Raw genomic sequence first — 72,089 nt, 5'->3', positions numbered from 1 at the left:
TTTGAGCTTGGAGTTTAGGGTATGTTTAAGACAGATCAAGCCTTACCTCTTCAATCTTCTTCTGCATGACCTTCCACTGACTTTCCCATTCTCTTCTTTCATTGTCAAACTGGTCCAGTAACTCCATCTTTTCCTGATGCCATTTGGCATCTGTGTTCTCCCACCGTTTAGGCGGGTCCCTGGCAACTGTGGGAGCGCCAGCCAAGGGGTCTCTGCTCATCTCGGCCTTCTCTTCGCTGTTTCTTGGAAGCATGGAACTGTTTTGATTTGAAGTGGTCTCACTTGCCTTTAAAAATAAAGCCTGGGACAAACATAACAAGACAGAATCCCAGGTTCATATTCTTTCTGGCAACACATCATTTTTGTCAAGAGTCAGTGGTATAAGTAAACTATAGACAATTAAACACAGAAGAAGGGAACAGATATAAAAAATCTGTTTATAAAGGAGATATTTTTTTTAACACAGCCAGTAAAGTACTATTGTCCCAAAGACCTTTTCCTCTCTTTCGATGCTGCCAGCAAAGTTACAGTGGACAAAGTTATAGTGCATACGTGAGACATAAATATTTCTTTAACTAACTGCGTAATACAAAACTAGACTCTTTCCATAAATGTTCAAGCGTTTGAGTATGACATACAACTGTGCAGTTGCAGCTGCCTAGGTGGGATGATTCTGTAAAAAAGGGAATAAATTCTTTATGCGATGGTGATACTTAGTTGCATACTCCCAGGATTGAAGATCCTGAGCCAGTGCAGGGTAACTGTCTTAATTCTGTATTCAGAGATCAAACCCATGTTAGCTGTGAAGACTCAAAGCAGGTTGTCATATTGAGAGACTCATGTCTCAGCAGGAAACCAGCCCAATCTTAGCAATGAAGTGAAGGTCATTATTATATTTCCTCGAGTGAAATCTAAATTATCATTATTACTCTGGGAGAATTTTAACGTGTTAAAATTTATTTATGACCTCTTTTCTTTCCCCTGGACTAAATGTGTCTAGAGGAATAACTGTAGGAAGCTGCTTTCTTATGTTACACTAAGTAGTGACCAAAATAACTTGATTTCTAACATGCATAATATGAATATTTAGGGTTTTCTGAAACAATTAAAAATATCAGATATGGGGTTTACTGAGATGGCTTGGACTTTAAGATTGAATACTGCTCTTCGAGAGGACCCAGGCTTAGATCTCAGCCCCCTTATTGAGTGACCTACGGCTATCTGCGACTTCAGCTTCAATGAATTCAATAGCTTTTTCTGAAGCCTGTGGTCACTTACGTACGTGCACATACCCTCCAACACACACATATGCACACAGTTAAAAATAAACCTTAAAAGACCAGCTATGTAATTTTGTGATAGGCTTAGATATTTTCTTTATATTAAAGTAATGATGTTGTAGAGTTACTATATACTTTAGATAGGATAATAAATGCACAGTAATTCGAAACAATTTAAAAAAAAACCTTCTACTTTGGACTTTTAAAAATCTTGCTTTGTCTAAAGAAAGTTTTTATTAATAAAATCATGGATGTTTGTAGTGAATGGAGAAGTATATTTACAAATAAATTACTATTTAAAACAATTATGTCAGTAAGAAACAGAGTGGTGTGTAACTCAGCAGGCTCACATGCTTATTTTGTCGCGTCCTTGGGCTGGTCAGCTCTCCCCCCCCCCCCCCCCCCCGCTGTACACACACACACTGGAAAAAGGAAAGAAAACAAAGCAAAAACCGCAAACTCTGATTCTTCACTTTACTAATATATGGCCACAATGCTACAACGTTTTTGCTACTTATGCATGAATTTGCCAGTAGTCAATGTTGTGGTGTTTCTGGAAGAATTAATTCTGCATGATTATGTAGCAAGAACAACTTTGTATTCACAGAAGATAGATGCATCTTTCACACCCCATATACTAGATGATCATGAAAGATAACTTTTTGTCAGGCCTCTCCAGTCAAGATAGGAATAGATTATTATAGAGCAGAAGGAACTGAAAACATGGCTGTTTATGCAAGGCTCCATTTCTTCCTTAAATAATTTTATTAATGTTAGTATCTATAGTTTCTCAAAAAACATTACCAGTGACACTTTTTGCATATTTCCTTGGGACTCACAGTGTAATTATTAATTCAGTCAAGAAAAGTAAACAAATTTAAACTTAGTTACAAACATGTTCTCAATATCCTTTTGCCATTCATTTGTGCTCTGTTTCTAACCTCATTTTCTTTCCCATTATTACTGGTTTTCTTTCGTTATTTTCCCCGCTTATACGAGAGACCATGAAAATCTAACAAAATGAATGTAGCAAACAGTTTACAGAATTTGGCCTTTTGTTTTGCCTTATATAAACTTTACAATTTTATCTAATGATACTTTAGGTTTATCTAAAACCTGTTCCCAGGAAAAATCATCTGGGTTTGTTTGGAATGGAAGACTGATTTCAAACTATCCATAACAGACTGAGCTGAAAGTATCTCACTGACTAGATAGAATTGCTTCTGGGACTTCTTAGGAAAATTGGAGAGGTCTGAGACATCAAGAGGTAACTACAAATTTACCAAAGACATTATAAGAAGGTGGTGGAGTAATTACAAGAAATTTTGAAAAGAGGTTTTATGGTATTTCATGCTTTGTCCCAGCTGTGTTTAAATATTGGAAATGCACCAAAGTCATCCTCATATGGATTTACTATAGTCATATAACAATGGGTGCAAGTTCCCTTTCATTCCTAACTCATCTTGAACAATACACATCAGTGTTTAAAGGTATCAAGCCCTTCTATCTTTATCTACGAGAAGATGATCCAGAAATACTCTAGATCAGTTTTTATCTCTAATAACAGGAATATGTTACCCAGGAAGGAAGCCTGAATTCTGAAGTATCTGCAGATAGTCAAACTCATCAGTTTTGAAGGGCCAGTCTACACAGCCTCCCCTTTCCAGAGCCGCAATAAAACCTAGTTCCTCAAAGGTAACGGCTATGATTGAAAACCAGCTACAGCCATTTCATACGAAAAAGAAAGCTTTCCAGAAAGTTTATTTACAGCTATTTCTGTGTAAGTGTTTTTAGCGGGGATTTCCTTGGCTTTGCCAGCATCTCTCTGTCATTTATGTAAACATCAATGTTGCTGTAACACGGCGGGAGATATCGTACAGTCCTCTGTAATCAACATGTACATTAGCACCCACTTCAACACAGGGAAGGTACTGCACCGTCCTTTAAAAACAGAGTTTGTGCGGGGCATAGAAACATTCCAAAGAGTAAGCAAGTGGGACAATGCGTAAGAAGACTGATCACTGCTGCTCTCACAGTGAATTCTTCATATGTGCTGATTTCTTCCCCTTGCCCTTCATATTCCCTCTTTCTCTGCATCCTTTCCTTCACCCCTCTCCATGTAACCCGCTTTCTTTTTCTCAAGTAAAACGGATTGTTTCAAACATTGGAACAAGTTTATCGGAAGCAAGTCTAAATGTGTGAACTATTACATTCCCTTTGATTGTGTCTTGCTTTGGCATTTTTCAGTTTTCTTAAGGATATATGCCAAGTATTGAGTTCAAAGCAATTTGTTGCTAGTAAAAAAGTTGAATAAATATTCAAAGCTGCTTCTTGTTAACATTTGAAATTGAGTTTTTAGAATGTCATGCTAAAGGGTCAATTTTGTGGGGACAGAATGTTCTGTGATTAGAAGTTTCAGGGTCAAGTGGATTTGCACATTCAAAAGCTTGGCTTTAGTGCTCTCCACTGAAGCAAATATAAAAGTTCTCTTTGTTCTTAACTGTCACTCTTTCCCTCCCACAGATTTTGGCATCTCTGTGGGAGAGAAGAAAGGATTTGTGTATTTGCATCCCCTTTCCCATATCCCCTTGCTGTCTTTTTCATTTCAGCTTTCCCAAACTTCATTGAAAAATTCAAGTTTTATTAGAGGAAATGTGGAAGGACTGAGGTACACGCATTTGTTAGTCTCTCCCCCAGAAAAACTAAACTAGCATTGTGCAATCCCTTTTAACCTACTTCTCCTCCCTGAAGCCCAGAGCCAGGATTATAAGAGGTTGGTAATGGGTTGCACAAGTGTGGTGATGGGAAACAAAAATGGTTTAGCCATGTCTTGCCAGGAAGCAAAATTTAAGAACAGCCAAGGGGTCTCCCAGAGTATGAATGATAAAATTCAAGCTTTGATTGTAATCACCTTTTGGCTTGGGGAAGCAAAGATCTCAAAGTAGTAACAACCTTGAGCAGGGGATATAGTATTCCCAAGATCTGCCTCAGTTTGCTCATTATACTTCTTGTTTTTTGTTTGTTTGTTTGTTTTGTTTGCTTGTTTTACAAGACAGGGTTTCTCTGTGTAGCCTTGGCTATCCTGGACTCACTTTGTAGGCCAGGCTGTCCTCATACTCATAGAGATCCACCTGCCTCTGTCCCCCTAAGTGCTGGGATTACAGGCCTGAACCGCCGTACCTGGCTATAGTCACATATCTTTACCTGACATGTGCTCAGTTCTTTCTATATCACAGTTATGAACCATTTTAAACTCCATCTTCCCTGCTGAAACTGGATTTTAGCCATGCAGACTATGGAATGTCAGGAAAGGTTACTCTATTGCTTCTTCTCCGAGGAGAATCCTGCTCTGAGCACTTGTTTGGTGCCCTCTTATTTTCTTTTTCTCTAAGCATGTTATCTTTCTTATAATTCAAATTCTTTACAAACATGAGGATGCATGAAGGACTACCAGAGACAACAAATACTGCCAACCTCACAGTTCCTAGAAGAAATTATGTGGCCTGGCGATGTGTTGCTCCTGGTGAATTTTGAAGGATCAGGAAGCCCTGTGCCTGTACCTCCAAGTACTACATCATTTGTCCCCAAAATTCCTAGCTCACTTCCCAGGTTATTATCAATCACTGGTACCATTTCAGGAAATGAAGGACTCCCATTCCTCCTCTGTTGTTCATCAAAAAATGCACCTATCTGAAGACATCCCAATTTGATTATATTTGACGATAAAATGAAAAAAATTGCACTGCTTTTCATTGCTGTTTCTGCCACCTCCTCATTTTCTAGCAAGGTCAAAGGGATACAGCACATCCAATTCCAAATTGGAGTCAGTTTTGTTTGCTCATTTTATTACCATCTTTTATTGTTGGCTCTCCAGTTATTAATATTTCAGTCCAAGCTATAGACACATCAATTTTAGTTTCCTTAACTGGTAAAATACAGGCTTTGATTAAAAACAACTTTTGGCTCTGGGAAGAAAAGATCTAAAAAGTAAGAATAACCTTGAGTGGAGAATGTACCGCTGTGATTTCTTGCAGACTCCAGTGCCTCTGAGCTCGCATTACACAAACACTTATCCTGGGTAGCAGCAGTCATCCTGGATGAAACTACATTTCTTAAGATTTTCAAATAGCAGCAAACTCATGGGTTGTAGATTTTATGTTGCAAATACTAAAAATAATTCCATCCTACTACAAATTGCATTCTAAAAAAAAAAAATAGTTCATGGAAACTTATGCTGAGCGATGTTTCTGTGAACTGCTAAGAAAGAGAGAGAAACACTGTCTCAGCGTGAGGATGGCACCGTCAGCCCAGGCTGGGGATATCCATCCTTCGCAGCTGAACAGGCTTCTTGCCTGAGTAAGTTGAATCCGTTATGTACCCCGCCCACTGTTCCGAGGCCCAGACACCAGGATCGGTCAGCACAGATGCTGAAATCCCACTTTCTAAACCTTATCCCTAAACTAAAATGCAGCAGCAGAAGCCCCTCAGTATCCTGCCCTAATCATTATCTCTCTTCCAAATTTGCCAGAAAGAAACATACCGTCTTGCACTTGGGGGCGATCCTGCACCCGGTCAGCTCTGAGAGGCCAGTCCAGCAATGGAAGAATTGGAGCAGAGAGCTAGTTGTCTTACAGAACAGCCTCGGTGATTCTTTCTTCGAAACAAAGTCCATTCATTTCCCACAGCGGTCCTGACAGACCCTTTTGCAAACTGCACCATCAAAGGACTACTTAGCTCAGTGTCACAACAGCAGCTGGGACTACTGTGACGTCAGGGACTTGGAGGCAGCCTTCAGGCTGCCGCTTCCAACCAGAGCCCTGTAACTGTAGAGCAGCTCTCGCTCAGGGTAAACAACTCCAAGTCCAGGACATTTTTAACTTTTACAATGGAGCCCAGCACTTTCGAACTTGCCAGGAGAGAGCTGTTTGTTAAAAGCACATGATGATGATAATGGCTACATTTAATTTTCTTTTATTTGGAAAGTAACTTGTTTCTTAGGAGCAAGAACTTCCTGCAACCCCTCTTTTTCCCTCTCTTCCGTCAGTGAGTAGCAGGATGCAGTTACTGGCCTGGGATGATGCGGAAAAGCCTGTCATGTAGAATGAGCAAAAAAATACAAAAAATACACACACACCAACAAGCATGAGTCAAAAGGTTTTGAAAACACACTAAATGTCTGCCTGCACATGAAATAGAAATGGGACATATATGAAGAGCGGCCTTGCATTTCTTTGGGGTTCTATGACAGCATTATTTATGCCTGTATCTCTGCCGTATAGTGATGTCTTTACACAGAGGAAACAGAGGTCCTGGGAAAGGATGATACTTATTCTTCTGGGAGGGGGTGAGAAAAATATCAAGAGTGAGATGCCCATATACTTGACCTCAGCTGAGACATACTGAATGAAGAAGGAAGGTAGCCCAAGTATAAGTTCCCTAGACCAGATCAAATAGGCCTGTTATGGAAATGTAAAACAACTTTATCTCCCCTTATGGTTCTCTCTGTTTTTTTGTTTGGTTTTTGGTATGTGTACATGTATAACTGCCCTTATATACCCAGGCATCTGATGGTTTAATTTAGTCAATAAAGTCTCTAGAGCTAATACAGCAAAAAAGCTACACTGAAATTTAAGTAAGAAGGTATTTTTGCCAAGGTGAAGTTTTCTACTTGCGCAATATTACAGTACGGTATTTGAAGCATGCTATACTTTCATCTTCATCATCTTCTTCTTCTTCTTATTTTTGCCTGCTTCCAAGTACCATCTTCTTGTAGGTAGCTAAATTCTTTAATAATGGTAACCTGCTCGTGGCAGAAATAAATAACTTCAATTTAATTAACTCATTAGTTAGTTAATTCATGAAGTCTTACTTTGTAGCACAGGCTAGCCTGAAGCTCACTGTTGTATCCCAGATTGGTCTCAACTTGGTACTCCTGTTTCAGCCTTCCAAGTCCTGGAATTACGGTCGAAAGCCACCAAGCTCTCCCATGTTTACAGAGGTAGTCCTCATAATTCCAAGAGCAACAACCATCATCATGGTTACAGTAGTAAGAGTAGTAATTCATTGCTAGGATCATTATGCAAGGCTCTGTGCTGAGGACTTCAAGTGAGCCTTTGTGTTTACCTCCTTAGCAACCGTCTCTGCCGTTATTCTTAACCTGATCTTAGTTATATCCATGGCTTAGAGTAGAAATGCCTCTGTGAGGGGGAGTAAAACTTGGACCCAGTTTGCCTAATTGGGGACCCTGGAATTTTGTCACAGCGATCTAGGTTTCAGTTCTTCTTCCATTATTTAACTGTGTGAGCCTGCAGCCTCTGTATTTTCCTTAAACTTCATAATGTTGTGAGGAAAGTGGATACAGGGAGCGAGAGACAGTTAATGTTAGTTTCTCCGGTTTGCCTTGGTGCTAATGCAAACAGGAGGGTGAAGGAGGGACTTTGCTCAGAACCATCAAATGGAGCTATTAATATTGGCCTCTGTGGACTCGTGTCCAAATCACTGTTTCTATATATAAGTCGAGCTAAGATTTTCCTATCAGGGTGTGTTGTCATAAGCCTGGAGTCCCGGGACTTGATAGATGAAGACAGAAGGATCAGGAATTCAAGGCCAATCTCAGATACTGAGGAAGTTCAAGGCCATCCTAGGCTCCAAGTAATCCCATTCTCCAAACAGACATAAACTCACAAACAAGAACCAAAGAGAAGGAAGAAAAAGTACTCTTTTAGAAATTCCATCTGAAAGTCAAATAACATTTGGATGACTTACAGAAGTAATGTTGTGCTATGGACTCTGATCTCCCCCAGGGCTGACTATTTCAATGCCCTTTATCCTGGCCTAATAAAAACAAAACAAAACAACAACAACAAAACTACAGGTTTTTTTTTTTTTGTATTTTTGAGACAATTATGTAAATAACGACTAGCCCTTTCAGTTGAATAATTTTGTAAATATACGTAAATACAGACAGATATATTCTCTTGGTCTCTGTCTCCCTTTCTCTCTGGCATGGGTATGCAAACTAACTGAGAGGATACAAAGGGGAAAACTGTTCAAAGAGCTTTTAAGAGTTTCCAAACAGTTTCTTTATAACAATAGTGGCTATTGTTATGTGCACACAATGCATAAACTGAAAAAAAAAAAAAGCCTAATGATGGTGTACTTAGTCCCACAGTAATGGTGATATTTTTACTTACTAACCAATTTGACATTTTTTAAAGTAGGTGTTAGAATAACTCAACATTTTTTTGGAAAGCCTGCAATTTATTGTGTAATCCAGATGATTTGTCAGCCATTTGGGCATTTGATTTTATCTTAAACTAAGAAACACACACAAGTTATTATTGCTCTGCATTTAGAAGGATTTACACACTCACACTTGCATACCCGCTAATCTGATTTCAAAGTATAACAGAATACACACAGCAGTACTTAAGAGTCATAAATGGAGAAATACCAGCTGCTATTGAGAAACAGCCCAGCAACTTATAAAAGGAATTAAAAGCATTTGTACTAATGATAACATGAGCTACAAACTGCAACATTTTGAAACAGTGGAGGAGGAATACTGAACCCATAAGTGGCACCAGCAGGTGTTTCCAGAGTTACCGAATCTAGAGCCAAAAAGAGCCCGTGAGGTCATCTAGCTAACCTTCTCATTTTACAGTGAAGGAAGAGGCTCTGATGTGAGATCATCTGCTCAAGGTCACTAAGGAAGCCAGGAATAGAATCCAGGTCCTCTCGTTCCCAGTGCAGAGCCTTCAAAATTTAAAATTCCTACCAATTCAAAAGACAAGAACCAAGATTAGGGACAAGGATGTTGCCTGTGACTGGAGAATAAGATGTTGGTTTCTGGATTTGTCGGATTCTGTTTTCTTCTGTGTTGAATCAAGAAAGGTGACAATCTATCCATTAGGTATGCCATAAAAGTCATATCGCTGAGGGTTTATTTTGGTAATCAGTCAATAAAGGGGCTTGGAGCCTGGAGAGATGGCTCCATGGGTAAAAGTGTTAGCGTGTAAGCCCAAAAGCTCTAGTTCAATCCCTAAAAGCAATGTACAGATCTGGACGAGGTGGTGTGCCTCTGTAAGCCTAGCACTCCCGTGGAGAGATGGGAGGCAGAGTGAGGATTGTCCTGAAGCTAGCGATGCAAGGCATAGCAGAAGAAACTAGATACCCCACTCCAGTAAGGTCGAATGTGGGAACTGACTCCCCAAAGTTGTGTTCTGACTTCTACTCGTGTGCTGTGGCAAACGTGCCTGTAAACACACACAAACACACACATACACACCAAATGGTAAATAAAATATTACAGACTCCCATGTCCTTAGCAATGAGAAATTCAAAGACATAAAGATTCTAGCTCAGTAGCTGAGAAAACCTGGGCATAAACACAGCAGTATGGCTTTAAGCATGACATGAGACAACCTATTGTTCTCTGTCTGCTGGGTGATCTTTAAGAACCCCAAATTATTTAATCTCTTTGGACCAGGATGACTCCAGCTGTTATAGGAATAGGGAGCATCTAAGTTCATGTTTGTGTAGTTTTAAATTTTTTCTCTCTTCTTTATCATTCAATAATGTTTAAGAGTAAAAAGCACACTGTGTTTCTGTTTTCTTTAGAAATGACATGAAAATGACCTGGGCACAAAATGACTTTGGAAAAAAGTGAGTTCATTCTTTTCATGCTAATATTGGAGGCCATACTGTAAATAATGTGTTTTAGGTAGTCATTCCTTCCAACAATAAATTCTTTTATTTTTTTTTTATTTTCCCTGGCTCTCCTGTAACCCACTATGTAGACCAGGCTGGCCTCGAATTCATTTGCCTCTGCTTCCCAAGTGCTGGGATAAATGGTATATACTACCACCACCCAGCATTCCTGCCAGAAGAATTACAATTTTCTAAGGTATGTGATCTCAGCTGTTCAGCAAAGCTCCTTAACCTTAAATTATCTCCCAGTTTATAAGGAAGAAAGATCTGGGGGTATTTCAGTTAATATTTCTCTTAAAAAAATATTGATGAGCAGCAACAATATTCCAGCTCAGACTGTAGGGATTTGAAGAATAAAACAAATCCATGTACTCCAAAAGCTCTCAGTTTTAAAGGGTCCCAGAATGGGGTCTTCAGCATGAACTCTTCAAATCTGTGAAACGAACAGGCAAAGAGATATGGGAGACTTTCCTGGTAGTTCAGTATAGCATTCTACCCAGGGATCTGGTTCAGTGTTAGAGCCAGCCATAGCTCACACTGCTCAGAAATTTATACTGAATATGCATGAAAGCTAGGATGTTCGCCTCCTTTGAACATTTTCAATCAGATCATCCAGAGTGGAGGTTCAGGCTTCTGATTTTTTTTCCCTGTGTCAAATGTGGTCTTATGCATCCTAGAAGAGCAGAGTTTCAGGTGTGTGTTAACAGAATAAAAATGACTTTCATGCATAAAAGGCTCTGAATCTGGGTAAACACTGAGGTGGCTACACCAAGAATATTTTTTTCTCAGAAGTTACATACTTAGAGTATTTTACGTTTTAGCTAGTGCACGATTTTCCTAGTGTTGGATGATTTTCCCTAGAATCACGGGATGGTGGCTTCTTCTATTCTTAGGTCTGATGATCCGTCAAGCAGATCCGTCATGGGGCTTATGTATAGGCGTTTCCAGATGTTAAGAAAGCATCCAAGGAAACATTTTTGAACTGTCAGATTGTATTTTAAATGCAAATCCAAATTCGGAGTAAAATAACAACATATTTGAGAAACATGTGCTATTTAAAATTAGGAAAAGACCTCCCTTCAAGCTTTCAAATTTTTGTTTAGCATCTTACTATATTATTTATAATGACCAGAGAATCAAAATAATGAAGCGACTCCAGTGTTCACCACAAGAGGGTGAACCTGAGTCATTTCTTTTTACTAGCAAATTCTGAGGCCAAGCCTGGGTCAGACTGGCCCATTTAGAGAGCGTGATTTGGAGGAGCAGGAAAGAATCCATAGTGTTCTAAAAAGTGCCTACCCCACAGGCAAAAATCGTAGTGATATGAGAAACCAACAGCTGGTTTTTCACAGCCAGCACAGAAAAGAGAAATCACCTCTCTACAGAAAAGACTGGAGAGAACAAGCCAACCTAGAAAGTTTTGATGGGAGCCTGATTCAGTTACCTGTTTCATTTACATGTTGTATGTGAGAAAAAGGAGCAAAGACTGGAATGGCAGAAGCATGGGTGGGAGCTAGATTTTGAGGCCATCATGAAAACAGAACTGTGGCATTGTTGGTGAGAAAGCCATAATGCTGGGAGGCCTTCGGCCATGGTTCAGTGGAACCTGTGGATCCAGTGTAATCAGAGAGCTTCTACAATTTCCAGACTCATTCCCCAAGTCCACAGCGTCTCAGCAAGTCCACTCGAGTTTGGAAACATGGTGCTCTGAGGGAAAAGTTTGTCTGCAAACATCTCAGACACCCATAAAGAAAGATACTTTAGTGTCTGATGAAATCAGTGGGCACTTAGTACACCTGCCAACGAGTCTGTGTCTGACCCTTATAGTATGTTGTGGTTCTTGATGGTTTTGGAGCAGTTTTCACAAACATATTCCTAAAGCTTTGCTTTTTCTACTGCAGTTATTTGAAGCCCACTGTAGAATGTTGCATCTACCCAGTTTAAAACAATGAGCTATTTTGGAAGCAATTTTATTCCTTCTAAAGTCAGGGATATGCGCAGAAGCACAAGTTTATCTCCTGTAGTGTGTTCTCACAGCAACACTGTGATATCCAAGACTAGCAAGAGGCTCACTTCCCTCCAACTCTGTCCTTTGCCTGCTTTACTGAGGCTTTTTCACCCAGATAGAGGCCAAGCATGTGAGAAGAGCAGGAAGGCCCTCCATGTGGCATACCTAACCCCAGTAGATGATATACCTCCAGGTGAAGATGCTCAGACTCCTAGGGCTCACCTGAACTGCATTAGTTTTGGTACTTTGTCATGTAAAATCTCTACCTTGGAAATCCTAAATAACTGATCTATTTTAAAAGTGTCTGCTTGGTTGTTTTATGTTCACGAGTTAATACTACAAAGGAAATGTCAAAGATGCTTTAAAAAATAACAAAAAACCTTATTTATATGGTCATGAAAAAGAATGACGAACTGTACATAGAAATGAGTTTTTGGGTTAATATACAAAAGACCATATATATGAATGTATGTATACATACAGATGTCTCCTTCCCCTAACCCCCGATACACACACACACACACACACACACACACACACACACACAAACACACACACACATTTCCAATCAGGGAAGGCATGGATGGGATGCATTAGGTTCCATAACAGGAACCATTTGAGTCTATGACTCTACAAACTTTCAGAATGGTCATCGTGAACAGGACCCGCCATTACTCCCTCCCTCCTAACTAGCACAAAAGCACTTTTAGAAGCATTTTGCTACTGCATTCGTCACGGTGCCCCCAGGACATGCAGCATCCTTCCTTTGATTCCCTCTGAAATCTTACAAGCATCACGAGAATGCTGGGACACAATCACAAAGTCTTAGTTTCATCAAACTGTGTATGAAACCATCTCACCTACCCCCCAACCAGATTACAGACATCCAACATCGCTTATCTCACTGTGCCTTCAGGCTTGCATAGAGGGCTCTAGCAGATATGTCTTTATGCAGAATGTTTTTGAATTGTACCAAATTTCATTATTTTAATTAACAGCTAACTTTTCTCACATTTTAATGCTACCCTCTACCACTTCCTCTTCATTCCCTACAGTCAGTTAGGGAACCTGGTCCTATCAGGTGAGACTAACTGTACGATAATGTAGCTAAGAGATGACACAGAGTTTCAGAGTTAAGGCTAAGCTGCCGGGCCGACATTCCAAACTTCAGTGGCAGATGATTAAAGAGCCACCTCCCAGCATACCACATTCCCGGCTTGGATGAAACTTTTCTTTGTTTAATGAGTTTCAGTCATTTTTATTTAAAAATAACCAAGCAGATTCTTGTCTTTCTTAAAGCTCAGCTAAATCAACCAAGACTCTTATTCCTATGCCTAAGAATGTGCCATAAAAGGGAATACTCCATAATAATTTTTCTCCTTAAAAATGATTTCCAGCATGATATTTATATAACATAGTCTTGAAAGTGAGAATAGAGGATTCTTTGTCTCAACAACTGGGAGATTGTGGTGAGGTTGACCACTTAAAACCAGCACAAATGAAATAACTGCACACTGAATAAAGTGGCAAAAATAATGCAGCAATGAGATCAAAAACCCAAGCAGGACATGTGTGGGGGTGGGGAAGTGAGATACTGAGGAAGAGGGGGATGGTGGAGGCTCTCTCTCATGTCCTGGGCACCATCTTCCTTAAGTTCCAACCCTGGGTACGTCATTCCTACAGAAGAACGTCCATGCACAAGGAGGTCAGAGAAAGTCACTTCCTTGGTAGTTTGCGGAGACCACCTTCCTTTCACCAGCCCAGCAGCACATGCTGTGGGACACTGGGACCCCTGATCACCTGACTCTGAGGCACTCATCACACACCACAGCAAGTTGGCCGTGCGTGTGTACACTCTGAAGCACAAGTAGAAACCTGGCTGGACAGTCGATAGGCCAGAGTTAGAAAAACCTTTCTTAGCATTCACTGTGACACTAAATTGGCATCCTTAAGTTCAGAGATGCTTTCAGGGGGAGTACAAAGTGCCCGAGTGTGCAGTGGTACTCAGGCCAGTCCTGCTTCAGCCTGCTGTCCCCTTCCCAGTATCATATGAGAGTTCCGTCTATGGAAGGCATGGCTGGGAAGTAAGAGTCTCGTAAAACAGTTGTATAAAAATCAGCCTAGTGAGTTCTTATCCATGCTGCTGTGGTCAGGATAAGCATGACCAAAACAAGATCTACAGGTAAGGCTAGCTGGTAGCTGCAGAGCACAAATCACTGCTGAGGTATTTTCTCTGCCCCCACAGATACTTCAGTCCCTTTAAGGAAGCCCACAGATTTTGTTGTTACTGGATCACTGTGAGGGTTTGGTTCACTGTGCACATCTGCTTATCTGTGAGAGTGCATGACTGGACCTCCATTTTATCCATCTTGGTTCCTCTTCCTGTTACACTAGTGTTCCTTTTGTCTTCTTTGATTTTGTTGGTTTTGAGAAACTGAATTAGTGAACTGAGTTTTTTTTTTCCTGAAATTTTAATTTTATTTTTTATGTGTATTTATGTACATTGAGTGTTTGCCCACATGCCAGTGCTGGTAGAAGCCAGAATAGGGCATTTGGGTCCCTTGGATATGGAATTCCATACAGACAGTTGTGAGAAGCTATTTGGGTGATGGGAAGAGGACCTAGGCTCTCTGCAAGAGCATTGAATGCTTTAAGCCTTCTCTCCAGCCCTGATTTTTAAAAATGGCGCCAGTACTGTAGAGAACTTCCCAGTCATTGTGGCAGCATGAAGCAACTGCCATGTATTTCCAGAGGCTCCACAGGTAGCTGAAAAGCACCATTTTGCATCGGGGAGTCTCTGGCTCTAAGTACCATAGACATTTCAGGCAAATTTCAATTTCAACCCTTAAACATTTATGCTCAGTTTTACTGAGGCTGTGGCTCAGAAAAGCATCAAAAATCTAGCAGATAGATTTGTGTTTTTAAGGTGTGTGTGTGTGTGCGCGCGTGCGCGTACACGCACGCACACACACGTGTTGTTGTTGCTGTTGCATGCCTGATTGGTTTTGAGTCCAAGTCTCAAACTGTAAACCAAGCTGGCTTCAACCTTGCCATGATTTCTGCCTTAGTCTCCAAACTGCTTTGATTGCAGGCTTGGGCCACCAATTTGACCAAGCACAGAACTTCTCTCCTTTCTTTCTTTTTTTCTCCTGAAAGCTCACCTAATCCTCATTTGACATTTTGAATTTCAAGATTAAAAGTCAAATATGGCTAGACATATAGTTCTATGGAAGAGTATTTGCCTGGCATACGTAAGATCCTGAGTTCCATTAATAACACTGAAAAACCAAAGGGAAAACATCCAATCAAACAAAAATCTATTTATTGACTCATTCCAACTGCTGGTAAACCATTCATCACTCAGTACTTTTTCCCCTCCTACAGAAATGATTACTACAAAATAAACAAAGCAAAAAATATCTCAAGCAAAGAAAAGATAATGAACACTAAGAGCAATTAAATTGAACTTTTCAACTACTGTAAATCTTTCTAAATTTAAGTGTGTGTGTGTGTGTGTGTGTGTGTGCGCGCACGTGCACGTGTGCAAGCACAGGTTGGTTGAGCGGGGCGTGGTGTTCATGTTCTGTGTGTATGTGAGTATGGAGTGTTCACTGAGGTTACCCCTGAAAGAAGGAGACGATCTGGGTTCTTATCTGTGAGTGTGCAAGACTGGACCCCCATTTTATTCATTTTGGTTCTCCTTCCTGTTACATTGGTGTCCCTTTTGTCTTCTTTGGTTTTGTTGGTTTTGAGAAATTGAATTAGTGATTACAGGGTCTTTTTCCTGTATGTGGTGTGTATGTGTATATGCATAGGTACTGTATGCACATGAGTCTGTAGGTACATGTACTTATGAAGGTCAAAAGGTATGTATGTATGTGTATGTATGTATGAATGTTCTGTGCATGTGTAGTGTGTGTGGTGTGTGTGTTATATGGTTTGTGTTATATGTAGTATGTGTAATATGTGGTGTGTGTGTGTGTGTGTGTGTGTGTGAATATACAACAAAATAGGGGTGCTATGGTCCACCAAAGTAAGGGCTACAGAGTAGCTCCCACTGGAACTTTGCTCCTGGGTTTGCATGGTAACTCAAGGAAATTCTGGATACTGTATTTATTTCCCTTCTCTGGCTGTTTCTCATTCTGTATTTCTAGCATATTTCCTGCTGTGAAGGCAGTTTTGAGTGGTAGTTTATCACAGAAAAGAAGGCACTCTGAGTAGCAAGGCCAGCCAGCAACACACAGCTTTATGTATAAAACATAACTGGAGGTAAAGTTGATTTAGTGGACAGTGGGACAAATTCAATAGGAAGGGGACTATTCAGTTTCTTATTGAACTAAAAGGTCAATTTAGACTTGTGCTTCCAAACTTATCTCTGGAGACAGAACGCGTCAGTGTCAGAGCATATTATTTACTTTCCAATCCAAGAGAGCTACATTTCATCATTTAACATAGTTTTTACAGATACTTATTGGACATGAGACATTGTCCTGTTGCTGTAACACAGGAAACGATGTACTCATAAATCAACATAATTTATAATAGAGATAATTTATCAGCCATTTACATTGACTCACACTTAATTGTCTCCACAAGATTTCTGAAAATGCAACCAACTTAAACTTTTCCAGGTTTAAATTCATACTTGTTTCCTAGGGAATAATTACAAGACTTAGTCCATTTTTGTAGTCAATTATGAACTAAGAGTGCAGAATAAAGATATAGAAGAAAGAGGCAAAATATACGAGTTACACCAAAATCAGCTACATTGGCTTTTCCTTACCTGAAATACTTTGGTTGCGGGAGTTTTCTATTGAGTTTGACAGTGTAAGATGAGTTGTGTCTTTTTACAGAGATGTGCAGTCTTCAGTGTTTTTTTACAGCATCGGTTACTACAGAAATGATACTTCTTTTATGTCTTGTCTTGAAGGGCGGACAAAATAAAACAACTGAAAACACTACAATGAATGGTAAATGATGAAAGATTTACAGTACAAAAAACAGTGTAAAAAGGAAGACAAGTTTAAATATTGTTGTGTAAGAAAGTGATGAAAATAAGACAAGGATGAGAATAAGTAAAATGATAGGCTGGAACATCTGGGGAGGCAAATTCGGAGACAAAGAAAAGAGCCAGTTAATAACCATATAAACTTTTATCAAGTCATCAAAGCAGTGATTAAACCTAAAATAAAGACATCCCCCCATTTTTGCAAAATCTTCCAGTACTTTGATATAAACAGCAATATATCTCACTCTGATATATGTATACACCCCACCCTGAAGAGTGTAGCTGAATACACCACATGCTTGCTTTTCAAAAACCTACAAAACCAAAAACCCAACTCCAGCACCAAAACATACTAAATAGAAAGGGGTAAAATTTAACATCATGAAAGCCAACGGCTTCCATCATAAACACCCCCACCTCCTGCCCACCCCCCACCCGCCAGCAAAGCACAGCAACATGCAAGATAAGCGATGGGACTGCAGTTCCTCCAGCTGTGGTCAACAGGCAATTCATCTAACGCCATGCTCTCGCGCGTAAACTGGATCTTAAACATGGGTGTCCCCAGTGTGTTCAAAGCCATGCATGCTGTTGTACTTCGGTGGCTTCTCCAATGGATACAGCACATCAGGCTGCCGCAAGGGCCGGTACTGCCTGTTTTGTTCCATAAAGGTCTTTTATGTGGTTAACTCGGGTGAAACGCATTGGTCTTTCAGTGGCCGCCATACCTGGCCAAAGCAGCTGAGTCCAATTCCTCCGCTGTGCCTCTACAAGTCGGGAGGGAAATGTGGCTATCCCCTGTGCTGGAATATTTGTCATTATTTGTCTGAATTAGTATTATTGTGCTACAACCTTCTCGCTTTGGATCTCCTTCCCTGCTGAACTGATGGTATTTTTTTTTTTTTTAACCAGAAATAACCACCATGTTACTTGAACTTAGGTAAAGCGGCAGCAGTTTGTGCATTTATCAGAAGTATGGATCGATGTTGTTTATTTAAAAAACATTTTTAGTTAGGGTCTCACTATGTAGCCGTGGCGGCCTGTAATCACAGAGACCCACCTGCTTCTACTACTTTTCTGAAGTGCTAGGAATAAAGGTGTGCGCCTCTACCCCTGGTTTATTTAGTGTTTTTTTTTTTTTTTTTTTTTTTTTTTTTTTTTTAATAACTCTAAGCTCAATTTGGACCTTCACAAACCTCAAATAAACACATGAGGGTTCCTATTCAGGACCTTTATCCCAGCCAACCTGTTAGGGAAATACTGGAAGAAAAAAAAAAAAAGGTTGACCTTTTAAAGTGATAATGTGTGTTAAAAAGCCATCAGTCATTACACAAAATCTGATTGTGTCAGAGTTAAATTTCCCCTTCAAATAGAACAGGAATGAATAATCATTAATGATCTGACCAGCTCCGGGTACCTCTGCCTGGTGGAACACAGTGTGAAAATCCAGGTGCCTTTCGGGGCTCTGAAGCCCAACGAGGCTGTGAGAGGGGGTTTCCCTAAGGTGGGATGTGGAAGTCGGGGTTGGAGACGCCCCACAGGGGACCGCAGCTCCGTGGGCCAGCCTCGCCATCGCCACAGCTCGCAAAAGGCAGAACTGTACCTGACTCACGGATATGGGCTCCTCGGCGCCGCGGTCATCCGCGGACTTGGGCACCTCCAGGCGGTCGATGAAGGTCTGCAGCTCCTTGCGGAAGGCCTTCATCTGCGCGTTGATGCGGTACAGCAGCTCGTGCTCCCGGATGCGGCTGCCGTCGTCCTCCTCATCCATCAGTCCAAACAGGTCCCCGTTGGCCACGTAGATGCGCGCCTCGGTGATGATGGTGCTCGTGTCTGCGATGAGCCGATCGATGGTCTTTCCCAGGCGCTCGGCCTCCGAGCGGATGTCCTTCATCTGCTGCCGATCGGAGAAGCTCTTGGGCCAGGGGCCGGGGGCGGGGTAGAAGGAGCGGGTGGGCGTGAGGGAGCGGATGTTCCGCACCTCCTCCGAGTCGCTCTCGCCTCCAATCGGCCCTTCGCGCTTGCGGTGAGGGGGCCGGGAGTCGTCGTCGCTCTCCTTCTTGCCCGCGTCGCTCTCGGCGTCGCTGTCCCGGGGGCTGCCGCGGATGCCCAGGTGCGAGGCCAGGTCGTAGCGCTGCATATTGGACATGAGCACGCGGTTCTCGTACTGCAGCTGCATGACCTTGCCGCTCAGCTCGTTGATCTGCAGGCGCGCCGCCTTCAGCTCCTCCTGCAGGGCCTCGGTCTTGGCGCTGTCGTGGTGCCGCGAGCTGTCGTGGCCGCTGGACTTGTACTTGTATTTGTTGAGCTCCGCGGTGATGCGCTTGTTCTGCTCCTCCAGGTCGGCCACGTTCCTCCGCAGCAGCTCCGTCTCGTCTTCCACCAGCTGCAGGTGCTGCCGCAGCTCCGACAGGGACTCGCTCTGCTCCCTCATGAGGGGGTTGGCCGAGCCGTTGAAATCGTCGCCCCGCAGGTCGTCCAGCTCCGCCTTCAGGCCTCGGTTCTCCACCTCCAGCTCCACGATCTTCCTGCCCAGGATGTTGGCCTCTTCCTCCACCAGCCGCAGCCGCAGCTTGAGCTCGGCCTCCCTGGTGCTGGGCGGTCCCCCCGCTTCTCCTTTGGGTAGAGGACTGTCCAGATCCCCGTAGAAGGATCGGTACTTCTGGAGTTCGTGTTCAAATCTGTCCTTTTCTTTGTCAATCTTGGCCATTTTCTTTCTCATCAGGGCAGCTTCCTCCTTAACGAACTGCAGCTGGCACTTCAGATCCTCATTGTCCTCCTCGTTAGGGGAAAAGTGGGGAAAGGAGAGAAAGTCATTTCTATGCTAATAGAGAAAAACAACCGACCTCTGCAAAGATTAATTTCTTTCCCTTGGAATCACCGCTTAATGTCACATAGAGAGAGGTGTGTTTTCTCCCCATCACTTACAGTCTTTGCCCAATTAAAAGCAAGGTAGTGTGTTCCGGAAAGCAAAAGGAAAGAGGACAGGAAAAGTGAGAAATTTTGGTCATCGCTATCCAGGGATCAGTATGTGAGCTAGCAGTGTTCTTTTACTTGGAATTCTCAGGAAACTGCCCTAAACATAAAACTTGTTTCCTCTAAGGAACATGCAGTTACTTTGTACTCTCTCGCTATCATTTATTGAGTGTGTGAAGCAGGTGCTCCTCAGCGCTTCACAAAGATGATTCGATTTACTAGTCAGAATGAAGGTATCAAACTCCCTAGTTTATCGGTGCTGGGTGTTGCTGAAGGGTACACAGCGGGAGAGAAGAAAAGTGATGGATGACTTCACTTCTCTCTGTAACTATGGCTCCAGAGCACTGTCAAAAACCAAGCTTCCCTCCATTGTTATGGAAGGAGAATTGTTTGAGAGCTGATCAAGAAGGGAGGAATGATCCATTTAAAGGGAAACAGGCAGTCACTTCATTTGCACTGCTTTTGAAAGAGGATGACCTGCCATCTGCTAACACGGATAGAATTGGCTCTGCCTGCTGGGAAAACAAAAACAAAAACCAGCAGTGGAGTAGACCTGGTGAAGGTCCTCTCACACATTCTAAATCGAAGGACTGAACAAGAAATAGAAACCTCTCTTAAGAACTTCCACAGAAGTTCTTATTACATCTGCGGTGGTTTCAAGAATGGGCCCATGGGCTCAAAAGTGGGTCCCAGAGATAGAACTATTTGGGAAGGATTAGGAGGTGTAGCCTTGTTAGAAGAGGTAGGTCACTGGGAGTCAGCTTTGAGGTTTCAAAAGACTAGGGGATTTCCAATGCACTCTCTCTGCCTTCTGTTTGTGGACGGAGATGTGAGCTCACAGCTGCTCCCAGTTCCACACCTTTGCCCTGCCCTCATGAACTCTAACCTTCGAAAACTGAAAGCTCAATCAAATGTTTTCTTATATAAGTTGCCTTGGCCATTGTATTTTAGCACAAGAATAGAAAAATAACTAATGCAATGTCCAAGGATATTTATTCCAATGACAATTTCTCAAAATTCATGTTGGTTTCCTTGTTTAGATGAACAGATAGATTGGTAGACAGGCAGATAGGCAGAGATAGATAGATAGATGGATAGATAGATGAATAGATAGATAGATAGATAGATAGATAGATAGATAGATAGATAGTGTTTTTTTTTTTCCTGCAGTGTAGGGGATGGAATCCAGAGCATGCCACGTGTTATTCAAGCATTCTACCAGAAAACAACATACCTAGTCCTTCTTTTTAAGATTGAAATAAACATCCCTTCTTTACTGAGATTTATGAGTCTCTGGTGCTCAGCATGCATTCTGATAAAGAACTAGGAAGTATGGTTTCTGCTAGAGAGGCTCAGGAAACAATGGTGAAAAGATACAGTTCTCTTGCCCTCCTAACGCCTAGTGGGAGCAGGAAGGGTTGGAGAGCTGCTGGCAGGGCAGGGGCTGAACACCACATTCCTTCTCCCTTTAGAGCCTCGCCTCACTCCAGTCACAAGAGCAGCTGGAACTTCTGCTTCTGTACAGATGAGAAGGCTTATCACAGCAGAACACAGGTTGGTGGGTGGCAGAACAGAGTCTGCATTCAGGCTGATTGAAAAAGTGTGACTATTTGAGCTGCTTCTAGAACAGAAGCACAAATAAGAAACTAGGGCAGCAGGATAAAGTTGAAGAACTAGGATGTGCTGCCCCACTTCTCTCCCCAAGAAGCCATGATTGAGCATGGAAGGGAGCAGAGAGAACTGAGGTAAAGCTATTTTCAGTGATGCACAGAGTGAAGACTGAAAGGATATACCACAGAGAGCTCCCATGTGGGAATCCATTCTGCAAGAGAAGAGAGAAGCAACCATGCAAGAGAATCTTGAGATCAAGTATGCCTTACAGTGTTTAAGATGATAGCAACCAAGACTAAAAAAATAACCCCAAAGTTCTGAATGATAAGGGTCTTAGTAGATTCTACTGATGACTTCAGGGACAGGTAGAACAAAGAGGAACAAATCCTGGGTGAAGAATATGGGCTTAGGTAGTTATAATGTCTTTGTGGAACAGCCACGAATGGAGAGTGTATAAACATCTAGCAACAGGCACATGGAATTTCAGGGCTAAGATGATGAACATTTATGGAAAGCTTGTATTTGATTGAAAGATGTAAGAACAAGATTCCTCGATGTGATGGCTGAAGCTACTGTAATAGTTATAGAGGCAAACAAACAAGAGAAGAAAACAAGGGCATGAGAATAAGAAATGCTCAAAGATTTGGCAAGTCATGTTGGCTAAAAATCAGAAAGCATATCTAGTCAATATCAAATGTGCTTTCACATCGGCTAAGTTTTACTGGAAAGTGCAATTAGATAAGACCCGGTAGGTAGGTAGAGTCACCTATATTGCAGAAAACCTTATTTTCTATCACAGAAAACCCTTTCTTATATTGGCACATGGTGTGGTGTGGTTTTAATCTAATTAGGACAACAGTGGGTGTGATACAAACTGCAGAATGGAGCAGAACAATTTTGCACTCTGCTGTGCCAAGCAAACCAAATATAGAATAATGCCTGATTTGTATGCAGACCAGCTCTGACACCTGAAAGAAGAAAAGCATACTTAAGTCTTGGAAATATCCTTCATGTGACAAAATCATTTTACAGGAGATGCAGTAAGAGGAGGTGGGCACAGGAATTCATTTGCTTATTAGAGGTTAAGTCTTCTTAAGAAGCAAAGTGTGCCAGCTCATGCAAATCTGACGGGTGACAAACTCTAATGCCAATGTGCTTTCTGATCTTATAATCTGCTTATAAGTTGCACTTAAAACTGGGCATAAAAACACCATGAGTGACTGTTGGAAAAAAAAGAATGTCTCACAGAAATTTGCTCTGCCCAGTGTAATTGAGTAGCAAAATATTTGCTCCACTTTTCTATATAAAAAGGAGGCAAGAAAACTCAAGATTCTGTAAGGTGTGAAACAAATTGTGATTTCTGATCATTTTGATGACTCATAGGAAGATAACAACAATGAAGGAGGAAGAGGGAGGAAACATGAAGACAACAGGGGCTACCAACATGCAAGCTGAGTTTGGCTTTGACCTGAAAGGCTAATGCTAGAAGCTAATTTGCATTCTAATCAATTACATAGATTGACTTATTTAAGTGCTCAGTAATTCTCAACCAAGTTCTGACATATATTAAAGAGGAGTACCTGAAAGAATGAGTAGCTTATCAAAAGTCCTGTCGACAGCAGATAGCAGTGATTTCTGCATGGGTAACCATACTCAAACATGACTGCTCTCAAATTTCCTTCAGTATGACTTTCAGTAAAGAGAGCCAGTCTGTTGCTGGCGGATGGTACAAGAAATAAATCAAAGAACATAAAGTAATTCATAAAATAATACAAAATTTATACAGATGACAGGAGGTTAGGTCACATGACATTGCCATGACTGTACATTCCAATAAAAAGCATGCTGACAATTTTCTAATTAACCTAGAAAATAAAGTGATATTATTTGAAAGTACGTGCTGAGCATGCCAAATGTTGGAAACTACATAGAGATCATTCAAAGTGGAAAGGGGTGTCCATGTTTACAAAGGTCCCTAAATAGGACAAATCAATTCACAACAAGAATTATACAAAAATGGGCTGCTTGTCATAATGTAAGTATGTGGATCAATAGTCTTAAACCTTGACTTAACAGCTAAGTCATTTTATAATTGTATAAAAATGGAATACTTTTACCTGTCAGCTTTCACCCAAGAGAGTCCCAATCAACTTGCTAAGATAGGTTTTTAGAAGGTGATAGTACAGTCTGAAAATCAGTGTGTTGGAAATGATAGCAGAAGCCACAAAACCACAGAAGTACACTTATATATTTCCCAGAAAGTTAATATCCAGACATCAAAAGTTAGTGGACGTGAGGCACCTTGACTTTTGTAAGGTACCATGTCGTCCTGAAAAGTGATGAAAGATATGATGTCTATTCAACCAGGAACAATCGTAGGGATTCCTGAGATAAATCCACTTTGACAAAATAATTGTAATATATGAAAAACCAAAGTTTCAAAGATAAATTTCTGGTTAAGCCTGACTCATGATTTTAAGATGGGAAGTATATGGCATATTCTAATCGCTGAAGACAGGGAGGAGGAGGATTTGTGGCAGTCTGTGAACCGATCCACAACAGAGCACTTGGAGTGAGGCAGCTAATGTCAGGGCAGACACAGACTTACACACAGAGATAGGGATTTTACCACCTTAGTATGGGCATCTGAAATTATGTTCTCCTGTAAGTATCAGGAAGAAAACCACCAAGAACAGGATAGAAAGAGATAGTAAATCAGGAAAAAAAATACATTAAAATGCTATTCTTTAAGGAAAGGCTTTCGATAACTTGTACCAAAGTGTTATGCAAACATCGTTATTCTACTTAAAATTAAAGATAAAGCTTTCGATAATAATTGTAAAAATATATGCATTTGTACTATACATTCCAACCTTCACTCTTAAGTCAAGCTAAGTGTGTTGGAAGCATCAGGATGCCACTTCTGTCTGAAATATTTATTAACTTTTCTGTTTTACAACCTAACACAGACATTAGCTCACTGTAGTATGAGAGCAAGTTTTTATTTCTAACTTTTTTAAAATTGTTTTTTTAGTTAGGGTACAAAATAATGAGTTTCATTATGACATTGTCATCCTTACATATCATAGTACTTTGATCATAGTTGATCTCCTCATCTCTCCATTTCTCTTTCTTCGTGGCCCCTTCCTCCATCAACAGTTTGCTTTTTTTCTTTCATGTCACATAATTATGCAATTAAATTAAATCAGTGTTCCACAGATGAGAGAAGTTATGTAAGCTAATAGACTAGGAGTTAGACAGACTCCCTGCTAGGCAGTCAGGGATGAAGAACCATGCTAAGAAATAAAGGTGGCAAGTTTCCAAGATGGCCTGCTTCTTCCTTACCCTCCTGACTTGAGATAAAAGCCAGGAAGCTTAAAACACCCTGTTGGCCTTTGTCTCTATGAGCAATTTCACAGCCAGATCAGCACAGCTGTGGGCCAATAAGCAACCCTATATCAAGGGAGAAAAAAATTCTTCAAAGGATTTTACGCCTGAGTCAGGAGGAAATTGGATCTTTCAGCTTTTCAAGTTTCTCCTGCGTTTTGCAGAGGGTCCTTTCTCTGGGTGTCTGCTGCATGCATGCTTCTGCGCTCTTCCCCAATAAACACCTTTCCTCAACTGCCGATTTTCTTTGGTACTTGAAGTATCACCTCTGCCACCTGCTGCACTCTATACTTTTCCTGCCCTTTAATTGATTACCTGGCAGAGAGAATGAATCTGATGATGAGCCCTCGACTGCATCAATACTAGTTTATCCTTCATCCATTACTTTCTTGCTCTTGAGCCCATGTTAAGTTTACTTTTTAAGCTTCATTTTTAGTGCTTCCTTTCCTTCCTTTTGTCTCCCCAGTCACTGGTCCCAAGAATGGCATCATCATCATCAGTCTCTCTCTCCCTTATATGAGCTCTTCCTGCAACATTCTTTTCTTGATGCTGCAGATGCTGTAGGAGCAGTCATTTCACTGGTTTCATTAATTATGAAAGAATGAGATTAGCACTCTGGTACAGTTTTCAAATAAAGCAACACAGAAAGCACCAGTGACGCGTTGCTATGGGCTCACTGTGTAAAAGCTCATGACAGGGATGCTAAAGCCAGTTTTCTAAGCAACTGTTTTGAACACACTTTACCACCTGAGCCTACAGCTGCATAATTGATATGCATAATTGGTGTATTTCGCATAAGCCTAGTTAACCATTATGTGTAACTATAATTGTAGCTTATTAACATGTACATTTGGAGGTGCTTGTTGTGCGCTTTAAATTTTTATTTTGACATACCTCTGTGGGCGTCTGCTGAGCCTTTTTCTCAGATTTTGGTAAATCTTTACTTCCTCTTCTTTTTAAGGATAACTGAAACAAAGCAAGAACATTATGAGTTTGGCAAATGATAGCTTTTTAGCTCATTCTGTTTTTGAGTACCCTAACCTCATATGATAAAACCAAGACAAATAAACAAGTTCCGAAAGAAGGAAGAGTTATCAAGTCAGACAGATTCTGATACAATTTCACTGAAAACAGAGATGGAAATCACAGTAGAACGTCCCTAGTAATTAGCCGTGTACTGTGAAATGCAGAAAAACAACTCAGACAAAACACAGATCAATGACTCAACATGCTATAGAGCTCATAGGTAGGCAAGTGCCTATTAGCATTCTCCATCGCTAAAGATGACATTATTGTTTCCTTTCTTGTTTACGTTGCAATGACTCACCAAGCCATTCCCAGTGAATTCCTGTAGAATTTACATAACTTCATCCTCTCAGCACATACCCCTTTCCAACAAATGCTCATAGGATTCAATGGGAAGCTGGGGTGGGGGGGAAGGGAGGGGAGATGAGAAGATTTCTCCATCTCAAGGAGCAGGTGGCCTGGGAGCCTCAGGAATGTGGGATTTTTCCAACACAAGCTTGGAGTCCGGATTGTTATGTAAAGCCTTCCGTATTTGATGGGCTGGTTGAAATTGAAATTCCAGCACACACTAACTCACAGAATATTACCTAGTACCCATGATATGGATCAGGACTCTACAATCATTGGTGATCACTTCCATTTCTTACTCTGCTATAACAATGACCTGTGTAAATAGGTCATAATTATTCACACATGACTACCTACTATACGCTACTAGATATTGAGCTACAGAATCAAAGTTCATTTAGATACCTCTCATACCACCAGAGGCTCAAATAAGATAAGGGAGAGGGGAAGGCAATAACTACGTGGTGGAAAATGCAATGTTTTGGCCTTTAGGAAGCATGGATTTTTTTCTTAGTGCAGCATCACCTCTATGATGAAAATGTTTACCACTTGGCAGAGGGTGAAAAATATTTGCCGAACAAACAAGTAAATATAAAATTCTAACTTCTAAAGGCAAAGAGAAGAATGGGAGGAGAAAGAGACAAAAGAAGCAGAAACACCTTCTCAAAACAGGAAGCTTTGTGTGAATACAAAGAACTGAAAGTTAAATCCTTCATACGAAGACTTCTTACACTATGCAGGGATAAATGAAGGCTTCCATTTTTTGCACAGAAGGTGGGGGGAATATATGGCTGTAACTGTTTTTATTCAGGGTGAAACTGAAACCTCGGAGGTCAATGGGCCGTCCATGTTGCTATTCACTTGCAATTATTTCTTTATTCTTTTAATTTATTACAATTTATTCACTTTATATCCCAGCTGTAGCCCCTCCTTCATCCCCTTCCTCTTCTCCCCCCCCCCCCCCCCGTGTCCCTCTCCAAGTCCACTGATAGTGGAGGTCCTCCTCCCCTCTCTCCCCCTCTCTCCATCTGACTCTAGCCTATCAGGTCACTTGATGACTGGCTACATTGTCTTCTTCTGTGGCCTGGTCAGGCTGCTTCCCCTCGTGGGGAGGTGATCAAAGAGCCAGCCATTGAGTTCATGCCAGAGACAGCCCCTGTTTCCCTTACTAGGGATCCCACTTGGAGACGGAGCTGCCTTGGGCTACATCTGTGCAGGGGTTCTAGGTTATCTCCATGCATGGTCCTTGTAATTCTTTAAAGAAGGTTGCTTATATAATGATAGTTTCCTGATAAAAGACTACATCTCCCACCTTTCCTTGAAGCCAGACAAGGAAGGGAGGGACTACAGGGGGAATGATACTGCAGTCCTTTTTGCCCCTACAAAGCGTTATAGCCATCTTCTCCCCGTGGGTATTCTCAACCACTCATGTGGGTGAAATTCTGCTCTTTGCCTTGTCTGCCAGTGAACATAGTCTCACCTATTTTTCTGTCTTCTTCCTCTTTTAAGCCACCTCAGAAATCTAACATATGGTGCTAAAACTCTGGATGGAAAATCATAGGCCACTAGCTGCTCAGATCCTCCAAGGGGCAAAGCTCCCTGGTTCTTCTATGTTCATTGGCTCTTGGTCTGGCCATGCCATGCTTTTCTTTTAGGCAGCCATTTCTGTTCACTGTCTATCTCCACCCTTCTCTCCTTTCACTTTTCTCCAGTGACACAGTTTGACTATCTAGGTAGGAGGATAAGCTCCATTCAAGAAGAACACACATGCAACATACCTCAAAATGCCTAGACAAAGTAATTCATAGGATCTAACTCCAAGTTATCCTGGTTAGGTCTGGGGGCTCACAAGAGACCCTTCCATCTAGACTTGAGATTTCCTCAGTTGAAGGCACTGGGGACTTTCCACTGGCTGTGAGAAAAGTTGGCCAAGAATCCCAGAAATTTTCCACTAGCTTGCCACTCAACAATGGAATGCCCCAGAGCCTTTCACTGGCCCTGCAGTTTCTTGACTCAGGAATCATAGCATTTGGAGAGCCACCTAACCTACTTTCCAGGCGCATTTGGTCAATACTAAAGTTAGGGGACATTCTGAGTAGCTGGATACTAGCCTGTTTTTTACCGTGGTTCCGCACACATCACAAATTCCAAATTATGCATGTTTTCTGGCTGATTAGAAGAAGCTCTGATTAGGAGAATTAAAACCAGCAAATATCTTTTGCTTTTCAATACAAATCTGGCCTTAGTATGCACTGGAAAATAAAAATTTGGAGATTTTGACCTTAACACCTAAACTGGATTTAGATAACTCCATAAAAAAGAATGGTATGGGTGGTCTGAGGCCTCTCCCTTATATATAAAACTCCCAGTTCACTTACTCTCTCTCATCCCTCCCACTCAGCTGTGGCTTGCAACTCTTCCCAGAGCTGGAATGCCTGCTCCCTCTACTGGGCATCTAAACTTGTGTTCTTAGAGTTCCTAACGGAGACAAACTAGCAGTCTTTTGCTGTATGCCTTTGTTTCTGTCCCTCAAAGCTTGGATATGTCTTTTTAGGTCTCTGAACACTCTCCCCTCCTCCATTGTGGTGGTTTGAATAAAAATGTCCCCATAGAACCATAAGGAACAGCACTAGTAGGAGGTACCATTGGCCTTGTTGAAATAGGTATGATCCTATTGGAGGAAGTGGGTCACTGGGTGAAGGCTTTGAGGTTTCAGAAGCTTAAGCCAGGCTTAGTGGCTCATTGTCTCTTCCTATTGCCTGCAGATCAAGATGTAGAATTCTCACCTCCTTCTCCAGCCCCATGTCTGCCTGCTGCCATGCTTCCTGCCACTGAACCTCTCAAACTATAAGCCGTCCCCAACTAAATGATTTTTTTATGGTTTCAAAGTTGCCATGGTCACAGTGTCCCTTCACAGCACTAGAAACCCTAACTAAGACTTTGGTTGTGTTTACTAAAATGTTCAAGGTTTTGGATATCTTTAGAGCTTTTGCTGAAGTGAAAACTTTAAAGATCTCAGGATCTATATAAAATTGGGTGGTATAGTTTAAAAGGCTGTGAAGCAGGAAAAGGTTAGCTTAAAATCTGTTACAAAAAGGATTAATAGTTAAAACTCTATGTATAAGTAATTGTAATTTGCTACAGCATACCATATATGTTGAAGGGCTCTAGCAGGCAGGCCAAGAGCATGGCAAACAACTTACTGACATGTTTTGACTTTTATCTTTCTCCCTCATTCCCTGTACCTTGCTAAACCATTATATTGCATTCCTAGAGTTAGCCACCAAGGTCCATTTCCTTATTTGGCGCAGTCCCCTCTCGAGGCTGACCACCAATGTCCATCTATCAATTCAATGAAGTCCAGTAATCAAAAGCCCTCTTTTCGGCTACCCTAGTTAACACCCCCAATCAAAACCAGACGAGTCATCCTAACACAGGGGTTCCTTTCTCCCTTTATTAACTGCTGTTTGCCTACAGGCCACCTCTGTTTCCTTTCTGTCCAGAGGCAGTCCTTTGTTCTTCCAGGGCAAATATCCTTTCTCCCGTCTCCCCTTTCCTTTCCTCTTCTCCCTTGTCCTCTATCTCCTGTCTTTGTCTCTTATTCCCTGCCCTTTGTCCCTCTGGGGCAAATCTCCTTTGCACTAAGAACTTGGTCTTCAGGTATCTTGTGCTGATTTCAGTCCTTTCATAGATCACTTGGATTCAACTCTTGCTTACGATGTTTTCTGAAGGAAAAAAACAAAAATGAAACACGTGTGCTCCACAGGATCCCCTCGCCAGGGTGCTGGGCTCACCTCTCAGTAAATAACAATCATGTGGCTTTCTACCATCTTGATGAATGACCTCAGCAAGACAGAAGCAACCAGGTCGTTGGTCACCATTTTAACTCATCAAGATGAAAGCAGTCATGTGACTTGACCACTCATCCTATCTCTTTTTTAATAGACTAAGGAGGCAACATCAAGATACCAGAATGGTTTGTTTTATTTTCTTTTTTCCTGGATTAAGAAGGCAATGCCAGGCTTCCTAGATATTTTGGATAAGTATAGATTTTTGTGTGATGATTTCTGTTCTGAGAGTAAAAAATAACAGATGAGGACAAAACCATGAACAAGGTTTATAGAAAATAGGGCTTAAGAACATAATGTTTCATGATTAAAGTTTATAAATTCCTAAGATTATGATGCTTTATTTAGGCTAGCAGAAACTGACTTACAGGTATATGTCTAATCACTAAAGTCTTTGTTAGCTATTTGGAGAAACTGAGTCATATAAAAGAAACTGATATTTTATTAAGGCCCACTTAAAAAGGATCAGAAAAATGAGCTTCCCAATCTCTCTGTGGACTGTATTTATGGTTTAAAGTTTATTTTGACTCTAAAGGATCTTGTTTTAAAAATATAGTTTTTAAGAATATAATTTTTAAGGCCCAAATCTAACAGTGATAAAATTATGAAATTTTAATCTTATAAAAGCTATTAACTTATAATAAACTATTATATATAATTAAGATATACAAGTTAATGATCAGTCACCTTATAAATGATAAAATGTGCCTCAGAACTACATTTGTAGTCATGCTAAGTACATACGTAATTTATTTACAAAGACAGGTTTGGAGGGAGAGACCCATTATTCAGTTTTCTATATATGTTGTTAAAATTAAGCCTAATACAAGTAATTCAAAACAAGTTTAAAGTAAGCTTAAAGATTGTCTAACGGAAAATAAAATTCAAAATCAGATATATTAAAAAATAAAGCACCGGTTATGAAAAGTTGAATGCTTGAATAAGCTGGGTTAAATTTATGTAAACCAGCATGGCAGCATGTCCATAGGCCCAAGTACATCCCTTGGATAGAACAATCCCCACAGAGTGAGTTGCAAGCTAGCCTTATCACAAAATCAGGATCTATGGGAAATAAGACCTACCAGAAGTCTGCTGCTTCTGCCTCCATCCCTATGGGCCTGAACTGCTCCTACCAGACCAGACCAAAAAAAAAAAAAAAAAACAAAAAACAAAAAAAAAAACCAACCAACCAACCAAACAAACAAACAAACAAAAAACCCTCTTTAGCTACACGAAAGATGAATTACTCTTCATGTCTCACATGACAGGGGGAATGGATTTTCTTGCCCAGTGCAAGATCTCAGCATTTGCATCCACATTCTAAAAGTCTCAACTGGGAAGATGCTACCAATCTCTCTGCCTTCACTGTCTCCTAAACTGATATATGAAGATGCTGTGACAAAAGGAACCCTCTTCTACGCTAATCACCAGACTGTCATGGAACCTGCAAGCTGTTTCAATTGTCCTTTATCCTGGCTTTCAATTCTTCCCCTTAGACAAAGCTACTTCCAGGATCCATGCCCTAACCACACATGTTCCCCAACTAAAGGAAGCTGCCAGATACTTTGTTCTCAAACTCATAGCTTTGAGAAGTTATTCAGAATATACAAGCAGTATCTTTGGAATTTTGCTAGATAATCATATATATATATATATATATATATATATATATATATATATATATATATATGACTCAATGGGATTCTATTTCTCTTTTAAGTTGTCAATTAGATGCTGACTTTAGCTGACTTCTTTTTACAAAACTTCCAGGTGCTTGTTCCTTGAAGGACTCTGATGTAAACAAAAAAAGTGACTTTATTCTCCTACAGAATTTTGGTGTATGGTCCAGCCAGCTGTACAATTGGATTTAACGTTATGTTAACTTTTACATTTAGCCTTATATGGACTTATGTTAAACTTGGTGTTACTTTGTCTCTTTGTCCCCACAAAGTTGTACAGTTATTACCTCCTGACTTCTGTTCTGGATCATTGTCATCTGTTAAGTTTCATTATGGCCCTTTAGAGAGACCCCATCAGAAGAGCTCTACCTGCTGCCCTCCATTGTCAACTAATGTCAGCTTGAAGCAGTTAGAGAGGCTGGCACCTACAAACTCCTGAAAGCAGTTTGGGTAACTAATGAGCCATGGGTCATCCAATGTATCCCTCTTCTTGCGACTCTTGGAGTTGTTTTCAGGACTCAGAATTAAAACGGCTGGACTGAATTCTTCTTTGAATCAATTAACCTCTCTCACTCTCAGTAGAGTCCCTAGAGAAATCTCAGATGAGCTTAACATCTGTCAGGACCAGCTCGATTCCTTGGTTGCTGAAGCACTGCAAAATTTAAGGGACTAGATCTGAGTACTATTAATGATTGGGTTTGTGCCCTCCTCTGCAAACAATGCTTTTTCTACACCAATACATCCTGTCTGGTTTGAGATGGGGTCCTAGACACAGGGAATATACCAAGAAATTTAACCCCAAGTTTCCTCTTAAGTGTGGGCTTCTGGTTCCCTCCCACTCTGGGATCCTCCCTCTTATCACTCTTTTCCTCCTTGCCCTGTCTTTTACTTACTGAACTTCACCCACTAACCAAACAAAATGTTCCATGTGGGCTCTCCCAGTGGATCCCATCCTACAAGAGTTCAATTTGTTCTACTTACTCCCCAATACATCTGCAAAAAATCCTTTTAGACACTGTGGGAAAACTCTGGATGCATGGGACCTTCAGCCTTTACCTCAGACAGGATAAAAATCCTTTACATTAGTCTTCTATTTTCCTGTTTTTCCTTCTTTGATGCTCAGTAGCTCCTGTTGTTCTAGCTCAGTTTGGTGCCACAGTTCTGAGAGTGGGACTAGTCACTGTCTCTATGAGTCAACTCTGTGCCCACTTCCTCTCACTGACTCAGAATCACTCCATCTCTCCCACCTCCACTCCCCCACTTCCCTCTACCTTCCTGGGAAATCTCAGTTTTACTCTGTAACCAAATCATCTGCTAAAAGATTATTTTTCAAAAGTCTCTCCAGAAATGCAGGATGGCAATTGCATGGTCAATTACAGCTAATCATATTAAAACTTCCCTCCTACTATGTGACCAGGGGACCCTTTTCCTTTTCAACAGATACAGAATTATACCCCCCCAACAATGACTAGTCTCAGCAGGAAACAACTTAAGAAAGAACCTGTGGCCCCATTCTTCTAAATATTGATTTTTCTATATCTCCTGAGATTTTTGAAATGATAGCTTTCTGCTACAAGACTATACCGCGCCCCCCCCCCCCAGCTATCCTTGAGGACAGGCAAAGCAACTCCAGAAAAGAGAACTGTGAGAAGAAACAGGATTCAGTAGTTCCCACCCCTACCAAAGGTTGCTGCCATGTTTCCCCACAGGTGTTCTCAACCACATTCATGGTGTGAGGTGTTCTCGTCCACACAGGCGAGGGAAATGATGCCTCTTCCCCTTGTCTTCCAATGAACAGGGTCCCACCCATCGAAGGTCAGGGCCTTCTGTTTTCCTGCCTTCTGTCTCTTTTAAGCCACCTCAGAAATCTTAGAATTGGAAGCTGTAGTTTCTGACTCACCAGTTGTCAAGAAACAGCCCTGAGAATACCAAGAATAGAGGGGGCTGAATTAGATAATCTGAAACATTCCTGATGAGACCTGATAAGTTAGGGTCAGATGGAAGGGGAGAAAGACCTCCCCGATCAGTGGACTTGGAGAGGGACATAGGAGGAGATGAGGGAGGGAGACTGGGATTGGGAGGCAATGAGGGAGGGGGCTACAGCTGGGATACAAAGTGAATAAACTGTAATTAAAATAAAAAATTAAAATTTAATTTAAAAAATCTGAAACATTCTTCATAGAGGCTATGTAAGAGAAGCCCTAAATCTGTTTTCAGCTGAATACATAGTGAATGTTTTTCATAACGAACTTCTTCTATTATTGCTATGGTTTACTTCATAAAGCACCTGTGTCACAGTACTAATAAAATCCAATGCAATCACCATTCTTTGAACAGTCCCCAGTTCGCTTTCCCTGGCCAGTTCAGCGGCCGGTTCAATCGTGCCACCGAAGTACCACTATGTGAAAACGTGATTAGCTGGCCTTGATTGTGTGCCAATTCACGCCATGCTCTCCATGTACCTCAACTAATCACTTTGAAGGTGTTGAACCAAGAACTTAACAAAAAAGATTAAAAAAAAAGAAATGTTTTCCCAAGGGCAGTCACTAAAACATCATCACTAATGTCACCTGGAAGCAGTTAGAAAAGCAACTTGTTGAGACTTGGCCTACGTCCAGTAGGAATAAGAAACACTGAGGCTTAATAAAATCTGTAGGTTTTTCTTCTACTTTGTTTCTCCTGTGACAAAATTTCAACTATGTAGCCAGAACTAGCGATCCCTGTGCTTCATTGTCCTGAGTGCCGGATTACAGATGGCCGCACCACAGTTAGCCTTAGCCAGTGATGCTGATGCCATGTCTGCCTTGGTCTAAAGTTCCTACCATGGTGCCGATAAATTGCCTGACAGCTTAGTTGGGTTCCCAGGTTCCACTCTGATGGTGGAAGGGAGATCGGGTTCCTGTATGTTATCACTGTACCTCTATATGCATATCTCCACATGCCTGTCTAGGCAAGCACCAGCCACAACTACCTTCCTGTAAATAAATATGAAAAAAAAATATCAAGAACATGGTATGTAGCAGATTCATAGTCTGGCCAAGTCATGATCCATAATTGTTACCAATGAATGAGAGAAAAAAAAGGATTAATCCAGTCTGTGGGTACACCTCATGGGGAAATCAGGGATGACTTCTAGAATGAAGTAATGTCTTATTTTGAGTCTGATATATAATAGTTGGGCCATGAAAGATTGAAAGAAAAAAGAGAGAGAGAGAGAAGAAATTGTAAAGCTTTTATGTAAAAATAAAATCTATCCCAGAGAAATAGAAATTTCGTATGGGTGTGGCAGAAAAAGGAGAGGAAGCATGACATGGGATTCTTCGTAACCTAAGTCAGATCTGGAAAGACATGAAATAAGGTCTGGACTCTATCTCATTCATGTCAAATGATTATTTTAATTATAACCACGGGCAGCTTTTAAGAAGAAAGTGTCATTAGACCATCACAGTTCAGAAATACAAAGACATGCAGATGGCAGTCCAAATGGCCTCAAGATGAAGGGCAGATGTTCAAGTCCAAAGGAGAAAAACAAGTTCTGGTTGTGAAATTATTGTTTGTTCTTTGTGTCTCATCCATTTCACATATATGATGTGACATTTTGTTTTGATGGTCAACCTGAAACAGAGCCACCTGGGGGAGCGAATGCCAAAAATGGAGTGTCTAATTAGGTTGTTGCTGACTTAGACATGAGCATGTGGGCATGCTCATGGAGGGAAGGGTATCGTGATCATGGTAACAGAGCTTGGTAAACCCACTCAGCCTGTTGGCATCATTCTGTAGGCAGCAGATCTTGAACTGGAGGAGTGGTGAGAAGGGCCCCAAGCACAGGCCTGCATGCATGCCCTTTCTCTCTGTTCTTGTCCGTGGCCTCTTCCAGCTGCTTCAAGTTCCTGTTGTCTTGACTTCCCAACAGTGACAGGCAGACTACAACTGGAAACTGGGACTGAAGGTAAACCCTTTCTCTCCTAAGTTGCTTCTGTCAGCACCAAGAAATACTGTAAACAAATGTTACTAAAAATATTTTTTCTCCTAAACTGGTTTATATTAATTAAAAAGGGGATGAAATTATATAAAACACTAAACATGAGTAACACATGAAAAACTGAGAATAATGGAAGAAACTGTTATTCTAGTGTGGAAGAATTATAGAAAGTTGTCGAGGAAGACTGACTTTTAAAAGAAGAACTTTGCAAAATTAAACTGCCTAAACAGCAGGAAGAAAGGTATATATCAGTGAGTGCACCTACAGATACATTGACTGCAGAGGTGAAACAGTGGAGGCAGAGACCCCAGAGACAGGAAGGAAGAAAACACTGAAAAGATGAAACTGCTTTCAGGTCTGAGAAACTTACACTTTGTCTTGTACGCAAGGTTAAAATGAGACCTCTGGATTAGTCCTGGAGAAATGCTGGAACTAGGGCAATCTTTCCTGGGAGGCACCTTAGGTTTTACTCATTGAAACAGCATTTAGGTATGGATGGTAAATGAAGTGCTGTGCAAAATCCTTCCCCTTGAAATAAAGGTATATTGCTTTTAAGAAGACCGTGGTACTAGCATACCTTTAAGTATCTTGTTTAATTTATCAATAAATGTGTTTCATCTATTCGTATTCCAGTATGAGTGCCTTAACTTTCTGACTTCAGTAAAACAAAGATGGGATACAGATAAGTGTAGAGAAACTTAGAGCAATGGTATCTCCCCACTTCCTCTGTTGCTATTCTGTTCAATCTTCACTCACTCAATCTAGAAGCTTCTGTGTGTGTGTGGTGGGGCTGGGATCAATTTGAGAGATGACGATAGCATCTCACATCTTCTCCATTGGCAGTATGCAATCTGCAGATGGTTCTCTAGAGGTGTTTGTGAGGATTTATTCCTTGTTCAGTGTCTTCTTAGTATTCTCAGCCCTAACTTGTCCATAAGAGGCTTCTGTGCCTTCTCCCACATGAGCCAGAAAAGAGTGTTGCCAATAATTATGTGTGCACAGCAATTACTCAAAATGGGTTGTTTATATTCTGGAAGTGTTAGAAGATTGCTGTTTTTAAATTGGAATTTGGCCTACTTCTGCTTTTCCGTCTCTGTTGTTCTGTTTTGGTTATTTGAACAGGGAGTCTTGCTTTGCAGCCCCAACTGGCCTCTGCACCATGTGCCTCCCCTTGCTTCTGACTAGCCTTGATCCTCCTGCACCAGCTCTTGAGTGCTGGGATTACAAATGAGCCCCAGGCCAGGCTCTGGGCTTCTTCTGACTTTGTAACACCTTTATCTTTCAATAACTGAAGAACTGAGAAGAACTTGTCTAAAATACCACCAAAAGATATGTTATGTACATCACAGTATAAAGTGAGATCCATTTGCATGATGATTAAATCAATGACCTACCTATATTCTCTATGTTAATGCCTATGATTCTCATAGAGCAATAAAAATGGTTATGTGCTTTTCTAAATACTTTACGTGTATCTCTTCTTTGAATCTGCTTTATAAGTTCAACATCATAGTATTATGTCATCACAGATAAAACGGATAAACTACCCAGGTGGAAAATGTTAAACCAGCATTCATGTTGGGCCAGTTTGAGAGCTTTTGCTCTGAATAAATAACATATTTAACTGTGACCTGTGGGAACAAAAGTACAGTCTGGCAACCAGTATTATTATTTCTGAGTCTACCCTTCACCGTGCTTTCAGAGTCCGGCTGCACAGGCATGGGAACCTCCTTTATATATATTACACATATGTAATGTGCCTTTGCATCTTCTATACAAAAGTATCATATACACTGGCCCTAATAATCTGAATACCTGTCATGTCAACCTTGGAGCAATACTGAAAGAAGCAGAAACCCCTGTCTCAATTGATTCTTGGAAACCAATCATACCAGAACATACTCTCACCCTACTATTTAAGGAGTCAAGAGGATCAGGAATTCAAGGTTGCCAACATTGCTAAACAGCAAATTTGAGACTATCAGAGGTTACATGAGAACGTGTATTGAAACAAAACAAAACAGAAGCCAAACAAACAACAAGGCCTTGGGAGGGCATGACTTGTCTCTAAAGTCACCCCCTTCTTCCCTTCACTGAAAGAGAAAACCTGGGAGGACAGGAAGAGTACCCAGACCCAGAAAACATTGTTTGATCTCACTCTAAGAGGGGGATATAGGTCCCCAAGCTTTATATGGAGTCCTGATCTTGTATCTAAAAGAGAATGTGGGTCACAGAGGCAGAAGCCAGGGTGGTTAGCCCAGTACATTCTGCACCAAGTCCCCAACGGGCCCATACGCACAGGCAGGATTTACCACACGTTGATTCTCTAATATGCTTATCCTAAGAGTACTGGATAGGATCACTCTGTGATCTGGGAAGCTGGTTTCTGAGTCACAGTGATCCCCTTTCTCATCCTCCTGAGTGCTGTCATTATAGGCGTGAACCACCACACCTGGCATTTTAAAACATTCTTATTAATGTATTTCCCTCAGGGAATTCATCAACACTTGACTCCAGAAAAGATTTGTTTTTTAATGAAATTAGATTTAAAATTATTTGAAAAGCTCACCTTTCAGTTCTAAATTGCAAATGTGTCTTTTAATAAAAGTGTTTCAATTAGCACCAAAGATGTGATCTGAGTTAAGAGTGAATAGTTTGTCCAGCATTCACACTCATTACTGGGCTTGGCTAATACCACACAACTTTGAAATGTTTCTTTTCTTTGAACTTACTTTTCATTATTCATCTTCAGGAAGTGACTATATGTGTATCTTTTTTGTGACCCCATCCAACATTTAACCTTCCAGCTAAAATATGCTGACCCCTCAACAGTGTACAGAGTGTGAGAAACTTTGGAGCACTCGGTCTTAAATTGGATGCCTTCATCAAATCCCTCCCAAGTTTCACTGATCCATGAGAAGAAGAGGAAGAAAAAAATTTAAGAGCTAGCGGTTATAGATGACTTTAAGGAATGCCATCTTCCAGACACCACAGTATTGCTGCATGTATGAGCTCAGAGAGACTACAGCAAAATGCCCAAGAATCGCACAGGTTCAAGCCAGATGGCCTCCTAGTATTGAGAGGGGGAAGTAGACAGGGCATGCAACCCCTAATCAATAGGCTGATACCAAAAGGAAAAAATAGTTTTCTGCAATGGAAACTCCAGGAGAGTCCACATGCCCAGGGGCAGCAGGGCACCAGCAAAGAAACTCAGTGGCTTTTGTTTTGTTTTATGGGTATTTTGTTTCATTTCACTTTGTTTTGGCATGTTTTATCTCACTGATCTTTCGCTTGTTACTTTTGAATTTCATTTACATATATTTGTTCTTTTTGAAACACAGAGAAAAGACATAAAGTGAGTTGTGTAGAGAGATGAGGACAATCTAGGAGGACTTGGGAGAGGGGAATACATGCTTGAAAATACATTGTATAAAAAAGACTATCAAATTTACCATAAGTTTTTATTTGTCTTTTCCTTTCACTCTTACAGTTTTTCTCGGCAGAGAAAGAAAAATAACTGATTTTCACAAGCCCCCCTAATATGTAAGAGTTGAAACATGATGACACATGCAAAACTCTACCCAAGAAACCCTAGGATTATGTTTGTAAAGATTCCATGAAGAGGTAAGAAGGCCAAGAGCAAGGGATGAACAGCATGGAGGATGGAGGAAAGGAAAGATAGCATTAGTTCACCTACTCCAAGAATCAGCCTTAAAAACTGACTGACACTAACTCTAGGTTTTGTTCCCAGGGTGTAATACTATATAAAAACACTGGGATTTTTATGCTCATTAAGAATGGCGATACCTTCCTGGGGATGCTCAATCACAAAAGTACCAGTCAAAGGTAGAAAGGTGAGTTTGTGTTGTGAAGTTAAAGCTACAAACCTGCACTCAACAAGTCATTTTTTTTTCTGTCAGATATATTTGTCCTATTGCATAAGCACAACCTCAGTTCAGTCTTCGGAGTTGCAGCTGCCAACTTATTTTATGTTTTGTCCAGCCATTGCTTAAATAAAAACAATTTTCAAATTCTAAAAAAGAGACAAAAACACATTTCTCTGCTCTACGAATTTTTATTCCGTTCCCAAAGAGATGGCTCAGCAGTTAAGAGCACTTGCTGCTTTGGATTTGGATCTTGATTTGGTTCTGAGCATGTTACGTGGTGACTCTCAATCACCTGTAACTACAACTCTGGGGGAACCTACAGCCTCTTCTGGCCTCCACTGGCTCCTGGACACACTTAGTGCACATACATATGCTCAGGCCTACACACATGTACATGACAACATAAATCTTTTAAAAATGTTGATGCAATACTAAATTGAAATAGCAAGGATCAGATTGCATTCTTTAAAAGGTTTTATTTTTGATTTGCATCTCCCTAATGACTAAGGACGTTGAGCATTTCTTTAATTGTTTCTCTGCCATTCTATACTCTTCTACAGAGAATTCTTTGTTTTGCTCCCTACCCCAATTTTTAATTGGATTACTTGACTTGTTGCTTTCTAACTTCTTGAGTGCTTTATATATTCTGGATATTAGCTTTCTGCCAGATATAGGGTTGGTGAAGATCCTTTCCCAGTCTATAGGCTGTCGTTTTGTTCTGACAACAGTGTCTTTTGCTTTAAAGAAGCTGTTCAGTTTCATGAGATCCCATTTATTGATTGGTGATTCATCAGAATGGCCAAGATCAAAAACTCAAGTGACAATACATGCTGGAGAGGTTGTGGACAAAAGGGAACCCTCCTGCATTGCTGGTGAGAATGTAAACCTGTGTAACCACTTTGGAAATCAATCTGGTGCTTTCTCAGACAATTAGGAATAGTGCTTCCTCAAGATCCAGCCATACCACTTCTAGGCATATATCCAAAAGATGCTCAAGTACACAACAAGGACATTTGCTCAACCATGTTCATGGCAGCTTTATTTGTAATAACCTGGAAACAACCCAGATGCCCCTCAACAGAGGAATGGATACAGAAATTGTGGTACATGTACATAATGGAATACTACTCAGCAATTAAAAACAAAGAAATCATGAAATTTGCAGGCAAATGGTGGGATTGAGAAAAGATTATCCTTAGTGAGGTATCCCAGGAGCAGAAAGACACACACGGTATATACTCACTTATAAGTAGATACTAGACCTATAAGCTAGGATAAACATACTAAAATGTGTACACCTAAAGAAGATAAACAAGAAGAAGGACCCAGGGTAAGATGGTCAATCCTCACTCAGAAAAACAAATGGGATCCACATTGGAAGAAGGAGAACACAAGAAACAGGAAAGGAGCCTACCATAGAGGGCCTCTGAAAGACTCTACCTAGCAGAGTCTTTGATACTGCTAGATACCTAGCAGTATCAAAGCATATGCTGAGATTCATAACCAAACTTTGGGCAGAGTGCAGGGAATCATATGAAAGAAGTGGGAGTTAGTAAGACCTGGAGAGGACAGGAGCTCCACAAGGACCAAATATATCTGGACACAGGGGTCTTTTCTGAGACTGATTCTCCAACCAAGGACCATGTTTTGATATAACCTAGAACCCCTGCTCAGATGTAGCCCATGGCAGCTCAGTATCCAAGTGGGTACCCTAGTAAGGGGAACAGGGACTGTCTCTGATATGAACTCAATGGCTGGCTCTTTAACCCCTCTCCCCCACTAAGGGAGGAGCAGCCTTGCCAAGCCACAGAGGAGGACAATGCAGCTAGTCCTGATGAGACCTGATAAGCTAGGGTCAGATAGAAGGGGAGGAGGACCTCCCCTATTAGTGGACTTAGAGAGGGGTGAGGGAAGAGATGAAGGAGGGAAGGTGGGATTGGAAGGGAATGAGGGAGGGGACTACAGCTGGGATACAAAGAGAATAAAATATAATTAATATAAAAAAATAAAAATTTAATTTAAAAAGGTTTTGTTTTAAATAAAAATAACTCAGTGGATTTTCTCACCTTTAGCTTCACCATCTTCCCCCACAATGCTAAAGTAGATACATATAAAAGATCAGATGATTATAGAATTGTGCAAATTCACTGTTATCAAAAATTATAATGTATGAACTTGTGAGCTACCAATGAAAGAGAAAACTCTAGTATTAATCTTTATGAGAATCTGGGTTTTCGCTTAGGTATAATATAAATTATATATAGTCTTTTCCCATTTTTTAAAGACAGGATTTCTCTCTGTGTCTGCAGCTGTCCCGGAACTTGTTCTATAGACCAGACTGGACTCCAACTCAGAGATCAGTCTGCCTCTGCTTGTGTTTTCCTTTTAAAGTCCTTCTGTGGTGCTCTTAATGACTTTAGAATACCTCACTACTTTTCCTAACATTCTACTTGGTATAGTGCTTAAATGCTTTTAGATGAGAAAACCAACTCTCCACGACTATCGATTATCATAGCAAAGTTTAGATGAGCCTGAACTTAGATGTTTAACTCTGGAGAGGTCATGAAAGGTCAGAGAGAAACAGAGGTTCTTTTGCTAATGGGATACGGTTGCTATAGAGACACAGGAGAGGAACTGAGAGGAAACTAGTAGCAGAGGCTCACACAGCTTTGTGAAAATATCTCTTGTATAAATCGGGTTTAGATACAATAATTACTGGTTTTTCATGGTGCAGTTCCTACTATATGATCAAATCATGTTCTTGATAAATAGGAAAAACTTGATTTTTCAAGTTTCTCTAGGTTCCCCAGGGGACTCAAAGCTACTGCCAAGACAGATTTATTAAACAAATCATTTCTTTGTTCTTACGAAAACATTCTTTTTGAGTATGGATAATCAGTCAGGAAGTCTGCTAAGCTATTAATAAAGACTAACCTGAAGGCCATGTCGCTTTACTTCTCAAAGCAAAGGCACATGATATATGCTTCTTTGACACTTTTATCATATATTATACATAGTTAGGTACCAGCCAACGGCTTTAAAAATCTCTTTTGAAGAATTTGGATTTAAGACTGGAAGGTTTCTGCACAAAAGGTTGGTGGTTTTGGTTTGTTCTGCTTTTGGAGATTCTGGCTGGTAATTCATGAAGTAATCGTTAAAATTATTTTATTCCGTAGATACACATCCATGTGTGAATATTCCATAGATGTGTATCCATGTGTGAAGTGTGCTTTTTAAGCTGTGACTGACATCCATCAACAAGTGAAGACATTTTTAATTCTACCTAGTTTGCTGTGGTTATTGAGTTGCATAGTAACCATCATTGCAGCTCACCAGTCAAAACAGTAAGAAAACTCTCTCCGGCCGTGAGAGCAGTTCCTTATGAACACTTTCTACAATGAGGAAAAGGGAAAACAACAACAACAACAAACGTGACCAGCATTTATAAGTGAGAAGTCTAACCTCTATTATAGGATGTCTAAACCAACTCCAATCATGAACACAATGATCATCATGTAGGTGTGTTTGCTTGAGAATATTGTAGCAAATGTGCCTGATGGTGCTTTTCCAAGATGGCAAGCTGCTAAGGGATAAATATGAGTGTTTGCAAATTCACCTCTATATGTAAAGTTAGGATATTTAATAAAACCTTTGTATGTCAATCGTTTATGACATGTACTCAAAAGGAGTAAAGAAACTCCCTGTTTGTGGTTCTGAGAGATTCATAAGATTATGAGGTATTAAAACACTACTGCATCTCTCCCCTGTCTTCCCAATACAGGCACAAAAGTTGCATATACTTATGCATCTGAAAAATGTACCCAACCCAATTGCAAAGAGTAGCCCACTTCATGATATAAAACATATAATAGGTGGTAAACTGAGCAGTGACTCCTGAGATACAGTTTTCACAGGTTAAAATGCCTCTGGGAAGGGTACTGTTTTGCATACACTAAACATAAGCTTGCTACAAAGTTTCCTGAGATAAAAGTATTCCTTAAAGCTAGGGTCACTCAGTACTCAAAGTTAGATTTAATGCTAACTAGGAAATGGCTAAATTATTTACCAGTAGCTCTCAGAAACTAGAGGGAAATTACAGATCAGGCTGTTTATACCTCTGTAACAAATATGAGACAAGAAGCATCATGTGGACAGGCAAAGACTCTGCAGTGAGCTAACGTGAGATAACGTGATGTGCAAATATTTCTTTCTGACATTCAATGAAAACATTTTCAAAAACAAACAGAAAGAAGAAAAAGTATGCTATGCCAAGGTATACTTTCTTCAATGAAGAAAACAGGCTCTAAATATGTTTCTGGGGCAGACGTAGATCTACATGGTAAAAACATGAATTTGCCTCTCTACCTCACAGCACATAAAAAAGTTACTCAAATAAATCATAGGCTTGAATTATGAGCTAAAATAATAAGACTATTAGAATAAAATAAAGGGATTAATCATCCTGTAGATTAGACAAAAATGTATTTAATGAGACACCAATACTACAAGCAATAAAATATAAACATGTACAAGCAGCAAGCACATTGGTACATTCTTTTTTTTTTTCTTTTTTTTTGTATTTTATTTTTTTCTTATCAGTTACATTTTATTAACTCTGTACCCCAGCCATGTCCCGATCCCTCATTCCCTCCCAGTCCCTCCCTCCCTCCCTCATCTCCACCATGCCCCTTGCCAAGTCCACTGATAGGGGGGACCTACTCCCCATTCATCTGATCCTGTTTTATCAGGTATCTTCAGGACTGGCTGCATAGCTCTCCTCTGTGGCCTAACAGGACTGCTCCTCCCTTGGGGGGTGGGGAGGCCAAAGAGCCAGTCATTGAGTTCCTGTTAGAAATAGTCCTTGTTCCCCTCACTATGGGAAACCAATTGGTTACTGAGCTACCACAGGCTACATCTGAGCAGAGGTTCTAGGTTACATTCATACATGGTCCTTGGTTGCATGTCAGTCTCAGAAAAGACCCTGTGCCCAGATATCTTTGGTCCTTGTGGGGCTCCTATCCTTTCCTCATCAGACTAACTCCCCTTTTTTCTTATGATTCCCTGTACTCTGCCAAAGGTTTGGTCATGAGTCTTTGCTTTGCTACTCAGCAATCAAAAAGGAGGAAATCATGAAATTTGCAGGCAAATGGTGGGATCTAGAAAAGATCATCCTGAGTGAAATATCCCAGAAGGAGAAAGACAAACACGGTATATACTCACTTATGTAGACCTATAAGATATAATAAACATAATGAAATCTATACACCTAAAAAAGATAATCAAGAGAGCGGACATGGGGTAAGATTATCAATCCTCGTTTACAAAGACAGATGGGATGCGCATTGAACATTGACAGGAGTCTACTGAGCGCATTGGAAAGACATTGGTACATTCTTGTAAGCCAAGGACTTGGAAAGCTGAGGCAGGAGGATCATGAGTTCAAGACCAACTTAAAAAATATATATCAAGACCCTCTCTCCAAAAATCCCCCATATATATATATATATATATATATATATATATATATATATATATATATATATATGGTACTATATATAATTAAAGTTAAGACCAAAAAATATTTAAAAAATTAATTTGACTTAAACATTTTACCACTTTAAAAATGCTGTTAAAAGATTAAAATATCTATCAATACTATAACAATACATCATAGTAGTTAAATTAGAATGGTTATTGTTAAAATGACAGAAAAAGTCAATGAGATGGCTCAGTGGCTAAAGGCTCCTGTTGCCAAACCAATCTGAGGTCCATACCCTGAACTCACATGATGGGAGGAGAGAATTGAATCCTAAGTGTTAACTTCTGACCTCCACACCCATGCTGTGGCATGTGCACATGTGTGTTCAACACATATAACACATAAATATTAAGAGACGACAAAGGCCAGCTTACCAAAAGCAATCTACAGATTCAATGCAATTCTCATCAAAATTCCAACACAGTTCTTCACAGACCTTGAAAAAGCAACCATCAACTTTATATGGAAAAAAAAAAACCCAGGATAGCTAAAACATTTCTGTACAATAAAAGAACTTCTCCAGATATCACCATCCCTGATCATAAGCTATCCTACAGAGCAGTAATAATAAAAATTGCAGAACACTGGCATAGAAATAGACTGGTTGATTAATGGACTCAAATCAAAGACCCAGACATAAACCCACTCACCTACGAATATTTGATTTTTTGACAAAGAAGCCAAAATCATACAAGGGGAAAAAAGAAAGCATCCTCAGCAACTGGATGTCTGCATGTAAAAATGCAAATAGATCAATATTTATTACTCCACACAAAACTCAAGTCCAAGTGGATCAAAGACCTCAACACAAAGCCAGATACATTAATCTTTTAGAAGAGAAAGTGGGGAAGAGTCTTGAACTCATTGGTACGAAGACAAATTCCTGAATAGAATACCAACAGTTCAGGCTCTGAGATGAACAATTCATAAATAGGACCTCTTGAAATTGAAAAGCTTCTGTAACATGAAAGACACTGTCAATAGAATGAAACCACAGTCTACAGATTGGAAAAAGATCTTCATCAGTCGTATATACAACAAAGGACTAAGACTCCAAATATATAAAGGACTCAAAATATTAAACAACAACAAACCAAATAATTCCATTAAAAATTTGGTACAGAGATAAACAGAGAATTCTCAACAGAGGAATTTCTAAGGGTTGAGAAGCACTTAAAGAAATGTTCAACTTCTTTAGTCATCAAGGGTTCACATCAAAACAACTCTGAGATTCCATCTTACATGCATCAGAATGGCTAAGATCAAAAACTCAAGTGACAACAAATGCTGGTAAGGTTGCACAGAAAAGGATACCCTTCTCCATTGCTGGCGGGAGTGTAAACTTGCATAACCATTTTGGAAATCAATCTGGTGCTGTTTCAGAAAACGGGGACTAGCTCTACCTCAGTACTCAACTATACCACTCCTGGATATACACGCAAAAGATGTTCCCCTATTTAACAAGGACACCTGCTCAGCTATGTTCAGGGCACCTTTATTTGTAATAGCCAGCATCTAGAAACAACCTAGATATCTCTCAATTGGAGAATGGATAAAGAAATTGTAGAACATTTACATAATGGAATACTATTCAACTTCTTAAAACAAGGAAATTATGAAATTTGCAGACAAATGTATGGCACTAGTAAAGATCAGCCTGAGTGAGGTAACGCAGACCCAGAAATACACACATAGCACGTACTCACTTATAAGTATATATTAGCCATAGAATACAGGATAAGGTAAGTAACAGGAAGAACCTAAGGGAGGATGCCTTAATCCCACTCAGAAGGGGAAACAGAATTAAAAACTAAAGTGGTTGAACCAGGTAAGAGAGAGAACACAGAGAGAAATGAGGGTGTAAACCAAACCTGAGGTGAGCAGGATGGGTAGGGGCCAGGGGAGAGGACAGATGGCCTACAGAGAAAAGAGAAACCGTGGGCAGAGGCATCTCTATGACGAGATGGGGACATCAGACAAGGTAAGCTTCTGGGAGGATAGGGGGGTGACTCTAGGTGAGACTGAAAAGGACACCCTCTGACTAGACAGGACTCCTAGTAGAGGGATGGGAAAACCAACCCACCCAGAAAAACTTCAACCCAAAATTTACCAGGTTGTATCTTGGGTCTTTTTGCTTCGAAAATCTTTTTCCAACCCTTAACTATTTGGTAATGTATATCTTTGATGTTATGGTGTGTTTCTTTGTATGCAGTAGAAGAATGGATCCTGTTTTTGCACTGATTTTTTTAGCCTGTGTCTTTTTACTGGGGGAGCCAAATCTATTGACATTGAGGGATATCAATTACCAATGACTATTAATTCCTGTTATTTTGTTGTTGGTGATGATGATGGTGTGTGTTTGGGTGTGTGTGCATGTGCTTCCTATCTTTTGGTTTTGTTTGTGTGAGATTATTTATTGCCAGTGATTTTGTGGGTAGAGTTAACTTCCTTGGGTTGGAGTTTTCCTTCTAGCATCTTTTAGTATGCTCAGTTTGTATACATATATATTTAAATTTGGCCTTGTCATGGAATGTCTTTTCTCCTTCTACGGTTATTGAGAGTTTTTCTGGGTATAGCTGTCTGGGCTGACGTCTGTGGTTTCTTAAAGTCTGTGGACATCTGTCCAGGCCCTTTCAGCTTTTAGAATTTCTATTCAGAAGTTGGGTGTAATTTTAATAGGTCTGATTTTACATGTAACTTGCTCTTCTTTAGAATTCTTTCTTTGTTCTGTATATTTAGTGTTTTGATTATTATGTGGACAGGGGACTTCCTTTCCAAAACAAAACAAAAAAAAAACATCTTTTTGATGTTTTGTAACCTGAATGAATAAAGAAAATGTTGTACATTTACACAGTGGAATGCTACTCAGGTTTTAAAAACAATGACATCATGAAATTTGCATGTAAATGGATAGAACTAGAAAAAAATTATACCTAGTGAGGTAACCCAGAAAAACAAATATGGTATGCACTCACTTATAAGTGAATACTTTCTGTTAACATCATTCATTGTACAGTTAATATAGCTATAAACTGTAAAGAGAAGGATAATCATACTACAATCCACAGACCCAAGGTTATGGAATAAGGAGGAGTCAAGAGAGATGCATGGATTTCCCTGGAAAGAAGATATAGAATATATATTTTGGGTGGACTGGGCACTGATGGGTATGGGACTAGGAGGGATCAGATAGAGAGATAATGGAAGAAGAGAGTACTGGGAGAGACAGCTGGAACTAGGAGGACAATTCCAGGCAAGGTAGAAACCTAGGATTCAAAGCCTGAAGCAGCCACCTCTTACAACAAGGTAAGATGTCCAGTGGAGGTCTGGAATACCAATACAAGCACAGAAACATTGACCTACAATTTTCTCTGCCAGCACAATGTGCTGGGGTAAAGGTGGCACAGAAACTGTGGGAATGGATAACCAATGAATGGTCCATCTTGAGATTCATGCTAGGAGAGGGAGACCACCTCTGACACTGCTTGGAGGATCAGAAACCAGAGGCTGGGTGGCTCTGAGACCTAGGATAGGACCAAACATGACTTGCCACCAATGAAATGATGGTTAATGATATTCTGCTACAGTCGTAGGTTGATGCCTAACACAACTGTCATTAAAGAGGCTCTGTAACTGATGGTAGCCGATGCAGAGAATCACAGCCAAACATTAGGCAGAGTTCAGGGATTCCTACTGAATAGGGGGAGGATAGATTGTAGAAGCCAGAGGGCTCAAGGATACCACAAGAAAACCCACAGAATCAATAAACGTGGGCACATAGTGGATCACTGAGACTGAACTGACAACCAGGAAGCCTGCATGGATCTAACCTCGGCCCTTCGTTTTATGCTGTAGTTGTGTAGCTTGGTGTTTTGGGGGACTCCTAACAGAGGGAACGGAGACCTATTTCTGATGCTTTTGCCTGTTTTAGGGACCCTTGTCCTCCTACTGGGTGACCTACTCCAGCCTTCATATGAGGGGCGGTGCCCAGTCTTATTGTAACTTGATATGCATGTTTGGTTGATATCCCTGAGAGGCCTGCCTTTTTCTGAAGATGAATGGAGGAGTGGATAGGATGGAGGAGGTGGAGATGTGGAGTAGATAGGGGAGCAGAGGAAGGGGAAACAGGAAACTGTAGTCAGGATGTAATATATGAAAGAATAAATTAATAAAAATGATCAGAAAAGGAAACATCAAATAAACAAGCAAAACATAATACAAGATAGTCCAGTAAAGGAAGTCAGTAATCTTGATAATGAAAAAAATTGGAGAAAAAAAAGAGCAGGACAGTGTTCTAAAAGCAGTAGGTATGTCCATAGATGATTGAGGACAGGGACGACAGGGTTGAGGACAGAATGGCCTCATGGGATTTTTGTGGAAAGATTCAAATATTAAAAAATTGGGTTATGGTTGAAAAGTACTGTATATTTACTAAAGGCTATTCAATTATGCACCTATAAAATAGAATGCTTTAAAACATTATGGCTTATAAACTGTACCTCAGGCATCAAATAAATTTTGTTATGTTGATTTTTAAAGATTCACAAGATGAAAAGAAAAAGTAATCAACCAGTATCTCAAAATATATTGACTCTGAGAAACAGAAGGAAGCTTTAGCAAACACTGCAGTCTTAAAAATAGCACAGATGGCCTCTACAGACTGAGGGTTATAGGAGGAGGGTGAGCAGGAAAGGAAAGGCTAGGTCATTACTAGAAATAAGACAATTCAGACCCTAAAATTCAAAGGGTTAATCATCCATCCATGGTGTCTTTAGAAAGCAAATATAACATGGCAAAGAACTGATCCAATTATTACGAGAACCTGAGAAATTTTCTAGGGATACAGAGAAGGATCAAAAGTAAAAGGACGAGAGCTTAGCTGTCCAGCATTATTGAAATAGATGCTAAGAAAAAAAAAAATGGAGCATGTGATGGCCAAGCCTCTATTATACAACAAGGCTTTTTTTTTAGAAGAACAAGTACATTCTGATTCATATTTTACATAGTTTGAACATGCTATAAACAAAGATTTTCACCTAGACATGTCCAGGTATTAATCCCTGAGCTTATTATTCTTTTTGTAGCTACCAAGATACTTTTTTTGCCCCTTCTCTGCATTGTTCTGTGCTACAGGAAGACAGTCTAAGTACTGTTCACTGCAGGCCAGGAAGGGTAGGGAAGAGTTCCCTGAAAACCCATGCTCAGTCACTGCTTAACTCTTGCTTGGATTCTGCTATTAAAGACACTGGCAGAAATGCTGAGGTAAGAAGATGGAAGATGATATGGGGGAAAGTATTCCTCATGGCTTCATCCTTCATCACTACATAAAAAATAGTAACCAAGTTCCCTTCCATCAACCAACAGTCAAAAGGCACCACCAGGTGCCATAGTTCACCTGCCACTGCATCTGTAATGCTGTTTCTACAGCTTGATGTACCTATTTTCCATCCATCCATCTATTATCCCATCTATCTATCTATCTATCTATCTATCTATCTATCTATCTATCATCTATCTATCTAACGTATCTATCTATCCTATCATCTATGTATCTGTCATCTAGCTATCATATATCTATGTATCTATCATCTGTCATCTAGCTATCATCTATCTATCTATCTATCTATCTATCATCTGTCTAAAAATCTATCATCTATCATGTTTCTATCTATCATCTATGTATCTATCATCTATGTATCTATCATCTATCCTATCAATATCTATCATCTATGTATTTATGTATCTATGTGTCTATTATATATGTATGTATGTCTGTAACTGTCTGTCTGTCTATCATCTACCTACCTATCTATTGGAGTGGGGAAGGCATCCATGTATTACTGGTCTTCTCCAAATGCCTCATGAGCCCTGCTTGATTCTCTGTAGTCCTGCCTGCATCACTGAACTCATATTTGCTCATTGCAAACAAAAGCCCAGAGCTAAAACAAAATGGTATAGATAATAAGATAAATATTATTTTTAACTTAATGCTTTCCATATACAAATCCTGCATGAAGTTTACTAGTGGCAACTTTCAAAAGCCAGTGTCCCAAAAGAGATAGCATCTCTAGCTTCTGGAAAATAAACTAAAGAATATTGCTTACAGTTTAGTAATGTAGAGGATGTGGTTGAAAGTCACTAGGAACAAACATAGGATTTTTATGTGGCTATATAATGGCATATGAAAGCAAAGATAACACTGAAATGACGTACTATAACAGGGAATAACTTAGCACTAACCAGCTTAGTCTAGACTCCTCTTTGCATTAATAAAGTCTAGCCTATAGTTCCAGCATCTGAATGAACTGAATTTTTAATTCCTTTTTTAATTTTATTAAAAGATTTATTTTATTTATTATGTATAGTGGTCTGCCTGCATGTTTGCCTGCAGGCCAGAAGAGGGCACCAGATCTCATTATAGATGGTTATGAGCCACCATGTGGTTGCTGGGAATGGAACTCAGGACCTCTGGAAGAGCAGCCATTCTCTTATCCTCTAAGACATCTCTCCAGTCCCCGCCCCCCATTTCATTTTTTAACATAGTAATTAGAAAAACTGAATACATATACAAAATATGCTACAAAGAACAAAATTCTTAGAGTTAACAACAGTAGAATTAAGATGGGATAACCATTAGAGTCCTTATAGAAGACAACTTTTCTAATTTACTCTTAACTAGTCCTCTAAATCAATGACTCTAACATCTATTTGTGTCTTTGGAAGAAAATGCCTTCCATGTGAGCTTTTCCTAAGTTTAGCTGGATGGATCATGGTCTGAAATTTTTCTTCCATGTGCAAGTAGGCAGTGGATATACCTGCATAAAAACATACTAACTGTCAGTATGCAATGCAGTAAGCAACTGTCTAATTATTTAAGCTACAACTTAAGGTTTTTGGCCAGTGGGATGGATGTTAGGAAACTTTGTGAAGGAAAGTAAAGATAACAGAGCTAATTTTATGATGCATTTGCCTATAAGATTAATTGACTGGACAATTGGAAATAACTGATCTAGGCAGTGGATGAATGCAGAGAGCTTTGAATCTTTTATTTTAAGTATTAGTAAGTTGAGTTGTACTGAATATAAATGGCCCTATTAAGTGAGAAGTGTAAGGATAAAACGGAAAATGTCAGGAGGGAAGCTTAATGACATCTTCAAATGTCATCTGCAAATGTCATTTACCATTGTTATAAAGATCAGTTTAAATGACCACAGAACGTAAAAATGGAATTATATTTTAAAACATCAAATAAATAATTGTACATCTATTAAAACATAAAATTATGTATCTATTAAAATTCAGTTAAATCTAAAAATAATTACAAAAACCCCTGGATGTTTAAGTTAGAAAATATGCAACAAAACTGTGTATTATCTATTCCAAAGCAGCATGAGTGTTCCGGAACCAAGTGAATGCTCATTTCAACAGCTAATAAGATGCTCCCATGACCTCAAGCTTATCTTCTTGTGATCTTCTTCTTTGGCTTCAGTTTTTACATATATGGTATATATCCATGAATTCAGTAGAAATAAGGCTCTTAAATGCAGAGAACAAATACTTTAGCTATGGAGATAGTAAAGCGACAGAATGGCCCCACTCCCCTTGTGCTCCAGCACGCTGATGAGTGGAACCTTCCTCTTTAGCATGCAGAAAACAGTGAGGGAGGAGAGCTAGGCAGGGGAGAAGACATTTATCTACCTGCCCTCTTCTGATTTTGTTTGCATTGCACTAGGCACCATAAAAAAGTCTTGTTTTGAGTTGCTTTTCTGGTGGTTTTTTTGTTTGTTGTTCATTTGTTTGTTTGTTTTGTTACTTTAGCTCTAAGACAAAACATCTCTTTTAATTAGAATTTTATAATTTTTGTCTTTTAGAAAAGTTTCTTATTGCTCATCAGCTCTGTGACAGGTTGTCTTCTGGTTGTTATGGAAATCATGAAGGTGAACTCAACCAAGTCTGAGGAAATTTATGATATAGCATGTGGAGAATATATGCTCAAGTTAAGTGCAAGCAGGCTCACTTCTACAAGTCTGTAATCCCAGCACTTGAGAGTGGGAAGTAGGAGGAACAGAAGTTCAAGGGCATCTGCAGCTACACGGTGAATTTAAAGGCAGTCCAGGGTAGGTATATGAAATACGATCTCAAAACAACAGAACCAAAGCAAAATAGTAATATCAACTATGGAATAGAAGTTATTATATTACAAATATAAGTGGTCAAATTGTATAAATCCTGACACCAAACTGAATGTTGAGGAATCTATAGGGACAAACACAGGTCTGGATCTTAATCTCAGAGAACTCAACCTGGATGTTCTTATGAAAAGCTTCTGACATAAATCATTTGGTACAATAATTATCTGTCAAAGCACAATCCACTAAGAATTGTCATTCCTGTAAATAACTTGAGTGCACAGACTATCTCCATGATGACAATATCCAATAACCCTTACAATTACATATGTCTATGCCTCTCTCTGTATATGTGTGTATGTGTGTATGTATTTAATAGTAATTCATGTTTGTTAAATTAAAGTAAAAATTTTGTAGGTTTTTAGCTGTATACAAAAGGACTTGAGCTATACAGGATGTTGCATTCTGACAGTTCTAGTAGTGTGCAAAGGCTCTTGTCTGGTGCCAAGACTGACCACAATAGATGGAAGCAGTAGAGAACAGTAGTGTTAATTATTGCCTGTTATTTACTGTGACAAAATGCCCAACAGAAACATGTCAAGAGAGCAAAGACTGATTGGGACTTACAATTTCAGAGTTACTTTGTCACGTATGTTTGGGAAACATCATGGCATGGGTATGTGTGGCTTAGGAGGCCATCAGTCTTATGCAGAAAGAAAGTAGTGTGTGAAGAGCAGGTTGGGAACCATGCATCACATTCAAAGATACACTCCCACTGACCTAATTCTTCCTGCTAGGCTTACCCCTGGCATTTCCAGAATGTCCTCAAAAGGACTGTCAGTGAGGGATCAAGGACTCAGGCATGAGCTTGAGGGGACATCGATATTCAACCCATAATACTGGCCCAAAGTCTAAAGGCACACCTATATTATGTAAGTCCCAGCTATAGACTTGGAATTCCTAAAGATGGGGAGTGAGGTAGGGGAGTGAGGGAAAGGCTCATTTCACATGAGGTTTATGTCTATCATACATACAAACCCAAGCAAAATTAGAGAATTATGCTTTGGGGAACATAAAAACAATTCCCCAAACCAAAGTCATGAGAGACTAACCAATTAAATTTATGTAAGAGAAAAATCACAGATGTTTGGATGTGTCACCGAGGACCAATGCTCATCAAGTCAGGAATCCTCGGTGATGAGAGACTGGCAGCTAACGGGCAGTTAACAGAGACAGATTTCACCCTGGAGGTTTTTGTTGCTGGAAAGCTCACCTAAGTTAGGATGTCATCATTCAATACTGTGGTTGGTGTGTTGCAAAGGACAGTGAAATTTTTGGTTGCTCTATGGACGTTTGTGGCTCCTAGGGCAGATAGATAAGGCTGTATAAGGAGGAGCTACGGCCCAGTTTTGAGGAAGGCTCTGCTTGTCCGGACCCCAACATGGGGACATCTTCAGTTCTGATTCCTAGAGGGTGAAACTAGACTCTGATCTATAGCTTAATACATCTCCCTGTCTCTTGTCTCTTCTCTGTCATATCTACACAATCACACTACAGTTTAAAAAAAACAGGAAAACATAGTTATAAAGACTAAATTATGGTGGTATTGTCAATTTGACAGAATTGCCCATTTGGTAGAATTACACAGATGGCAAGCTGTGAGCCACATTGGTGAGGGGTTAGCTAGATTAGGTTGGGGTGTGAAGACACACTATAACTATGGTGGCTGAGGTCCTCGACTGAATAAAAAGAAGGAAGCAAGACGAGCACAAGCAAAGATTACTCTCTTCTTTCTGATCATGGATGTGATATGACCTGCCACTTTGAGTTTCTGCTGCCATCACAGACTGTATCTCCTAGAACTGTAAGCTAAAAATGAGCCATGCCGCCCTTAAGGTGATTTTGTCAGGTGTTTTGTCACAGGAAGACAACTACCTCAACAATACATTCAGTTTTACCAATGATGATAGAACTTCAAGGAAGAATACAGATGACTAGCTGACAAAATAGAAAATGTCCCTTTCATAAGTACTCTTGAGAATACTCAGTTTAATTTATACAAATATAGACAAAGCCCCATGCAGCTTTCAGACTCCAGAGCATAAGCATTTTCTAATAAATCATTCTGAAGTTCGCGGGTCATGAGAAAATACCTGATTTTATTTTCTGAGAATTTTTAATTCCTAAGTTAATAATCACGTAGATGAAAAGCAAGCATTGTTTAGAAAGCACATCCATCCATGCTGGCTGCCATAGAGTCAGTTTAAAATAATCAACATTTCTTAGCAACTAAGTGTTGCCTCCATATCTGGCATGGCTGGGAAAGAAATTCTTTCAGTGTTTCCCCTACTTCAGTTGCTACTAATTCAGCCATTTCACAGCAATGCCTATCCCCTGGATCAAACTTATTTTCATCTTCTCAGAAAGTTTACTCGACTTGATTTTTAGACCTTTGGTTCATTTGTTGACTAGCTTTATTGTGAGGCATGTAAGTCACTTTTTGAAACAACCTGGATACAGGAGTCAGAGCAGTAAACAACTTTCCATAACTATATTAGTTATTGCAATGGAGACATTTCTGTAGGCATACCGCTGACTTGCCCTCTCAGGGTGGGTCATTCAAAGCTCAGCTCAGAGCTCTTAGAGCACATCAATCAAACTGGACCAAAGCAGAGACCAGAGATGAAGACTCAGCTCTCATGAATATGACTTATCAGTAAATTCAGCAGACTCTCAAACACAACTTTTGAATGATGGTACCATTATATTTTAAACATTAAGGTTGGATTTTAGATAGGAAGTGCAAGTGTGTTCACAAAGAATGTGCTGAATCTGATGAAATTGATTCCCCTTCCCTCCCCTTTTCCCCTTTCCTCTTCTTCCCTCCCCTCCCCTTCCCTCCTCTCCACTCCCCTCTCCTCCTCTCCCCTTTCTTCCCTTCCCCTGGTATTTAGGGCCTTGTGCACATAAGGCAAGTGCTTTGCCACTGAGTTATGTCCTTAGTCTGTAAACTCTATACTAATGAAAAGCTTTACAATTCCAAGAATATCATATAAGAATATATACAAATTTAACCAAGAAAGGAGGTAGGGTATGAGCAACTGTGTGTGAATATTGGGGTAGGATAGTGCTAACCTGTACTTTTATGTAAATAATCATAAATTTTACATGTACATATATCCTGAAATAAATACTCAAAATATTTCACAAAACAGTACATCAATTTCTTATCTAAGAGATACTTTGCTTCTGCCTGACAACTGGAAAAAGAGTCACTTGCCTAAGACCAAATTTAGGAGCTACTTCTAAGCATATGCCACTACATAGGTAATTTCCTTAAAAAGATGCAGTAAAATTCATAACTCCTCAACAAGCATATGTTTTGAAAATGTATTCACAAGTGTGGAAGATGGCTCAGAGGATAAAGGCACCTGCTGGCACAACTGATGGCAAAAGTTCAATCTCTGGGACGCCCATGGCAGAGAGAGCAAATCAACCCCTACAAGTTGTCCATTGACCTCGACATGAGTGCTGTGACTTGTGCGTGTGCACACACAAAAGAAGACAAAGTGGATAAACAAAGGTGCAATAAAGAAACGTCTTGACAACCAGTGGTAACTTTGTGGAGTACAAGCGTCTCAATGCTTACACGGCCCAGTCTTCTTTAATTTATTACTCCGTCCTATATTATTTGACAAACTATTGTCTATGGTTTGAAAAATAATTTCCATGTGTTTAAGAATAATGTTCACTTCAGCAGCGTTGAGTGTTAGAAATATGTATCTCACTGGCACATGTTCGTAAGTGTGCACTTGTGCATCAGGTGCAGAAGGCAACGGAGGTCGGAAGAGGACACTAAGCAAATGGAGTTATAGGGGATGTGAGACACCATGGGATGCCAGAGAGTGAGTGAGTTCTCTGCAAATGCAGCAAGCGCTCTGAACCAATGAGTCGTTTCTCTTGCCTCCATTTTCCACATCTTAACAAACTACCAGGACCAGGAGTAAATAATCACATGTTGAATAATTCACCATTAAAACTGCATCACAGGCTAGGCTGTCACTGATTTTTCATTTAAAACTGCTTTTTTTTTTTTTGTACTTTATAACTTAGATAAACATGACCTACCAAGGCAAGTATAGTTAACACAATATCCATTTTCATAAAAGAAAATGCACACAAAATTGTGAACACATAGGTCGTAGATTTATCTATTGAAATGCCCTGTATGTAAAAAGCACCAGATGTAATCACAGTGTATTAAAAGAACAGTGATATTACTGCCAAAATTTATAGCGCTAATTATTTCTGTGTTCCAGAATGAAATCTCATTATAATAGATAGGATATACCAGCCAAGCACACAGGAAGTAAAAGTCCCAAGGCAGATGATGCTAGTGCAGCTGGGCAGGTAAGAGCCCTCTAGAGTCAAGACTGGAAAATTTTAAGAAAACTATTATTTCTGAGCTTCTTATGTAAGGCTGAGAGAAGAAACAACAAAGATAAGAGAGATTCTGAAATGCAAAGATCTGGTGAATAGTTCCCATCATCAGCTCATCCTTTATGGTCTTTTTAAAAATGACTTTTTCTCAAGTATCTATCATAAACTGTTCTTCAAACTGTAAGCATTAAATACGACTTTTGAACACACCCCCACATGATGAACACAAGGAACTTTGACACATTCAAAAATGATGCTCCCTCTAATGAAGGCAGGAGAACTCCATGAAGGGCAGTGACTGATTTCACAGGGGCCCAAACTCATTCAACCCAGAGAACATGTACAGAGCCTCCTACAAAACCCCAACTTTATCTTATTTGTGCATAAAACTATCCCGACACTCAAAGAGTTCCTTCTTAGTGTGCAATAACTTTCACAGAAATCTCTCTTGCTCTGATCCTTCATGATGCTGAAAGACAGGCTGTCACTTTCTCTGTGTTACAGAAAGGTAAAAGCGTTTTACTGCAGGAAGAGGACATACTGATACCAGCAAATCAATGTTCATAACGAGGATGAGAATACCATTAAGATTTGAAGGCAGCATTTTAAGAGGTCCCTCTCGTTCGCAGTTGGCAGAATATCAGCTGCTTCAATATAGGGAACAAATTGCAAAAGCCTAAACTAATTACCCCCATCCTGCTTCTACTCGGTTTTTACTCCCAAGTGCCCACTCCATCCTCTCAGAGGGAGAGGACAAGCAGATGGATGTGCGCAGGTGCAGAGGACTCTGTGCAGCCACCAGCGCCGACAGCCATTGGTCAATACCCTTGGAGCTAGTTAAAGTTTTAGTAAATGGTTCCAAACTCTAGCAGATGGTCTATTGGTCTCAGGGGCACTCTTCAGCATCTCTGCAGATCCACACATACAGCTGAAATCTTTGTATTAGAGGGCTGCCTTCATTTAATATTTCATGACTTTATAACGAGCATCTTCTCTTCATCAGAATTTGACATGGTTCTGTTTTTCATCCATGGGCAAAATGACACAAAAGGCTTCTAGTTCACATGGTCGATTCTCAGTAAGGCTTTAACTATCTTCACCTCACAAATGAGAAAGCTGATGGTTAACAGTACCTTCCCACAAGGGAGCCTTGCCGCTATAGCAGCTCAGTTTATTTTCATTGTTGCTATTCATTCATGTACTTATTTATTTTTAATTATTGGGGGGGTGCCATAGCCTGCCTATGGAACTCAAGGGTCAGTTTTAGGGAGTGGGGTCTGGGAATCAAACTCTCATTGTGTCAGGCTTGGAGGCCAATCCTCTGACACCTCTCCAGCCTGCAGCTCAGTTGTAACACTGTTCTCTCAGACGATAACAACGTTATCATTCCAAGTACCCCAACTGAGTGGGATATTTCTGACTTTTAAGCTATGTTCCCTTCAGGCACTCTCCTGACAGGATGAAGCCAGCCTTGGGCAGATGCTTATGCCCGCCACATTGCTTTTCACTTTCCCTCGTTTGCACTGAGTACTTTTTACATTTCCTTGTGCCATCCATGTCTTTTTCTAACTTCTGCTTTTCTTCCCTCGTCCCATCACATGATTTCTAATATTATTTTTCTTAGTAAAAAGAAAAAATGCTTTTAGAAGCTAATGTCTTGGGCTGGGGAGATTGTTCAGTGACCAACTTGCCTGGAGAACAAGTGTAAGACCCTGATTTCAAACCTCCATAGAAGCCCAGCATGGCAGCTTATAACTGCAATTTCAGCATTTGTGGGAGGAATAACAGAGACATGAAGACCTACTTCCTGTGACAGTCTGGCTAACAGTGAGCTCCACCCAGATTCAGGGAGAGGCACTGTTTCAAAATTTAAGGTGGAGATCGAGGAGAGTACGTGATGTTGACCTCTGATCTCCATGCACAGGCAAATGTGTGTGCATGAGTGTGTGTATGACTGCATATACACATGATCATTAATGTATGGACCCCACACATAATAAACACAGAGAGCTGATGTCTTGCCTAAGTACTGCTAAATTCTCCAGATGCCTTATTTCGTGGATGCCTTATTTAATTAGAGTTTGAGTCTGAGTTCTCCTTATTCTTTGGTGAACATGAATTTTCTTTCAGGCGCCCACTGTCTGGTACAATACCCACATTTTTCTAACTGAGAGCCAGTGTCCTTGAGGAAGAAATTATTGCAGGGAAGTGATTTTTACTTTAAGATACAGGAGGGCCCACCTGTCTGGCTAGTGAATGGGTCTATGAGCATCTTCCTCTTTTCAGGATACAGGATGAAAAATCAGAAAACACTTATACCATTTTTTTTTATGTGTTTATGTTGGTGTTCGTGTATAAGAATGTGGAGATTGGAGCTTAGTGTTGAGTGTCTTTCTCTGTCACTTTTCACCTTCTTTTGGAGTCCATGACCTTTTGAACCTGGTCTCCCCATATAGGCTAGGCTTACAGGCCAGTGAGGCCTTAGAATCCACTTGCCTTTGTCCCGCCACCTCACCACCACTGGGTTATGGATCCGCAGTGCACGTAGTGGCCTGCTTGGCTTGACGAGAGTGCCACGGATCCGAGCTCATGCCCTCAGGCTTGCCCAGTGACTATTTCATGTCCTCGGACACCTCCCAGTTCCTCAACTTAAGCGAATATTCACTTGAGAAATACCTACACGACACCAAATGACAAGGTATTTCTCTTTTAACTCTGGTCATCAAGTCAGGTTTGTTTTTACTTGAATGCTTTTAGTGGTAAAAACAAAGACCAGGACCAGGAAAAAAAAAGTCACACCTTCGCAGGAAGAAGCCTCAGAAGGACACTGGACTGTCTCATTTACCAACAGTAAGCTCTCAAGGGATCTTCCTTTACCTTCTTCCTCAAACTCCTGTTGACATCCTAATCCCCAGTTAGGAAATGATCTCTAGGTAGGAGAAAATTATTTGGAGATAATTTCTTTACAAAAGTAATCTATTGAAAGTAAAGCCGATAGGATGGACCTTAGCCTAATACGACTTGTGTGCCTGTGAATGGGAACTATGTCAGACGGTAAGGTGCTCGCCTTGCAATCCCAAGAACCAGTTAGCATCCCGTAACAAGGCTGTGTGTGGTGGCGCATGATTGTAAGCTTTGCACTGAGGAGGAAGTGATACACTGATCCCCGAGGCTTCCTGGCCAGCCAGCCTAGCCTATTCCTACAACCATAAGAGCCAGTGGGAAATCATGTCTCAAAAAAAAAGATGGACAGATCCTGAGACACACCATCTGAGGTTGACCTCTGACCTCTATAAGCATCCATACAATGTACACACAGAGAGAGTGTGTGTGTGAGCAAGGGACAGCGCTAGTGTGAGAGTATGTCAGATGGAGGGGCCATGCACACATGCACACAGACCCTGTAGTTTTCATGCATGGAGCCTGCCATGGGAACATGGAGGTGACTATGAACAAGCTAAGGAGGCAAGCCTGGGGCAGATCCTTCTCTCACAGCCCTCAGAATGGACCAACCTTGTTGAAACGAACCCTCCGGCCTCCAGAATTGGGATAAAGTAAAGCATCTGGCATTTCATGAATGCAGTCCTTGCAAACTAATACAGCCACCTCCCTCATTCCCTCCTCCCCCAGAAACACAGTAACAAATTCTGAAACTCCTCACCTGTGTATTATCGCTGAAGATAATACATACTTATGCACACACTAATTTCACATCTGACTTCACAACTTCAGGGAAAAAAGATATGTGCTGTTCTTTAAATGGCAGTGCTTTGGACTGCATGATAAAAGTATGTCTTAGTGGGAGACACTGAAAATCATTTGAAACGATCTGTAGAGTTTAGAATAAGTAGAGGAAAGGAGAAATTCGAGGCCTTTCAAGGTCACCCCATTACTTACTGATGGAAGCATATTACATGATTTGCAATCTCTATATTTTTCTACTGTAACACAGAGGCACTCCAGACTAGAGGCCAAGAATCATATATCAACAATAGTACTTTCCTTATTTTGCCATGTTAAAAAGACGTTTAGGTCAAGGGTAGGTGGCATGCATCTGCAATCTCAGACCTTGGGAGGCAAAGACAGAAAGGTCATGCCAAGCGTCAGGCTAGCCTAGACTGTGTAGAAAGTCCCAGACCTACACAAAGAGATCCTATCTTGAAGGATTAATTAGTTAATAAGTGAAATATTAAAAAAATCACTGAAAAAATGTTTATAGATAATACACTAATGTAAGAGTAAGTGGGCACACAGATCACAAAGAAAAGTTTGCTCCACTAGAAGACTATTTAAGTCCTTACGCTTACAGATTCTTAATCACACTGCTGATGCTCTTACTGTGAATGGGGACATGAGTGGTTCAACATTCAGAATGTGCAAACATTTTCCTTGGCATTCTACGTATCCAAACAGAGGAAACTATTCTGGAAGCCATTACTGCTTTTGCTGATTTTCGCTCAAAGTTTTCATACCTTATACTGGCAATAACACAAGTAGTACAAAAATATTTTTAGTTTAGTGAAAATGCTGATCATGACTCTAATTACTTATTGATAGTCTTTTTTTCCTTCTCTGATTATTTTCTATGATCTTTCTTCTTTCAGAAGATCGAAGGCACGTAAAACAGGGAGGTTCATAGAACTAACATGGAAAAGAGAACTTTTAAATCTCCCACCCTATAAGACAGAACTAATATTAATCACTTTAAGGTTCAATGGTGAAGATCCCAACTGGAAACGAAGAAAACACTTCATCAAGCTCTGATGGGATTGAGCTGGCTGTCGAGAGATATCTTCAGGATGGTATTCTGAGCATGGAACAATTTGGGACGCTTTGCTATAGACAAAACTCTGGCCTTTACAGCCCTGCCCATTCTAGAAGTTTATTGTTCTATGAACACAGAAATAATCTCACAAAACTATTCCTCTCACTAACACAGTCATCACTTCTTTCTTGTCTTGATAGCACAAGTGTGTGGTGTGCTTTTTAATGTATTTAATTCACACACATTCGCATTCCAACAATAGAAAGAGCTTGTAGCTGTTTGTAGCTCACACTAAGTGGAATTGGAAATTCAGGTTAGAATATTGTCTTTGCTAGTCACTGTTTCCTATGAAATCTTCAATTTCTTACTATGTTGAGTAGGATGACAAGTTGTGATCAGGAAAGAAAAGCTTTATCAGTTGTCATCCTTGAGATTCTGTTCTATAGAGCTGAACCCACCCAATTCACCATGAAATGATCAGACACTAACCTCCTTCATTTTCTCCAGTTCATTCTGTAAGGCTTGCTTTGCAATTTCAACTTCTATGAGTTGCTGCCTCAGCTTCTCATTTTCATCTTCTGTCGTCGTCCTTTTTTCCTCCACATTTTCCAGTTCATGGTGCAGTCTCACCGATACATCTTTTGCAACCTAAAATGATGTGTTTATAAAAATAAAATACAATTTATTCATACCAATGGCATCAAGGGCCAATATTTGCGTAGTACTGTGTGACAGTGCTCTTAATATCACATCTACAAGCCATTCACATATATATCAATCACTTAAGCCTCCCAACAATCCCACGGGATAGATGCTCCTATTACACTACTTTATAGAGTGGGGAAGTATTGAGGAAGATGTTCAAGGCTGCACAGTTAACAAGTAGTTAGATGGTCTGACTCAGCTTTTGTCCCTAACTCCACTACGTTAGATTAATATATATGTTTTATCTCATGTTCATTTATAGATAGATTCAACATATTTGCTTCAGTTTTACAGTGAAACCATGAGCTACATGCTGTGATTATCCCCCACAACCCAAGAAATGGAGAAAAAAAAAAAAAACCTAACATTTTAACTACCGGGTAGTGGGGCTTGTTTGGTTGTTTTTTTCCTTATAACTGTAGCTAATTCCAAGTACTCAAACTGAGGGCACATTCTAGTCCTTGCGATTATTTTTGTTTGTCTGTCTTAATACTAGTATGTATTTTTACCCCAACTTTTGAGATTATCTTGAAAATTATGGGGTGTTGAGGGAAAACTGAGCTTTCAGTGGAGGGGCTCAGGGCATAGGCAGTCCTGGTTTAGACTGGATGGAGAGATCCTGGCTGTCGCTAAGCTTGTTACAAGGCCCAGGTACATCCATAGAACGTATACAAAAAGGACTGTTGGTTGGGGATGGAGAGGTAGTTCGGTGGTTAAGAGCACTGGATGCTCTTCTAGAGGACTCTGTGTTCAATTTCCAGATAGTATGCTTTCTTCTGGCCTCCAAGGGCACCAGGCGGGCATGTGGGCATAGACTTGCATGAAGGTAGAATACCAATGCACATTTTTTTAAAAAATGCCATTGGTGCACATTTACAGTGGCCTTGTTTCCGCCCAGGAGGGAGACGCCCTCTTCCCATTACTTCTGGAAGAGTTATTCCCAGGAGACACCCCTCCCCCCCAAACACACGCACACTAAACTGAACATTTCCTTCCCCTTCCCGGATGCTGGCATTCTGTGGTGAATGCTTGGAAACTAACGCCCTTTGCCAGCCATCAGTGAAGGCCCTTTCAGCTCGGAGCTCTCAACCAAAGTCTCCACCCGCTGACCCCGGCGCGCCCTCGCCCTCCCCCACCCCACCCCACGCCACGAGGCAGACCTTGAGATCCTGCTCCAGGCTGCGCAACAGCTCGCCATCAATCTCCCCGGTCTGCGCGTAGCGGAGCCTTTTGCGCTCGGCTTTGCGGAGGCGGTACTGCAGGATCCGGCAGTTCTTGTTGGCTCTCTCCAACTCATGGCGCATTTCCTGCAGTTGACAGGCGTCCTCCTCGAAGAAAGTATCCCTCATCTCGTCCATCTCGGTCCTCAGCTCATCGATCTCGTTCTGAGACGGTGACAGGCCACGGGTCAAAATCAGTCCTGCCTCCAGCCCCTCCGATAGGCACCACGAACATCCCATCCCGACTCCCAATTTCTAGTTTTATGGCTTCCCTCTCCATGAGAAAGGAGTGACAGGGAGCTGAAAGCAGAAACTGAAAAACCAGGCCTAGTTCAGGCCTTCTTTCGTTCTGTTACTCTAGATCTCTCTGCCTGGGAGAAAGTGGGGCAAATCATGATAATTGGATAAACGAAGGCCTAGCTTTGGTCTTAAATGAAACACAACGGTATTAATATGAGTTCCATTTCAAATTAGGAGCAGGCCGCGGGCCTCCCCCACCCTCTTAGGTCCCCTCCCTCCCTGTGGCCCTAACAGGTTAGCAGCCCTGCCGGGACACGCCCTAATCCTCTGAAGCCCCGCGCCTCCCCTCCCCCGCCGGGTCCCCACCCCCTCTCCTCCTCACCTTGAGAGTCTCATTCTCTTCCCGCAGCTTCTCCATCTCCTCCTGCATCTCCTCCTGCTCCTGGAGCTGCTGCGGGTGCGGCTGCGACGAAGGTGGAGCGGCCGCCTGCATGGCCCCTCTGCTGCCGCTGCCCTCTGCGCTCTGCTGGGGTCCTTCGGCGGCGGCCGCCATTGGGGAGGAGGAGGGGACCACAAGGGGCTCACAGATGGCAGGGGCGCCGGAGACCGGGGAGCTGCGGCTGCCGCCGCCACCGTTTTTAGTGTGCATCTGAGCCGCGGCCGCCGCCGCCGCCGCCCGCTCCTTCTTGAGATGGAACTGGATGAGCTCAGACTGCAGGCATCCCTCCTTCCAGTAGCTCCCTCCACCGCCGCTGCCGCCCCCTGCCACGCCGCTTCCAGAGTTTCTGCTGCCCGGGCCGGGGGCTCTGCTCGTAGCAGCGGTGGGTGGTGAAGGGGAGACCCCCTCCCCGCCGCTGCCACCCCTCTGCGATGGGCGGACGCCTTTCCCTCGCCAACCCCTGGGCGGCGGCGGCTGCGGAGCGCCCCCCTCCCGGTCCCCCGGGCCGCCGCCGGCTCCTCCTCCTTCCCCGCCTCCTCCTCCTCCTCCTCCGAGCGGAGGGGGTTCCCCGACTTTCGAGGGCCCCGATTCTATCTCCCGGGGTGGCTCCTCGGTCGGCCCCGGCCTCCGGCAGCTCACGGTCGCTAGGATCGCCGCCGGGGACCCTTCAGCACCAGGCGCGGGCTGGACAGCTCCGAGAGCAGCCCCTTTGGGTACCGAGGACACCGCCTTCTCCGCCCCGCCTCCGCATCCTCTAGAGCCGGCCCCAGAGGCACCCCGACCGGTTATCTTGTTACCCTGCTGTTGCTGCTGCAGCTGCAGCTGCTGCTGTCGACCGGAATTGAGTTTAGGGCCGGCCCCAAGAGGGGACCGCGTGGCCCCTGCGGTCTGTCGGAGGGAATTGTCCCTAGGCCTGGCGGGTGACTGAGCTCGCTGCTGCTTTCTGCTGCTGCCCTCCGGGTGCAGGCGAGCCTCCGTGGCTGCGGCTGCGGCGGCAGAAGCTGAGGTTGAGGCTGGGGCAGCGCCCCCGGACGGTGGCTGACTCATGGCAGTCTAGGAAGAGCCCACCGGATGCGGCTTGGAATCGTCCATCTCTAGATCATCCTCTTCTCTCCTTTCTGCCACCAACCTTCCTTTCTAGGCTGAGACTGGAAGAAAAGAAAAGAAAAGAAATATACAGTATGTTCACATACTGTTGCGAAACCGAAGGTCAATTCGCTGCAGAAGGAAGGCTACCAAGAATTGAGCGATTGGGAAACTAAGCGTTGAAAGAAAGCTTTGACTAAGAAAAGGGTGTTAGGGCTGTTAGTTCCCACTTTGCCCTAAGTGGCGCTGTCTCCATTTTCCTCCATCTCCATCAAATGATGGATCTGAAGGCAACTGAAGCTTGCTTGCATTCGCTAGATAGCAGATTTGGGGAGGGGCGAGACATGGGTTCAGAAAGAAAGGAATGGGAAAGCAAAGGGGAAGGGATCGGTAAAGTATGTAGGGGGCTTCAGAATGCAAAGGAAATGTTTATATACTAAAGTTGTCAAGTGGCTTCCCTCAATATAAAATTTGTATTTAAAGCCTAGTTTAGTGGAGGAAAGTTGTATTTAACTAGTCTTCCCAGGTATCAATAAAGAAACAAGGTGAAAGATCCTAGAGAAAATTCACTAGAAAAATGACACTTTTCTCATTCAGTTCCAGGCCCTAAGGTTGTCTTTAGAGAATTGTAGCCAACTTTCTCTATAATAGAACACAAAAGAAAATGTAAACGAATGAATACAAATCAACCTCAGGCTCAAGAAAAAGCTAGCATTAAAAACTGGTTATAAGATTCAGTCATTGGCAACCCCAAAGAGATTACTTTCGTAGTGTAAAGATACTTGTTGGAAAATTTGATAAGCAGCTCTGTCTATTGGCTGTGAAGTTTTTAATGAAAAATTTGTCTATACTCACTTGTTCTGCCCTTACGAAGCACTGAGTTCTAAGTACAGTGTAGACAACAGATTCATTCTTAAATATCTCCTCAGACGGCAAATGATAGACTAAGTTGACGCTTTAAAATGCCCACTCATGGGGCTGGAGAGATGGCTCAGCAGTTAACAGCACTGGCTGCTCTTCAGAGGACACAGGTTCTAGTCCAGGCACTCATAGGGCATCTCACAACTGTCTGTAACTGGAGTTCTAGGGAATCTGACACCCTCTACTGGCATCCCTGGGCACCAGGCCCTTATGTGGCACACAAATATACATGCAGGCAAAACACCCATGTACATAAAATAAAATTTAAAAATTCTAAAATGCTCACTCATTCTTATGATACCAAATTCCAAAACAGAGCACCCTGCACCCGGGAGGAAGGCTGCTTATCTTCCTTTATGATGGTAAGATATGATGATTATCTTTCCAAAATAAATATACCACTTTAAATTATAAAACAGTGATCCAGTCAGCTAGCTCATTTGGTCTCCTTTCCAGGAGAACCTCATTTATCTATGAAACACAGGAAGCTTACCAACTTCTCTTACACACACACACACACATACACATCTACCTACCTTTTAGGAGAGAAGACTTCTCAGTCTCTTATTACCTTATTACTCTTAATTGTCTGTTGTAAGCGTCTTAATTGAGGATATAATCATTTCTCCACCTCTCTTTCTGCCTCTGGCATCTCTCTGTTCAACTCACTTTGTAATACAGAGACAATGACTACTGAAAAACAAAGTTACCCATTGCTAGGACGCCTGGCCTACTTTATCATGGGTCAGACTAATGTGGGCCAGCCGAAGCAGCTATACTGAAAATACAAGGTTGCAGTTAATGAAGTCATCAGTAGAAGCCTGACCCCCAGCTACTTTAACCTGGGAGACTTGGGCTCCAGTAACTAACTCCACAATCTAAGGCACCTACTGCTTTCACTACCTGACAAAGTAACAAGGTTCTGTATCTCAAACCTTTCTCCAGTGGAAATCTGCACTTAAGCTGTTACAGTTAAGGACCAAATCAGTCCTTTCAATCTCAATTCCTATCTGTCCCAGCACCCATCCCAGCTCACATCCCCATCTCTTTAGAAACCCTGAAGTTCTCACTTCTCAAGAGGCATTGCTTCCAGGAAGTTGATGCAAGTCAATAACACTGCCTTCTTCCTGATCTTCCGAAGACCTCCGAGTTGGTTTTTCTATCTTTCAGAGAAAGTTCAACTTCGTTGTAGGCGGCTTTCTTGCCGGGCACGCTTGATCGCACGCCCGGGATCCACACCCACTCGGTTTCTCCAAACAAAGGCGGTAACCACAAAGACTCGGAGCTCGGGGAGCCGGTTCCTAGCCCGCGGTGCTTGGCTGGGCTGTAGCTGCAAATGCAGCAAGCAATGCTCCGGGTACCAAGCCGTGCCAGACGCTCCCCAGGAAGTGCAGCGGTATTCATGAGCTGACCTCACCGGGTGAGCTGGAAAGAGGGCGGGATTGAAGGGAGGACAGGACAGAAGTAACCGGAGCGATTGCTTAAAGAGGAAAGAGAAGGTGAGGATGGGGAACCGGGGTAGCCGGTGGGAGGCAAAAAGAAAAAAAGGCCAGAGCCACGCCCGCGATGGAGAATTGACAGGCTGGCTCATCAAAATCCTCGCTCAGCTTTCATTTCCTGTACTTGGCAGAAGGCTCCAAAGCCGCTTAAAACCGGATGCATTGGTTTCCTGCAAAGCTTTGTCTCGGGTCCGATCAATCCCCATCAATTATTTACTTGAGCTCTTTTCCTTGGGAGCCCGGCTGGAGCAGCCTGCACCCTAGGCCCTACCCTCCGGAGTCTCCTGCTGCAGCTGAGAGGCGCTGGCGTGCGCGGCTGGGAGTTCTCTTTGTTCACTCACTTTAATGCTCAGTCGCTCTTTCCACGCGCGGCTCGGTCCCCACCCCCAGCTCGGGCGGAGTCCTGGGATGGCATTTCCGCAAATAGACAAAGCTTGTGGAACCCGCCGTCCCGCAAACAAAGAGTTCTTGAGAAGAGACGAAGAAATGAGCAATTTAGTGCAAACCGGAAAAAAGATGAGCTTCCAGGGACGGTTGCTGACCCCCAGTGGCACTGGGCACCACGATTCCCCTTGCCCTCACCAGCTTCTTCCGCGAAAATAAACTGGTAGTTTCTGGAACCCCCCTCCTATCCACCTCCCCCCTTTGTTTTTACTGTTGTGCACATGAGTGATAGGGGTCAGGAGGAATGTGTCAATATAGAATCAACTGAACAGGGAATGAGAAAATGTCTTTCCAGTTTACATTTACCCATATTGCTCCACAGCAACAAAATTTTTAACATTTGAGGGAAATTTTCTTCTTTTCCTTCTAATTTTATTTCAGAGAGCAGGCTTGAGAGCCTCCCTTCTATCCTTAGAAATCCCCCTGGAAGCTTGCAGGTCAGACTATATATATATATAACCCTTGTCTTAAAAGAACATTTTTAGACATTAAACTTACCGTTCATGTTGTGGTGGTTTTTATAGGGCCAAAGACTTGATATTCTGCAACAATGTATCTAGCCTAGTGTTCATTTTAGAGGAAGAGACTTTATAAGTATAAATCCTTTCTTAAAAGTGTAGTGACAGCGATTTGGGAGTAATTTGCACAGAAGGAATTTTTCACAGTGAAGTGAAAGCATATTTAGGCACAGGTAAATTACACCATACAAATATGGTACCACAAGGAAAACATCTCCTCCTGCAAAACAGATACCAGGAGCTGGTGCGTGGCCAGCACTGTCCAAGGTGCTGGAGATACAAAGAAAAGTCAAATATCATCTCAGCCTTGAGAAGCCGCAAAAAAATACTTTTGAGAATTGAGGTAACTGAGATACTGTTCTTATTCTTGAACATGTAGAAGCTGGAAAAGAGAATCCTCTCAAGTCTATAATGAGACGATCAATCGTTTGATTAGCATACCAAAATAAAGCCACAAAATTGCAAGGTATTTTGAGTTTATGTTGAAAAGTTTCACATTATGTATCCCAATATTAACTGCAGTGCTCTTTTTGTGCCCATCTTTGTTTTTGAGACAGTAGGTAGTCATGGGTAGCTTGGAGTTCACTATGTATACCAGGCTAGCCTCAAACACATCTGCCTCCCAAATGCTGCAGCATCCTTAAGAAATATTAAGATCGACATATCACATTCAACGAAAATTAGTACAGTGGATAAAATCTCTCTTAGATCAATCTTTATAAATAAAACACTCATCTGCTTGTCTGAAAACTTGTGATCCACTCAGACATCTCTGCTTCGGGATTCATTTCTATGTGACCAGTAGCTTTGATTCAGTGGAAGTCTAATAAATTCAAGAACACTCACATCAGAGTTCATGTGCTCAAAATGTTTTGTACTTTAGGAGAGTGTAGTCTCAGTGCTGAAAACCCTAATGAAACAGGATGAACAAAAACAATACTGACATGTCTTAACAACTAAAGGCTTTAATTAGTGTTGTATTTTGGTTATCCCCTTATTGCTTGTTAAAAATTACACTTCTGCGTGGGGCTGGCAAGATGGCAAAGCTATTAAAGTCAGTTGCTGCTCTCACAGTGGACTGAGACTTAGATTCCAGTACCCACACTACGGCTCACAACTGGCTGTAAAACCAGGTGCCGGGGATCTGACGGCCTCTTCTGAGGGTAGTACACACTGTGCTCCCCATACATATGTGCAAGCAGTGCTCACACACACACAATAAAAAACATTTATATTTGAAAGAATTACTGTCTTCAATTAAGAGGACACCAAAGATGACTATGCAGATTTCCTCAGAGTACAGAAAGCCTTTGATATTATTTTTGCTGTTTCAGAAGCAGGCTCACCAACTGACCTTTTTTTTGTTTACTTGTTATAATGAACCATCTTTTCTATAACACAGCAAGATAATGGATCTTCAATCCAGGAAAGAAAGCTAACCTTTCAACTCTGAAGCCCTTAAACACATAGCTTAAAATGTGAATCCTCAATATTTTTGACTTTAACAAGGCCCAGGTATTTTAATGCTGAATAGCTTTTCATTTTGTAAACTGGAATCCCCAGAGAAGACCTTTACACCCTTGGGTATAACTCAGTATATGTGTATTTCAGAGAAGTTAAGTGACTTTCTCAACTTCATAGTCAGAACTCAACCTTACATCTTTCATTATCAAGCATGATTCTTATTTTTCTCAAGTACCTTTCTTGAAATTATCACAACTTAAAAGCCAGCATGTCTAAGGCTGGTTTCTCCTTATATCTCAGCTCGATCATGTTTGTGGGAAAAGTTATTAATTTATATTGTATGTGAAAAATTTCTCTGTCATACAATTCTATTGTTTTATTCTAGAAGAAAAAGCTAATAATTCTTATTTACTTTCATCTTAATGAGAGTATTATTTTCTATATTTTCTCACTAAATACTGGAGTTTTGTTGTTGTTGTTGCTGCTGCTGCTGCTGTTGCTATGCCATTTTCCTTTGTTTCAATATCCATTTGTCTCCAAAAAATACTTTTTTGTTATTTTTTTTGTTTTGTTTTGTTGTTCAAGACAGGGTTTCTCTGCATAGGCTTTGCTGTACAGGACTCATTTTGTAGACCAGACTGGCCTCAAACTCACAAAGATTCACCTCTGCCTCTCTGAATGCTGTGATTACAGGCTTGTGTGGTTCTGGGAATTAACATCTGAACCCTGTGCATGCTAGCCCTTAATTCTTCTGCTGTGCTGCACCTGCAGCTATTCCTGTAAAATCTCAGTGATTACCCTCTATTCTTTAATCACCATTGAAATCCAAATATTCACAATTCTGTTTACAAATACTTCTTCCTGTAAGTTATAGAAATCAAGCTGGGTATGGCAGCTCACACCTGTAACTCCAGCTGAGGAAGAAGGATTGCTA

At 41.1% G+C, this 72,089-nt stretch overlaps 2 protein-coding genes across 3 annotated transcripts in view; both read right to left on the bottom strand.

The window, feature by feature from the left end:
- Kiaa0408 (KIAA0408 ortholog) overlaps positions 1 to 253 on the bottom strand; it is a 12,203-nt gene extending 11,950 nt beyond the window's left edge. Inside the window, exon 1 of the mRNA XM_055599384.1 lies at positions 47 to 253. Within this exon, the coding sequence (XP_055455359.1) occupies positions 47 to 253 (207 nt within the window). The remainder of the gene's footprint in view (positions 1 to 46) is intronic.
- A 16,725-nt stretch (positions 254 to 16,978) lies between these two features.
- On the bottom strand, positions 16,979 to 68,554 carry Soga3 (SOGA family member 3). Of its 2 annotated transcripts, XM_055599383.1 has the most exons (7): positions 68,301 to 68,554; positions 65,167 to 66,371; positions 64,485 to 64,709; positions 63,109 to 63,267; positions 25,871 to 25,942; positions 18,606 to 19,781; positions 16,979 to 17,094 (listed from the first exon to the last, which is right to left on the bottom strand). In XM_055599383.1, the coding sequence occupies exons 2-7, from the start codon at positions 66,268 to 66,270 to the stop codon at positions 16,984 to 16,986; spliced, it is 2,847 nt and encodes a 948-aa protein (XP_055455358.1). In that variant the 5' UTR covers positions 66,271 to 66,371; positions 68,301 to 68,554; the 3' UTR covers positions 16,979 to 16,983. The 2 variants fall into 2 exon arrangements, with proteins under 2 accessions (XP_055455358.1, XP_055455357.1); XM_055599382.1 differs by lacking the exon at positions 16,979 to 17,094 and having other exon boundaries at positions 18,165 to 19,781.
- Between the last annotated feature and the right edge of the window lie 3,535 nt (positions 68,555 to 72,089).

The sequence above is a fragment of the Psammomys obesus genome, unplaced genomic scaffold (genome assembly GCF_907164565.1).
Source record: "Psammomys obesus unplaced genomic scaffold, mPsaObe1.curated_primary_1811, whole genome shotgun sequence".
Lineage (NCBI taxonomy): Eukaryota > Metazoa > Chordata > Mammalia > Rodentia > Muridae > Psammomys > Psammomys obesus.
This window is presented reverse-complemented; position numbering and strand designations above follow the sequence as displayed.

What these genes read in the sequence shown, in the direction of transcription:
- Soga3 (XM_055599382.1), bottom strand. Translation starts at nt 66,270, where the DNA reads ATGAGTCAGCCACCGTCCGGGGGCGCTGCCCCAGCCTCAACCTCAGCT. An exon ending in AACTGGAGAAAATGAAGGAG is followed by an intron (nt 25,943 to 63,108) that starts GTTAGTGTCTGA and finishes GCTTTGTTTCAG; the next exon opens with TTATCCTTAAAAAGAAGAGG. An exon ending in CTCAGCAGACGCCCACAGAG is followed by an intron (nt 19,782 to 25,870) that starts GTATGTCAAAAT and finishes TCCCCTAACGAG; the next exon opens with GAGGACAATGAGGATCTGAA.